This window comes from Cibotium barometz, chromosome 17 (assembly GCF_041138505.1).
Source record: "Cibotium barometz isolate CiBa-2024 chromosome 17, ASM4113850v1, whole genome shotgun sequence".
Taxonomy (NCBI): Eukaryota; Viridiplantae; Streptophyta; class Polypodiopsida; order Cyatheales; family Cibotiaceae; genus Cibotium; species Cibotium barometz.
The window spans coordinates 24,368,343-24,440,431 of NC_141062.1; the positions used below are offsets into that span (position 1 = coordinate 24,368,343).

Below are 72,089 nucleotides of genomic sequence, written 5' to 3' on the forward strand. Positions count from 1 at the left end.
AAGAGGGAGATTAGTAGTTGCTTCTTCAGCAGACAAGGGACTCCCAGATAGCAGCTACGCTTGGATGGTACAGGCCCAGGAAGAGCAGGTGTTTTCTTCTTCCATTGTTTTGGTGTTGAATGTTTGGCACTAGTTTTGGGGGGTTTTTTTGAAAAGGTTTTATTACTACATGCTTTTATAGGTTTGCAAGTCGGGGTCAGCAAATAGTGGGAGCGTGAGACTCTTGGTTATTTTACGAGTGTCTATCGCATTTAATAAGATTTGATGGTTGAAAACACTTGGGCAATTGGCTAATGTCAGGAGGGAATTTGGAATGAAAACACTTGGGCAATTGACTAATTTCAAGAGGGAATTTGGAAACGTGCATATGAGCGATCCCAATTGCTAAAAGACTAAAAGCTCAGCAAACAGTCTCAAAATAATGTGAAAAACCCCTGCCTTTAGTTATTAAAGATGAAAACAGAAGGTAACTGCATTGGGAAAACCAGATCTGTAGAAATTTTCAGAAGTTAGCGCTTGCAAAATGTTTTTACAATTGCTTTGGTGGAGGAAGCGATGGCATTGATATATTGTTGCTTGCTTTGCAGGTTGTTGAGGGGGATTGAGGCTTCAGGTAAACTCTTAATCGAAGGCTAATTAGATTAATCAAGGATAATCTGAGCCTAATCTAGAGACATAGGCTCTTTACCAACTTGGATCTTCATATTCTATCCAGGATCAAAGAGAATGTAATTATAACTATGATTAGAAAATACTAATTGCTATGAAGCTTGATGCACAATTAAGACAACTACCATAAAGACAAAGTTCAATATTTATTCAAAGTTACATACACCTCATATAAGCCTTTGGAAAAGTGCCCTTTAACCATGTGATTCCACATGCACCCAAGCAAATTCACTACACCTTTTTGCATTGCTTGCATTTGTCAGACATTGACATGCTACATATCCTCTTTTGGACTTTTACACCTTCTACATTTATTGCATTGTAATTTCAGATCATGCATTTAAAACTTCATGTAGTATATTTGCATGTTGGATCAATAGAACTAGGCCAAATATTTGTGAGAGAGAGAAGACCTTGGCATCTTCTGTGAGTGTTACCTAGTTGAACCGACTGCACATGAGAACAAGGAAGAGCAAAGTAGAAGAAAGTGTTGAAGAGGATTTGGGAGAACTAACGTATTTCGGGAGAAGGCGTGGCAAGGGGGGACAAATGTGCAAGCGTGTGGGTGGGGGAGTTGAGGTGGTAGTGGAAAGTTTGTAGCCATGGCACATCTCCATGCTTGTGTATGTAGAGTAAATGCATTGTGTAGTCACAATTGATAAATCCTCATGAGATTCACCACTAAAATCCCCTATATTTGGTTCCTAGACCTTCAAAAAAATCATAGCTTTCGATCTGCTAGCGCTATTGATAATCTGTCTCCACAAGTATTTTTTTTCTCATAGTTATGAAAAATTCCTATGGTTGTGGATTTTTCATAACTATCAGAGATTGAGAGCTATGACTCACGTAAATGAAGGTTTTGCAGAGACAAGCGTCCAAGGGATGAGGGAGTTGACGAAAATGCAGTTTGGATCCATGATGAACACGAGTTGGTGGAAACGAGCAGGATGTGCCGCCAGCAAGGACACGTGTCCTATCATCACACCATAAGACTTTAGAGTTTAATTGATTACGTCAACCTTGGGAGGATTGTCACTAATTAATTGTTTTTTCTTTTTTTAACTCATTGTAGGCCCCTATTCACTATATATTTAAATGAAAACAAAGGGTAGTAACCCAAAAGGTTTAACGGAAACATCCAACTCAATATATTTTGATTGTTTGTTGATCGTGTTTTAAGCTTGAGGCAATATCAACTTTATAAGTTATGACTTCAAATGTCTCTTTATAGAAATCTTCAAGTTATGACTTCAAGCGTCGCTTTATAGAAATCTTTTCCTTTGCCACAAGTATATTCCTTTCAATGCCCATTGGGGTTAGCGAGATGTCCAATAGTGGTCTATCCTTCTTTTACTAGCTAGAGTCTTATCTTTTGAACTATCTTTATTGCTTCTGGATCCTTGATTTTTTGAACTTTTAAAAAACAAAATGCTATTAAAAATATAATTATCTTTCAACATTGTAAAATTGTCATATTGTTTTTGTTTGGGATTTCTCATTGCAACAAGGTTCTTCATGTGACATTTGCCTTGAGAGAAAACTTGTATGAGAAGTTATTCGAGATGAAACCAACTAGATTCAAGTGTTTTATCTTGATGTGTGAACCATATAGCTACAATGCCTTCTATTAATGTTTTAATTTTTAAGGCTTTCATAGCTTTTGACTAGTTGTGATAATTGATATCGATCAATCTGTGTTAACCATCTTCAATAGATGAGCTATCCAAGGTTGGGTATAGGTATTGCATTGAACTTATTAGTGTTGCTACTAGTTGGCACATAATGCAAGGATTGATTAGAGAGAGAGAGAGAGAGCTTTACATTGTTGCGAGAGTGGTAAAAATCTCATGAAAAGCTAGCTGAACTAAGAACCAACAGGACATTACAAAATGCAATACTACATCGTTGCCCTAGAGTAGGAATCTGCCACGTCCATGGTCTCTTGTTAGAAACGTAAGTGCTTGCTTATCTCCTCCTACATCTTGCAATCCTTGCAACTTTCAAAGCCTAATTGCTCCTTTAGCTCTGCTTGATAAGAGTCATTTGCCTAACAGAACCCCTCCTTGCCCTCACAGCAATATCTTCACATTATACTATTCAATCCATATACATGTTCTTTCTCATTCAGATGTACCATCTAAATGCCCCCACATCTCTGAACCCCGCAAGATGGCAGCGGCTGTACTGATTGCATTTTATGGAAGAAGCTCTACCAAATAGTTTGGGTATTTGATGCATTTAAAAGAAGTGCTTAGCTCCATTTTCACTTCCACATCTAATCACACTGCCACTGGAGAAAAGCTCATTGAAAATGTAGGCCATCTTTTACTATCACAAAAGTTCTACCAAATAGTTTGGCCTTCCAATGAGTTTGAGAAGTGCTTAGATCCATTTTCACTTCCTTCCACATATAATCACTCTAAAACTGGAAAAATGCTGCAGGCCCTCGTAAGGATGACTACAAGGTTTGATCTCCCATCCAGCAAACAGCACACGTGACGCAAAATGAGAACTTGGCAGATCATGAGAACTTTGGAAATTCAATTGAGTAGGCTAGTGTGAGTAAGTTAGCAGCCACTCAACTTACAGAACACTCAAGATGGGATCCTTGATGGATTCCAGGCATCAACTTGCCACTGGCATAACATGGCAAAGGATTGAGGTTGAATCTGAACAATCAAACTCTCACTGCCTTGCAAAGAACTGAAGACAGCAAAATCAGCATCATGATTCACGGATTTCGTTTGCAAACATTGCTAAGCCTAGCAAACTTAGTGTGAGGGCACAGCAAACTCTGGTATCCAAAATTTTGGGAACACAAATTAACATCATCATGATTTCTTTAGCCCCTACAGTACATGCACCATTGATAATGCAAACCACTTGTACTCTACATCATCGCTTTCTACAGCCTCTACATGTTAGTTATGTTAGAAAAAAAGAATTGAATATTCTCAACACAGTAACTTGATATCCTCACTGTAGGCCCAAAGTGGAACAACTGGTGCTCACACTACGCACCAAAGCTTCTGAAACCACACCCAGCGTTCTGTGTTTCTCCATGGACCCCTTTGCTGGTTCTCAGTATACTAACAAACCCATCAAGTCAGTTGATGAGTGACTATACACTCTTCCCAGGCCCGCACTCATCCTCACATGATACACAGTCAACCCCAGAAGTTCCAAATTCCAAGCTTTCAAGGATTACAAGCTGGATGCCAGAAGCTGGCAGCATGTCATCAGAGCTGCTAATTACAGGTCCCATATCTATTGGTAATTATTTGTCCAACTCAGCTGCCCACGCTGCAGTTGCTGATAGGTTCCAGTTTGTGTACCAACCCCACCTACAGCACCTAATGCTTGTGGTTGTTGAAGCAAGTGATGGACGGTTGGGGCATTTACAGATTGAGACTGAAGATACAAACTAGCATACGCAGCAGTAGGGACTACATGCATTGATTGAGTATGACTAAATCCTGTGTGCTGCTGGCCTTGACCCAGCACATTATAATACGAATTTGTTTGCAGTCCTGTTGTGTCTCTAGACAGCGGCGGCTGAATCCAAAATGTTGATCCCTCTGCCTGCTGCAATACAGAACACAAGGAAAAAGTCAGAGAGTACTGAAGATAAAACCTCAAGCAGAACATTATCCAACTGAACTTCACTGTACCTGTTGGCGCAAAATATAAAGATTATTCTCGTTGTACTGTGGGCCACTAACATCAATGCTAGAGGCAGTTGCTGTCGTTACAGAAGGATTGACTGTTGTGAAACCTGCAGAAGACGTAAACGATCCATACCCTGCAGCTATTGCAGCATGCAGGGTATTACCTGCAGCTACCATAGGTTTGTACTGAGGTAAAGAATATTTAACAGCAGCAGGAGCACCTGCAGGAGTGTAAGCACTAGCAGCAGGAGCATAGCTACTACCTGGTGCTAGAGGGAAGCCTGTATTTCCTGCATAACTAGGCTGGAATGGAGGAGACACATAGCTGTAGCCAGGAGGTACAAATTGCATTCCAAAAACATTACCGCCATATGGAGTCAGTGGGACACCTGCATGCTGAGCGGGGTAGCCATGCATTGGTAAAGGCTGTTGTGGTATTGTCAGCCCTGTCTGGGCAATACCAGCTGCCTGTGCAGTCTGCCCAGAAGCACTAACTGCTGGGATCAGCATGGAATTCCCACCCTGCATATAGAGAATTGTCATGAGAAACTATTCAGGCAAAAGAAAATTGCTGATGCTCTGAATAATTGCTAACCTCTTGTGAAGAAGAAAGACTTTGTCCAGTCATCAAGTTGACACCACCTGTATTGTACTTGGCAGCATTAATTGATACCAAGTGGTTGTAGCGAGCATCTATGTCTGAGCTGGGTCGAAATATTGGACTATAATAATTTGCAGCAGGAGCTGAATACGGTGACTGCATGAACAGACAATGCCAAACCACCTCCCCAGAATTCAGAAGTCATTTCTTGTTTGCATCACATTGAAAGAAATCATTATTGGCATGAAACAATTTCCTTGCACTGCAGGCGAGCGAAGAGAACCCTCACAGAGCTCCCTGTACTGCCCCACCTTGTGCTTCCTGCCCTTCCCTTAACCTCTAGCTGCCATTCACCTCGCTCCCCTCTCAACACCTCCTGCCTGCCTCCCATTATTTCCTGCGCACACATCTCACCTCCTGCCCACCTTCCCTTTCTTGCTGTGCACCCCTCCTCCTTCCTGCCTCCACCTCACCCTGCCCTTCCCCTCATCCAGCCCCCCATCCAGCCTGCCTTCTCCACCTTGCTCCTGCCTTTCTGCCCACCATTGCCCCTGCCCGCCTGTCTACTTCCTGCCATTGCTACTGTCACTGCTCCCTCTTGCACTTCTTGCCCTCCCCTCCGCCCCCCCAAGTACGAACTTTTTTTAACAGGTTTCAATTCGGCCTTTCATTCTGATTAGCATCATGGCTAATCAACCTCCTCCGGCCGGGCGAACCATCCATTTTTCACAAGACAATCTTGAGTTCCTCTTCGCCGAAACTGGAAAGATCTTGGGCTCTCACCCCTCCCATATCCAGGCCCATGATTGGGTACTTGCGGCGTTGCCCTCCGACTCTGCACTCCACTTTAAAGATGTGAGGCTACTTGGGAGAGGATTCTTCCACGTAGACTTTGATGCAGAGGAGGCAGCCCCAGAAGTGCTCAAGGGCAGCCCCTTCCCTTTGGGCCCAAGGAAGATTTTCTTCCTACCATACACTAGCTACTTTGACCCTGTTCAAGAAGACCGGGACCGTTACCCTTACACACTCAGATTCCCAGGTCTTCCTCATGCTTTTTGGCCATTGTTGGAGGCCATTGGGGCAGCCTTTGGGCTGGTCCTTCAGGTGCTTACCATCCAGCGAACAACCCCTTGCCATTCTTTTGCTAGACTTTCAAAAAGCTTATGACAGAGTGGATTGGGACTTCTTGGAAGGCATGATGGCACAGATGGGTTTTTCCAAGGAGTGGATCAGAGGGGTCTCGTGTATGTATAGGAAGGCCCACAGCACAGTTTTAGCCTGGGGGGGTGGCTTTCCGATCTCCTGCTCCGTGAGGCAAGGATGCCCCTTAGGTCCGCTACTCTACCTTTCAGTGGCGGAGGCTATGAGCAGGTTCTCAGAGTGGTCTGGGCCTCAGGCTGCCTCTTCGCACAGAGGAGGAGTTACTGGACTCTGAGTTAGCAGATGATACTGCTATATTTTGGATGCTTCGGAATCTTGCCTCTGTGCTTTCAAGTTTCCACATTGCTTTGGAGATGTTTTGTCTGGCAGCAGGTGCCTCCATTAATTGGCACAAATCAGCAGTTTTTTGGATTAGTGAATCTCTGTAGACAGATTGGGGTTTGGATGTGGGGTTTACCTGGATTGAGAGAGAATACACTACAAGATATCTTGGCTTGATTTGGCCTCTAGAGCTTTGGTAGCTAACCAAGTGTTGTTGGCGACCGCTTGGTTTGTCACGCCGTGCTTGGTTTTTCATAAGGGATGCATTGGTAGCTAACCAAGTGTTGCTAGCGACCACTTGGTTTGTCACGTTGTGCTGGGTTTTTCATAACAGATGCTTTGGTCAGCTTCGTTGGCTTATTCGAAACTTCCTTTGGTCAGGATTTGATGGACTGTACACACAGGGCAAGAGTGGCTTGGGATACCATTATTATGCCTGAGCAAGAGGGAGGATTGAACATCATTGACCCGGAGGTGGAGTGTAAGGCTCTACTTTGCAAGCTGGTAGTCACAGGATTTCTTCCCGGCAATAAGCCTTGGAAGGACTTTCTTATGCAGCAGATTACAAGGTGCATTCCAATTAGGGGAGGTGATTGAATTTACAGCCCACATTTTATCTTCTCGGATGCAGAGCACCGACCTTCTCCTTCGCCCTTTTTTAACTCGATCTCATATGGGGCCTTGCTGGCAGCACAAGGCACCCGATTGGTTGAGATTTCCCCCTTGCTTGGTCTGAAATCTCACTTTTTTGTTTTTTTTTTTTAATCATACTTAATTGAAGCCTCTTTTCCGGGGAAAAAAAATAAAAAAAAACCTCCCCATGAGACCCAGCACACTCTTTAAAAACAAAAAATAAAGTAAGCGCTCAAACAGATGACATCGAGAACAGCACCTACTATACACACCACATTGATAGAAATGTGGCTAACGACTATCCATATAGTGAGTGCTCAAGCCGAAGCATATGTGGAAAAAAATATCCTTTCAATTGTGGGAATATTAGGCTTTCAAAAACCATATAAACATCATCCTTCATCCTAAGTTTAACAGGCTATAGAAACGAGGAACACCAGCACTGAACTTAACCACTCACCACGACATTAGACAGCCGAGAAACCTGTTGAGGCTGAGATTCTATTGGGTCGTAAGTGTACTGGCCACCTATGAGCTGAGGAATTCCCCCAAAGCCTGTGTAGTTGTGTATAGCGGCAGACAGACAGGACTGCTGTGTGCTTTGTTGTACAACAGACCCAGACTTAGGAACTTCCTGCTGAGGAGCAGCAGGAGGAATTACAGATGTAGGTATTCTTGTTGAGACATCAATAATACCTACCAAAGCCTCCACAGAGGAAGTGGCAGACTGATTACTATACTCCTTTACAGAAACTACAGTCCCATTTACCAAGCTGCACATTACCAAGAGAAGCTCACATAATTAGATAAAATCTTCTTCAAGCAAAACCTACTGTACCAGTAGCAACTCTAACCAATGCTACCTGGAAGCAATTTTTTCTTCCAATGGTGGCTGCGTTTTTGGTAGATCATCTTCGAGTGAAGCTGAACTCTGCTTGTCCTCCTCATTTGCAAGTTGAGTAGAGTAAGGAGTATCAATATCGTTCCCAAAGCTTCCAAAACTAAAATGTGTTCGATCTGCCTCAGGAACTTGAAGGTGATCAGGAATGATAACAGGCTGTTCAGCCACAATGTTGAGCTGCTTGAGCTTTGACATTGAGCTTAAAAGCAATCCCGGGCTATCTTCAGATGACAACGTTGGAGGCGGTCTTGCAGCTCCAGTGTCAAGAGAAACAGTTGTATAAGCTTTGTTACTTTTAGTAGGGGATTTAGGCCTCCATTCCAAACCAGAACCTGCAGAAAAATGGTAGAAACACAGTGACATATCCTTAACAAAAGTAATTGTTCCCATTGCACGAAGGTGCACATACCTTTCAAGCTTCCAAAAGTCTGCTTCTCATTGGAGTAAACTACCCTACCATTATACTGGTTTGCTACAAGAGAGGTTATCGATCCTGAGGATGGAATAGAAAGTCCTTCAGAGGATTCAATAGGTTCACGTATTGAAGCATGATTCATACTCGACTCGGGAGCAAGGGAGGATGAGACTGTGGTAGAGGGCATGTCAGCACTAACTGCCTCAATGAGATCAAGCTGGTAAGTATTTGCGAGATGAAGTTGAGATGACTGTTTCAAGAAGTTTGGCAGTGAGCTGGCTTCTGAAGAGGGCAAGTGTATATGTTCACCAATTAATCTCTCTACAGCTTGCCTGGCAATATCTTGCTTCATATCCACAGCACCAGTCAAGGGAGGATCCTTGGCATGTAAATGCAAAGTTTGATCTGGTGATGAAGAGAAAATACCATGTGTAACATTACAGCTTGATGGCAGAGGTACAGCAGCTTTTGACAATGATGGTGCTGTAGTCATGTAGTTTTGGGCATTACTAGATTTCACAATGTCTGCCATCGTAGCTTGGCCAAGACCTGTGCCCCAACTTCCACAAAGTCCTTGGGAAGTTTTGATGCATTGAGGTCTCCCGTTCGGCAGCTCAGCTGGTCCAGAAATAGCCATCGGAGCTACAGGTTTGCTGCCACTACGGCAACATTTGATGATAAACAGAAACTTAGCAAACTTCTTGGCAGAAAAAGCTAGCATTCCAATACATAAAACCAATTTGTCTTTGTACCATAAAATAATATCAACTGCTGCACCTTGCATCAGTGAAACCAGTCTTAATCTGGGCCTGCGGCTCCACTGATGCAGTTGAAGTAGTGATTGCGTTGGGTGCTTTCAAGATATCGTGCGAACCATTATCCTTCCCATTCCAATTTTTCCCTCTGCCACCACTGCTGGCATCTACATCACAGCATTGAGAACCATTAAAGCTGCAAACTTATAGGAAACTATAAAATCTAATTCTATGTCCGATTAATACCAAAGTTATGTTGTGGGATGTAGTTGCCCCGATCAGCACCACGACCAAAGATCCTTCCGCCTGATACAGGCCCAGCACTCCAAGGCCTTGTCCTAGCTTCGCCAAACTCCTTGATCATGTTCTACAAGGACATGGGGAAACAGAACACATTCAGACTGCTTACAGCATTGTTTTTATCATCCCCTTCAAGCAATCAAAGCACCAAATGAATTTGTGTATTTAAACATATAATAATGGATTCGCTCAAAAGAAATACTCTTAACTATATCAAAAACCATTTCTCTTTGCCATGCAGATAAATCATGGTCTCCCCAATACAGAACCACCTTAAGCCATAGAGAAACCCCATCATTACATGATGTGCAACTCTTCCCTCTCCTAAGAAAAGTCTACATCCTTAAAACTATATGAAGAAACCTTAGTTGCATGCAACGGAAATGGCAACGTAAAAGGATAATGCCTTAGCAACAGACACAGATTGAAACTAGAAAATGGAAACGGCATGTCTTTAACATTCTATAGTAGATGGAAATAGAAATGGTGAAAATGTTGAGAAAAATAAAGGAGAAACTAGGCCAGACCACCTATGAACTGCCATGTCCACAGCAGGAGTAAGACTACTCTGGTCCAAGCACAGACCAGTTGCAAGTATGTCAGTCTCATAACACAATAACCCATAAGTCACTTATGTAGTGACTTCTGTCGCTATAAACAACCATCCAGTCATCAATAGCGAGTAACCATGGATTATAAATAATAATGAACCCTAGCCACCTGTAACCTACCTGCAGCCTTCTCCCTAATCTCAAGACTCCCCAATCCTACCCAAATAAGGACCTAATCCTGCGGATTAGCATTAGGTACATAACATACTTCCCCTCTAAGGCCTTTCCTCTCTAGATAACAAAGTGAAGGAATCTCTGCTCTAAACTAGCAACTGTCTCCCAAATCGAGTCCTCCACTTCCCTATCTTTCTACTTGATTTGTGGTATGCATATGTGCCCTCCAGGGTTCACAATCATGCTGTGATGGATAACTTTTTTGGGCCCATTGACCTTATACTCAGGGATCAACTTATTCCGGACCTTCCTCTCCCTGAAATCCAATATAACTTGCTGTGATGGATAACTTTTTGGGCCCATTGACCTTATACTCAGGGATCAACTTATTCCGGACCTTCCTCTCCTTGAAATCCAATATAAGCTCTAGCTCATGTGAAACAAAGGACAAGTCCTCATCTCTACCAGCTCATGAGGTGTAACAACGTTATCATTAGCTTCCAGTTTCTCCTTGAGTCTACTCACATGAAAAACTGGATGAACTTTTAAATTAGGAGGCAATTCAAACTTATAAGCCACCTCACCGACCCTTTTCTGTTAGCACATTCATCCCCAAATTCTGCTCTTTTTTATAGTGCCCATTTGGTCCCTTTTGCATGGCCCTTGCTTGTGGGCTGGCCACCCCTTTTTCTAGTAATTTTCCGGGATTTTTCCCAGCCTTTCTGGCATTTTCCAGTCAGCCTTGTCCAGTAGCTCCAGTCGGCCTGTTTTGCAGCTCCAGTCGGCCAGCTTCCCCTTACTATAAATAGTGGGTGCTGGCCTCTCATTTCTCATTCAGTCTTGTACATATTTTGCTCCCTCACTTATGAGACTTGTAGTGTCTCTTGCTTGGGACTGTTTTGCTTCAGTATATTCAGCATAGTTCTCCCCATATCTCTCTCTCTCTTGCACTCTCTGTTCAGCACATTCTAGTGCCACTCTGCTTCTGCTCTGTGCACTCTTTCATGGTATCATCGCTCCCGGTTTCGCAATCTCTTTGCTGCCCCAGATTCAGCACTGTTTTCAGCACCCTCTCCTCTGCGTTTTCTCTCAGATTTGCAGCCCTTTGCTGCTGCGTTTTCTGGACAGCACCTGCTGGTCTTTTCGCCTACAGATTGGCTTCATCAACACAGCCATAAGGTACTTGTTGACCAGCGTTTTCTTTTCCACGTGGAGATTGGACATAGGCAGCCTGTTTTCTTCAGGACAGCAGCCTTCTGTGCTGCGTTTTCCTCTCCAGTGGGCTTGCTCCTTTGCAGAGGGGGTCTTTGGTGTTGCAGGCTTTGGTGGCACTCTTGGTACCTGTGGAGGACACTTCCTTCTTCAGAGTTTGCGCATTTTTTGAGATTGAGCCCAAGCTTTTGTGATGGCTGCACCGACTTCTCTTCATATGTTTGAAGAGTCTACCAAGTTGGATGGTTCCAACTACACCCTATGGAAGGTGAAGGTGAAATCGGCCTTGCGTGGCATGGCTTGTTACACCGGCCAATGCCACCCCTCCCGCCCTTGCTTCCGGTGGTGCGACTCAAGCACAGCTTGATATTTGGCAGTCGAATGATCGACGCATTTTCTCCTTTCTGATGTTGAACTGTCAAGATTCTGTTCTCTCTCATGTGCAAACAGCAAGTGCGCCACATGAAGTTTGGAAGGCTTTTGCAGATCTCTATGAGATTTAAGTCTCCGGGTCGGATTTTGGCATTGGAAAAGCAACTTATGAACTTATCAGTTTCTACCTTTCCATCTTTATCTGCTTTCATCTATAAGATGAAAGATCTCCAAGACGAGCTTGCTGTTTGTGGCAAGGACATCTCCACAGAGGATATGGCTATTCGGCTGCTCTCCAAACTTCCAGAGAGGTTTGATGCATACTTTCATTCTCTTGTTTCTTCTCCTCGTCCTGTTCCACTTACTTGGAGGAAGTTCTCCCCTCCGTTATGCACATTGAGACTCGCTTTGAGGAGCGGACTGGCACCTCTGGTGGCCCTGATGGAGCTTTGGCAGCACGAGATAAAGGGAAGAATCAACAAAAGAAAGGAAAAGGGAGTTCTGACAAGAACTCCAAGGATTCCGACAAGGATAAAGACAACAAATCTTCAAAGAATAAGGACATTGAATGTCATTATTGTGGCAAGAAGGGTCACAAGTCACCCCAATGTCACAAGAAGAAGCGTGATGAAGCAGCAAGGAACTCTTCCTCAACCGCGGTGTCCCAACCCAAGAAGGATGATAGCATTCTTCTCTTAGCATGTACTCGGCGTATACTTGCTCTTGTGACTTCTCAGTCACAGTCTTGGATTGTTGATAGCGGAGATACTGCTCATATGACACCCCATCGAGATTGGTTCGAGGACTTCACTGCCAGATCAGGCGAGATCACTCTAGGTGATTCTTCTTCTATGCTAGTGCATGGTCATGGCACTATCCCCATCTTCCGTTCTGACGAGGACAAGAGGTACTTCTCTAACATTCTGTATATTCCAGATTTAGCTTTTAACCTTTTGTCAGTGAGTGCTCTTACAGCTCAGGGTGCGGAGGTGATCTTTTCTCGTTATGAGATTACCATTCGTGATAAGGCGACTGGTAACATCTTGGTTTAGGGAGTCTAAGATAGTGGTCTCTACAAGTTGACCGCTCTGCTTTCTTCTGTTGCTTCTTCTGCTCTTTGGCATGCTCGGTTTGGCCATTTGAGCTATCAGCTTCTACGGCGAGCTTCAAAGGATGGGTTGGTTGAGAGATTACTGACCATCAAGGCTCCATCTACTGTTTGTTCCTCTTGTTTACAAGGGAAGCAACACGGAGCCGCCAATCCGAAGGAGGCGACACACAGATCTTCGACATCACTTGCTCTCATTCATGCAGACTTATGTGGTCCAGCCATAGAGGAAGAATGAGGATTGCCCCTCATCCCCCAAGCTATATAGTGTGTGGCTTGCCGTCCACACTAGCCTGGCCGCCCATGACTCCGCATGGGCGTCCTCTCCCACTAAACCCCGGATGGCGACGTCCTTGGCCATCCGGTCTGCCGTCGGTCACAGGCGTTACAGCCTACGTGACATTACTACATCATATACTCCATCACAGAATGGAGTTGCCGAGAGGAAGAATAGGACCATTATGGAGATGGCCCGTGCTATGCTTGAGCATTCTTCATTACCTCGACGTTTCTAGGTTGAGGCGGCCGCCTACATTCAAAACAGGTCTCCTACTGCTGCTCTTCCCGATAAAACTCCATATGAGGCTTTCCATGGTGAGAAGCCCTCCGTTGTTCATTTCCGGATATTTGGGTGTACAGCGTATGTTCATGTGCCTAAGGAGCATCGCTCCAAGTTGGACTCGAAGTCTCAGCGCATGACTTTTCTCGGATACAGCACTATGTCCAAGGCATATCGTCTTTATGATACTCAGGCCGGTAAAGTAGTTGTGAGCCGTGATGTGGTGTTCGACGAGACTCCTACATCTTCAGAGGGGGGTGGTGAGCTTCTTCTTCCTTCACCTCCGTCTCCACCTCCTCCCCCTCCTCCTCCTCCTCCTTCTCCTGCACCCGCTGCGTCTGTTACACCTCCAGCTGAGGATACCCAGTCAGATGATGATGACCCTGCTCCTCCTCCGGCGAGTTTGAGCAAATCTGTACCTGGTTGGTATTATCTGACAATTCGTGATTCTGGGTTACGTGAGCTTCCTTTTGCTCCTCCGCCTAGTTCTCTTCGGTGTTCTTCCAGAGTTACAGGGAAACAAGTTCATGAGGGCAACATGTTTGTTAATTATGCTCTTATGTCTACTATCATTAATGGTCCTTCTGATCCCACTTCTGCAGACGAGGCTCTTTCACACGAGCCTTGGCATCGTGCTATGCAGGTGGAGCTGGATGCTATCGAACAGAATGGCACTTGGATTTTGGTGCCTCGGCCACTGCAGCGTAAGGTGATTGGTGTGCGTTGGATCTTCAAATCAAAGTTCCGAGCTAATGGCACCTTGGACAAGCAAAAGAAGAGAGACACATAAACAAGATAGGAAGCAAGTGACAACTTATTTACAAATTGAAAGGCCATCAAGAGAAGAAGCCATGATGGTATGTGACGCTACAAATGTAACCCACAAATGGGCCATACAGAATTTCCCTGCCTCAATGAGAAGTAACATAGTTCTTACTAAAAAGACTTACCAAGGCTTCAAATAACAAAATATGACTAAAAAAGTGTGCATACAAAAGCTTATCACACAACAAGGAAGCACCAGTCCAAGAGGAAATTTGAAAAATTATTAACCTCTTTCTTCTTGTCTCTCCTCCGCTTGACTTCGTGGAAGGTATCTGCAATCAACAAAAGGCACTCTAATCAACCGCAAGTGGTAAATCAAGTTTTCTATAAACAACAATGCATAGAGGCAATGTTGCCCTTAATCGAGCATTTCCAAGACAATCGAGATTTGCATGCAATGCAGCAAAGAAGACCTTGTAATAAAATGATCAATGGTGCAATGATAATTTGTATACAACCATCCATACTATTACATTGATTATGACATTGTGTTGTGGTATCGTTTTCCATATACTCAAGAGGTTTTGATAAGATGGTCAACGTCCCAGAACAATATCAGCGCACAGGTAATAAGCGTCATCGTCACATTGAATTTCAAGAAGGAGACTTGGTATTATTATATATTGCCCCTCATCGATACAAGACAGTGAAATCAATCTTCCCAAAGCTTCGCCCAAGATATTATGGACCCTTTCGTATTATTAAGAAGAACTCATCTCTCAGATTTAAGTTGGAGTTACCACCTTCTTGGGGTAGAATTCATCCAACTTTTCATATTTCTTGGCTCAAGAAGTTTGTGGAAGGTGATTTTTCAGTTTTAGATATTTTGGATTATGTTCCAGAAATCGAAGATAAACACATACTCTTAATTCCAAAGACAATTCTTGATGTCAGACGACAGAAAGAAACACGACATAAGCTCACTACATAATTTTTGGTTAAATGGAGGGATCTTGATGATTCCGACTCTACTTGGAAAAGTGATGCAGACTTACAGAACTTCTTCAGGAATTCTTTCAAAGACACCATCTCTTCTTAGCCGGAGTCTTATTTTAAGTGGGAGGGAATGTCACGATTGTGACTAACTCTCTTAATCTCTCCTTAATTACTCCTTAATCCCTTATTAACTGAAAGGACACCTGTGAAGAGTCACACCCTTACACATGGGTCACTATCAAAGGACATGTCTATTCATTAAAAGACACACCCTTAAGTCCAAAGAATATAACCATTGATTCAAGAGCCACACCCCTTTCCAAGGATGTGTCTCTTCACTTGTACCCTTTCGGCCTCTATTTAAGAAAGGCCTCTGTCTCAATGCAAACAACTCAATCTTTCTTGCAGTATTTGTATTATGTTCATTAATTAAGTCTTAATCATGTTAATAAAGCTATAAAAGCTTTACATGAAAGACTTATGCCGAATGATGAAACTAATCAACAAACAAACACTCTCGTTGCATTAATCAAGCTCTCAATTGAGCAAAGGAGTACATCATTATATAGCTTCTCATGGAAGCATCTAGATCTACAATCAACTCCACCTTATATAGCTTCTCATGGAAGCATCTAGATCCACAATCAACTCCACCTTTCCCCAAAATTCACTACCTCTTCACAAGCTCAAGAAAAGGGACACGTTGACACCTCATTGCTTCCATCACTTGGGAATCTACCTTGGACTTTGGCATCTACCCTTCTTAGTTCTTTGTCTTACATTATCTCAACAACTAACCTTTGAATCAATTCTTTTTATGGCTTAACACACTAAGGTGAATGCTCCCTCTCATTCCACATGTGCCCTTCATCACTTATATTTTTAACAATCCCCCTAAGTAATGAGTCCCTATGACCATACATGTGCTGGACAGTCATTTGCTAGAGTGGTCCACCTCAGCTTGCCTCTTTTGGGTCACAATGTTAACTTGACTTGAGATTTTACACTGTGGAGGGAATAGGGTTACAAAGGAGAGGTGAGATGCGAGTCCTTTTCACCTTAATCACTCAGGTGAGATTGAGCATACACATGCTCTTCTCATTCATTTGCATGCTCATTTGGCTGCCTTTACAAAAGATTACCCCCCCCCCCCCCCCCCCCCCGGCGCGCACACACATAAATGTCGAGAATCGTACTCCCCCTCAATCATAAATAACTCCAAAAGTCCATGCTGATGGCAATGCCCATGAAGAATGCATTGCAAATGGCCATGAAATACCATATGCTTTTTTCAAGGCCATGACATCAGATTCAATGAAGATCTCGACGAAGATGCCCAATTTGCTGAAGAAATAATTGAAGCACATTTTGCTAAAGGCAAAGCCAAAGTCAATCCCAATATTGCCCTTGGTGAATAGCCCCTTGCATCAAATGTTTCACACCTTAGTATCTTTAGCGATGTCTTTACACCAAACAACCTTGAAAATTTGAACAACCTTATATATATATACCTAGATGAATCCAGGAACATGCCCAAATTCACCTTTTAGGAACGTGCATGTTATATACTCATGGTAGTCAACCCACAAGACTATATAACTATCAACTCCATTATGCATAGTATCAACCTTATCTTTAAAGATACTTTATATCAATGATGTAATTGTCGACAACTGTCGTCCACTACTCTGGATGTGCTCTGCGGGACCTTTCTGGACATCCTTGTGGGTTACGGCCTGATGCTCCTTATTGCCACTCAAACATTATCTAAGCTGAGTTGTCTGTACACAATAACTGCGATGGTCGCCCTTCTGTGCACTGGAGCTACTAATCGATTTCAGTAGACGCGCTTTGTTGTCTCTCTCTCTCTCTCTCTCTCTCTCTCTCTCTCTCTCTCTCTCTCTCTCTCTCTCTCTCTCTCTCTCTCTCTCTCGATTTCAGTAGTCGCTTCACTGTTCGCCCCTGCTCGCCGCCGCTTCACTGTTCGCCTCTCGCCCGCCTCTCTCTCTCTCTCTCTCTCTCTCTCTCTCTCTCTCTCTCTCTCTCTCTCTCTCTCTCTCTCTCCGCTTCGCCTGTTCGCCTCTCTCCTGCCCATTGCTTCACTACTCGCCGCCCTCTCCCCCGCCCCTCTCTCTCTCTCTTCGCTTCGTTGTTCGCCTCTCTCCCGCCTGGGCTGGCTCGCTATGCTGGCCCGTCTGCATTTCCGCTAGGCCGTCCGCCGTGCTTTCCCCCCCACCCTTCCTTCCTCAGGCCCCCAAGGCAGCAACATAACTCTCTCTCTCTCTCTCTCTCTCTCTCTCTCTCTCTCTCTCTCTGGGAAGTGCTGCAGAGTAAGCTCGAGGAATGGCTCCGAGCCTCCAAGAGAAGCTCGAGGCCCTCCAGACGGCAAAAAAGACACTAATCAAAGAGAACAAGAAGACATCCGATTCCAACCTCAATGAGGTGGAGAACAAACTACACCGGCACATCATGGCCCTCGAAGCACAGGTCACGGACCTTGAACAAGAGAACACAGCACTCAAGGAGGAGGTGAGTGCATTGAAAGTGGAACTGGTAGCCGTCAAGAACACCGAGAAGGAAGAAGGGGAGATCAATGACAACACTCTCACAGCCATCAAAGAAGAGATCTCCAAGGACAACACAAAGGACATGGAGGGAAAACTCGAAGCCACGCAGTCAGGATGGGTTGAGGTGGTGAAGAAGAACATCCGTAAAGAAGTGAAGGAGGAGACTCAGAGAGAAGAACACCAAATCATTCACACCACCATTGAGGAGAAGATGAGACATGCCCGAAGCCTCAACATTCAAGTCACAAGTATAGCCGAGGCACCCGACTCCACTCCCGAGAAAGATGGACAGCTTCTATGCATAAAGCTCGGCTATAGGGAAGAGGACCCTCTCCCCTTCACCAAAGCATGGAGAGCCGGGAAAGACTCAACACGCAAGCGAGCCCTCATCCTACAGTTTGCAGGAGAGACGGAGAGGGTCACCTTCATGAGAAAGAGGGTGATTCTATGAGGATTACAGGGAGATCCCATCTATTTGGATGACGACCTTACAAGGATGCAGATAGAGAACACAGGAAAACATGCATGCGGAGAGTCCTGTCAAAATACGCAACGGAAATGATAACCAAACTTGAGACCACAAGAGCAAGTAGAGTGCAAAAAATAGATAGCACAAGAAAGACAGAGAGATAGGCGTGTAACTCTTCTCTAAACACAAGATCCTAAGGAAAACTGAATGAATACAATGTGGAAATTATGGGGCCTATTTATATGGCCCCATGAGTGCAGTCGACCAGCGCATACCAGCCCTTCACGACTGGGCACAGCCAGTCGGCCAGCAGAGAAAAACACCACAACCCCTCCTGATCAAGTCGGCCAGCATCAGAGGCTCCTGCCAGCCTGTGGCATCCACCCACACCATGGAAAAATGGGAAAAAATGGGGAAAAAATACGGGGGGTGAGGAAAAATGATAAAACACCTATATAGGGCGGGCACACCCACAACAGAGGCCCTGGTGTCTGATTAAGACAGGAGATGACTTCTAACACCCCCTCTCAGCTCTTGGCTGTGAAATCAACCCAAGGGAGCTCGAGTGCCGCTTGAGCGTAGCCTGTGAAGAGGTCCGCCACATTGTCCTCCGTTGGACAATAAAGGAGCAAGATGTCACCAGCCAAGATCTTCTCACGTACAAAGTGATATTGTATCTCTATGTGCTTGGTCCGGGCATGGAAGACCAGGTTCCGAGCAATAGCTATACAACTCTGGTTATCACACTGGATGACTGTGGGCTCCTTCTGTGGAAACCCAATCTCGCCTAGCACCCCCCGCAACCCCACAACCTCGCAAGCAGCACCAGAAGCAGCCCGGTACTCTGCCTCTGTCAAAGATAGGGCAATAGTTGGCTGCCTCTTACTGCTCCAAGAAACTGCTCCTGAGCCGAGGGTAAAACTGTATCCTTAAGTAGATCTCCGCGTGTCTGGATCTCCTCCCCAATCTGAGTCACTCCAATTTCACAAATAACCTGGACTTACTGAGACACACATTCACAGAATCCTCGCTCCCTCGCTCAACAACACATTGGCCCCGAAGTCCGGCGCCCCTTGCGGTATTTCTTTATTGTTAAAAGGTTGGAAATTACAAAGCACAAGTGCAACAAAGCACTCTACTTGCATCAGCTGAATTTTACAAATTTTAGAAGAAATTTGCCAGCATAACTGCACTAAAACTGTTCCATAACATCTCAGAATGAATCCCAACTGACAGGTACACTTCCATAGGCATCAAGCTTCCCAATGGAGTCCAAAACATCACAATTCAGCTTGCTGTAATTTTCTGCACAGGCCTGTTTTCAGCTCTGTTTTCAGCCCAAAATAACCCTTGTACTGTCCTAGAGGACTTTAGCAAAGTCCTACTGCATTTTGGCATCAACCGGGCAACATAACAGCCCAAAAACAGCACCTAAACAGTGCTGAAACAGCATTGTTTTGAAGAGGTTATTACCCTCTTCTGTCCCTGCTTTGGTGTAGGAACCAACTACACCTGTTCCTGTTCAAGGAGGCAACTAGCCTTTGCATATAAACATGAAATTCACACAATTGTACCTGATTTTATCTGATGATAGCATTTCCATAGTCTGCAAGAGAGAGAAAGAGAGAGAGAGGCGGTGGGGAGCAAGCTCAACCCTCAATTCCTGAGTTAGGGCAAGGGAATGCACCACAATAGCTGGTTTTTCCTGCAACAAAACACCACGATGGCTGCAAATGAGCCTCCTTCCCCAAATTCCCACGCTTCCCTCAATGTACCAAAATTTGACACTTGGCACATTTTTAAGCCTTTTCCACATGCAATCTTCCAAGCTAAAAATCTCCTGACTGGTTCACATTCTCACAACAGTCCTTTGCCAGCTTTTGGTCCCCTTGACATTCCGCACAAACTGACGCGAACACTTTTCAATTCCGACACTGCCAAAAATAGCAGTTCCCTAAATTTTAGGGATGATGTCATCTGCATTCCTTTTGGTCTCCTGACCATCTTTGACCACTATGGTCACTTCAGAATTTGCTTAGAATTCAAGATACATTCATATTTCGGTGGCGGCCACTTACTAATGTAAGCTGGCCTATACCCTCATTCAGTGGCCATGTCCTGGACACTGTCATTCATCTTTCAGTGCCCATGTCCTGGACACTGTCCATCTTTCAATGCCCATGTCCTGGACACTGTCCTTCATCTTTCAGTGCAGTTCTCAGGCTTAGCCAACCACTGGTCCAAAGTCCCACTGGCTGACCCATTCTGACATTGCAATGGCCCAATCCCTTCCAAGAGATCCCGGGGGAAAACAACAGCAACCAAAGAGAAAGAAAAGAAAAATATATATTTATAAAGAAATGTAAATAAAGAAAACAACTGCAAAAAGTTTCACCTCCTGGTGACATACCCCCCTCTTGAAAGAAGCAAGCGACCTCGATTGCAAGTCCACATGCAAACGGATGACACAGGACGATCACAAGATTCCCCATGTGATTAGTGTCATCGCATGTATCTCCTGCCAACGGATGACACGGGGCGATGATAGGAATTCCCCACTACCATTTGTGCCATCGCAGGTTCAAGCCTTTCAAATACATGTTTCCGGATGCAACACAGGGCGATAGCATATATCTTGTACTATTAGTGTCACAACATGTAAATCATTCATTTGAAGCGTAACAGATACAACTTCAAAACACTGAAAGTTCATTCATTGATTAAGTCATTGACAACAAATGTCAAAACTGTACATTGCCAAACATATAATACAAATGTACAGGTCATTCAGAATTCAGCTTCAAAAAGCATATTAAACCACTGCAGGTTCTAACAGGAAGGCTTCCTTGTAAAGTTGCATCAACTGAGGTGAATCAGCCAGTTCAACCTCATCCATCCATTTAGCATCCATTGGTGAATAATTTCTGAATTTCACCAAGTATCTTCTTGCAACTTGTCCTTTCACTTTTCTGTCTTTATGGGCCAGAATCTGCTCAGGAACCAGAATTTCATCCAATTCCTCCACTTCAGGCTGTTCCTCTGGCACTATATCTTCTGGCACATTGCCAATAAAAGGCCTCAAAAGGCTCACATGAAATGCATTATGTATCTTCCAGGTTTCTGGCAATTTCAGCCTGTATGCTACATCACTTATCTTCTCTGAGACTTGGAAAGGACCATAATATCGCATACTCAGCTTAGGAAAGAGACGTTCCTTGCCCTTTCTTTTTCTCAGTCGTGCCTTTTCAAAGCGCAATAAGACCCAGTCATTCTCTTTAAACAAGAGCTCTCGACGATGCATGTCAGCAGCTCTTTTCTGCTTAGCTTGTGACTTTTCCAAGGCATATTTGACCTTTTTATACGCTTCTTGCCATCCCTCAATATACCGATCTGCTTCAAATATCTTATCCTTTGTCTGCACAATGGGAGGTACTTTCTTGCCACCTTCAACAATTTCAAAAGGCGCCTTGCCAGTAGAGGAATGCACTGTATTGTTATAAGCATACTCTACTAATGGCAAATAATGCTCCCAAGTTGCCTTATGTTCTGACACATAACATTTCAGCAGATCCAAGACAGTAGAGTTAGCCTCTTCAGACTGCCCATCAGTTTGAGGATGAAAAGAAGATGAGAATTTCAAGGTCGTGCCCATATTCTCAAACAATGCTTTCCAAAACAAGCTAGTCATCCTTGGGTCTCTGTCACTGACAATAGACTGTGGCATACCATGGTATTTAAAGATATTCTGCATGAAAATCTTAACCATGTGCTCGGGCTTTATCTTCTTTCTAACAGGAATGAAGTGTGCTTGCTTACTGAATCTACATATTATAGTCCAGATTCCATCATTCCCTGTCGTTGTCCTTGGAAGATCAAAAATGAAGTCCATGGCAATACTTTCCCATGGTCTCTCTGGAATAGGCAGTGGTTGCAATAACCCAGGTGCCTTCTGTCTATCAAACTTGACCTTCTGGCATACTAGGCAAGATCTGACATAAGCATCAAGATCACGTCTCAAAGCTGGCCAATAAAAGAAAGTCTCAACCGCTTTCACTGTTGCATCAATGCCTCGATGTCCAGCATACGGTGGAGCATGACTTTCTAGCATTACTTTCGGCCTTAATTCCTTAGTCACACATAGCTTTCCATGCATCATGAGAAAGCCATCTTTCAAAACATAGTGATCATGATGTTGATTATTCATTAGCTGCTCATAGATTCTGGAAAAATCTTCATCACTGGCATACTGCTCTTTCATATCATCCAATTCCTGGTGATAAGAAATAGAAACAGCTGACACTTGTGGTTTGCGAGACAATGCATCTGCAACCACATTCTTCTTGCCTTCCACATGCACTATCTGAAAATGGAACATTGACAGAAAATTTACCCAGCGCATGTGTTTCTCTGACAACTTTGCCTGTGTGAGAAAGTATCTGAGCGTCTGATGATCCGTTTGCACAACAAAATCAGCACCAAGCAAATAGTGTTTCCAACTAGTAAGTGCATGGATCACAGCTAGCAGCTCTTTCTCATAAATCTGATAGTTCTTCTCAGTGTCAGAGAGTATCCTACTCTCATATGCCACGACTCGTCCATTCTGCATCAAGACAGCACCAATGCTGTTCCCACATGCATCACACTGCACAACAAATGATTTAGACAAATCTGGCAATGTCAACACAGGATCTGTAGTCATTTTCTGTTTCAGGCATCTAAATGCTGATTTCTCTTTATCTGTCCATTGCCATTTAATGGCCTTCTTTTCAAGCGCATGTAACGGTGAAGCAATCTCTGCAAAATGCCTTACAAATCTGCGGTAGTAAGAGCATAGGCCAAGAAAACTGGGAACATCATGCACAGTCTGTAAATCTGGCCATGAAACGATTGCTTCAATCTTAGCAGGATCCATTGTGACGCCATCCTTTGATACAATGTGCCCAAGGAAGTGAATTTCTTTTAGAAAGAATTCACTCTTCTTGCCATTAATGAGCAATCTGTTGTGTTTCAGCTCATTAAAGACTGCTGTCAGATGGTCTCAGTGCTCCTCTTCACTCTTTGAATAGACTATCATGTCATCAAAGAATGTGCCCACAAAGCTTCTGTAAGGACGGAAAATTCTGTCCATCATTCTGTTAAATGTGGCAGGAGCATTTGTCAATCCAAAGGGCATGACTAAGAACTCATAGAGACCAAATGTAGTGCGAAATGCGGTCTTGTGCACATCCTCGGGTCTGATTCTAATCTGATGGTACCCACTCTTCAAATCTATCCTGCTAAACATTTCTGCTCCTTGCAAACGATCAAGAATATCATCTATGCGCGGAATCGGAAATCTATTCTTGATCGTGTTCTTGTTCAAGGCTCTGTAGTCAATACACATTCGCCATGAACCATCTTTCTTCTGTACTAGTAACACAGGTGAACAAAACGGGGAACTACTGGGCTGAATTAGTCCCTTCTCTAACAGCTCATTAACCTGTGTCATAATCTCTTTCTGCTGGGCTGCACTAACCCTGTACGGTGGCCTATTGGGCGGACTAGACCCTGGAATAAGATCTATGGCATGATCCTCTGGCCTCTCAGGGGGTAACTCTCCTGGTAAAGACTCTGAAAAGCAGTCTCTGAACGTATCCAAGAAAGCTTTTCTACCTTCGTCTAGTGTAGACAAATCAGTTTCAACTTCATTCACTTGCTTTGCAAAAACCAAGTACGCAGAAAGATGATTTTTCATTACTGAAGTTATAGCAGAAGCAGAAATAACTAGGACAGACTCTCCTTTCAGCTTCACATCCAAAACATGGGTCTTGTCCCTATGTACAATTGTGATTTTCTTGTTGAAAGCATCCAACACTGCATGTTTCCTATGACACCATGGAATTCCCAACAAGACATCACATCCTTCCAAGGGCATGATAAGAAACTCCTCTGTGTCCACATAACTCTGTATATGCATGCGAAGTTTGCCAAGTATAGGAGTGACAGGAACTGAATGCCCAGGGCATGCCAAATCAGCCTGTCCAACTGGTCCCATCTCTTCAGCACGAATTCCCAACTTGGCTGCCAATGCCGGTGAAATAAAGTTGGCTCGAGCACCAGGGTCAAAGAAAATCAGCACTGTAGCATCTCTGATTTTACCCCATGCTCTGCACAATTCTGTAGCATTATCACATGGCTGGTCACCAACCATGTCAGGTACCAATCCTGCACTCGGCATTGTCTTCTTCTTGGGTGGCCCTTCTTTATCCTCGGCATCTTTTGCTGGCTGTTGTGGGCATTTTGCAGCCATATGCCCTTTCTGTTCACAGATGAAACATTTCCCAGCTTGCATCAATGCCTTTCTCTCTTCAAATGACTTGCCATATAGTGGCCTCTTCTGTCCTTTGCCTTGACCAACACTTTTCTGAGGTTGTGATTGCCAAGTCTTCTTCTCAAATGGCTTCTTTCTATAGAATGGTCTAGGTGGGAAATCCCTCTTCACAAGTGGTTCCTGTTTGCCCTGAGGTTCCTTGTTCACTGTGTTCTTAAAGCCACATGAACCTCCCTGTAGCAATGCATTAGCCATGTTTGCATTCTCAATGAGCTGAGTCATATTAGAAACATTGGTCTTAATGCAATAATCCCTGATTTCTTTGGGCAAACCACAGCAATATTTCTCTATTTGCTCTGACAATGGCACTGTTCTGTAGGAAGTTACTGGCAAGAGTGCATCCCAAAACTTCTTATTATACTCTTCCAAATTTACACAGTTGGCTGCATCAAGTTTGTGCCATGCTGTCATAACATCCACTTCAAAAGTATTTGTAAGCCAGGCAAAAGAGAATTGCTGCTTAAACTGAACCCATGTAGCAGGTGCTTGTCCTTGCATCAACAATGAAGTCCACCACTGCAATGCATTGCCTTTCAAGAAAGTAGCAGCCTTCCGCACCTTAGAAGACTCTGTAAAGTTACCCCCAGTGTATGCTGCATCAAACTGCTGAATAAAAGTCAGCGCTTTCAATTTGTCCTGCATCCCACTGAAAGTCTCAAACTTTACTGCTTGACCTCCTTCTTTGTAATCCTTTTGCACCTTTTCTGCATCAGTCCTTACTGCTCTTTGTCCACTAGGTTGAGAAAATTCAGCCACACTGACAGGTGCTGCGGGCCCCAAAGGTGGACTAAAATAAGTTTGAAATCCGGGCTGCACACCTATATTGGCATAAAGAGGGTTCACAGCTTCCATAGGCATCATTCCTGGTGACCCTCTTGACATCAATCCTGGCAAAACTGTGGGTGGTCTAGCCATGGCCTGGAAAACAGACCCACCACCAAAATAGCCAGGCTGGAAAGCAACGAATGGAGGAATGGTCGGCATGACCCTTTGCACATTACTTTCTTGACCATTAAATGCATGTACCTGTGCCTGTGTAACATGCTGCACTGTATCAGCTGCCACTACTGGTGTCTGCTCTACATGCTGTGGCATCCTTGGCATTTGTTCCTGTGCCGTCTCAACTGCATGCTGAGATGATTCAGCCTGGGAATCCCCTGTCCTTGACTGCAAATACCTCTTCATCCTGGGATTCTTCACCAACTGTTCAAAGGTACCAACCATGCTCAGGAGCTGCGCATGAAATAAATCCTCTTGTTCCTGTTCTTCCTCTAACAAGGTTGGCTGTACTACTGGCTCCATCCGAGCAGAGGCTGACACCTGGGCACCTGTCACCTCTATATGCTGTCTGCGAGTAGAAGAGGAACTCTCTTCGACAGGGAGCTTGCCTTTCCCTTTGTCTGTCATACTGTCAACTGAAAGTTTAAGGGAACCTGTATCTAAAGAAAGAGACCGTACTCTTTCTCACCTGTAATCAGTTGTACCTCACTATGTGTGTCTCTTGTTCACCCAATCCAATTCCGTGTCCGGGCTCTTGCAGAAAAGAGGACCCTATCCCGGCAATGGAACCATAAAACCGGTCTATGGACACATAAAGCGGTAATTCATTCACAAATAACCTGGACTTACTGAGACACACATTCACAGAATCCTCGCTCCCTCGCTCAACAACACATTGGCCCCGAAGTCCGGCGCCCCTTGCGGTATTTCTTTATTGTTAAAAGGTTGGAAATTACAAAGCACAAGTGCAACAAAGCACTCTACTTGCATCAGCTGAATTTTACAAATTTTAGAAGAAATTTGCCAACATAACTGCACTAAAACTGTTCCATAACATCTCAGAATGAATCCCAACTGACAGGTACACTTCCATAGGCATCAAGCTTCCCAATGGAGTCCAAAACATCACAATTCAGCTTGCTGTAATTTTCTGCACAGGCCTGTTTTCAGCTCTGTTTTCAGCCCAAAATAACCCTTGTACTGTCCTAGAGGACTTTAGCAAAGTCCTACTGCATTTTGGCATCAACCGGGCAACATAACAGCCCAAAAACAGCACCTAAACAGTGCTGAAACAGCATTGTTTTGAAGAGGTTATTACCCTCTTCTGTCCCTGCTTTGGTGTAGGAACCAACTACACCTGTTCCTGTTCAAGGAGGCAACTAGCCTTTGCATATAAACATGAAATTCACACAATTGTACCTGATTTTATCTGATGATAGCATTTCCATAGTCTGCAAGAGAGAGAAAGAGAGAGAGAGGCGGTGGGGAGCAAGCTCAACCCTCAATTCCTGAGTTAGGGCAAGGGAATGCACCACAATAGCTGGTTTTTCCTGCAACAAAACACCACGATGGCTGCAAATGAGCCTCCTTCCCCAAATTCCCACGCTTCCCTCTTCTCAATGAGGAAAATGTACCAAAATTTGACACTTGGCACATTTTTAAGCCTTTTCCACATGCAATCTTCCAAGCTAAAAATCTCCTGACTGGTTCACATTCTCACAACAGTCCTTTGCCAGCTTTTGGTCCCCTTGACATTGTGCACAAACTGACGCGAACACTTTTCAATTCCGACACTGCCAAAAATAGCAGTTCCCTAAATTTTAGGGATGATGTCATCTGCATTCCTTTTGGTCTCCTGACCATCTTTGACCACTATGGTCACTTCAGAATTTGCTTAGAATTCAAGATACATTCATATTTCGGTGGCGGCCACTTACTAATGTAAAAGCTGGCCTATACCCTCATTCAGTGGCCATGTCCTGGACACTGTCATTCATCTTTCAGTGCCCATGTCCTGGACACTGTCCATCTTTCAATGCCCATGTCCTGGACACTGTCCTTCATCTTTCAGTGCAGTTCTCAGGCTTAGCCAACCACTGGTCCAAAGTCCCACTGGCTGACCCATTCTGACATTGCAATGGCCCAAGCCCTTCCAAGAGATCCCGGGGGAAAACAACAGCAACCAAAGAGAAAGAAAAGAAAAATATATATTTAAAAAGAAATGTAAATAAAGAAAACAACTGCAAAAAGTTTCACCTCCTGGTGACACCCCCTCTGGGTCTGCCAGATCTCCAATCCCAAAAAGAAGTGGAGTAAGCCTAAGTCGGTCATCTCAAACTCCTTTGACAAGGCAGCCTTCGTCACACCAATGTGGTCCACATGACCGCCGGTGAGAAGGAGATCATCCACATAAAGGATGATAATCGTAACCATGCCGCGTTCCCGAAAGAGATACAGGTTAGGATCTGCAACCGATCTCTGGAATCCAGTCCGAACAAAGAAGGAATCAATCTTCTGATTTCCAAGCCCTTGGAGCCTGCTTAAGACCATACAAGGCCTTACGTAACCTGTAAACATCCCTTCTGATCCTGGAACAACAAAGCCTGGAGGCTGCTCAACATACACCTCCTCTTGCAGGTCACCATTAAGAAACGCAGATTTTACATCCATTTGATACACGGGCCACCTCTGAGAAGAAGCAAGGACAAGAACGGTCCGAATCGTGGACATCCGTGCTGTCGGTGCAAAGGTATCCTCGTAGTCGATGCCTGGCCGCTGAGCATAACCTGTGTTTGTCCACCGACCCATCTGACGCATATTTGGTCTTAAAGACCCATTTGACACCAATGACTAACCGTTTCGACGGCCTCGGTACCAACTCCCATGTGTTGTTCTTCTCGATGGCATCAAGTTCCACCTGTATCCTGTGAGAGGCTTCCTTGACGGAAGTGGGCTCCTTGTCCCGCATAACACAAGACATCAGAGCATAGTTTACCTGAAGAAGCTCCACTGTATTGCTTTTGTCTCAAACTTTGTGTGATCTTCGAGGGCCGTCCTCTATGGTCCACTCGGAGGGTAACTCCATGACACCCGACTCCCGAAGGGTGTCTAACAACCACCTAGGTACTCGAACAGATCATGGAGCCTCTTGCTGTTGCGGGGGCTCTACTCCAGCTGCGGGCTCAACCTCCTGTGCTGACTGAGGTTGATCAACTGGAGCAATGGTCTGGGAATCATCATCAGACTCTTCTGGATCTCCAAGAAGTAGCGGCTCCTCGACAGTGGAAACTGCAACATGCTCATCAAAGACCACATCCCGGCTGACAACAATCTCGTTCCTGTCTGGATCATACAATCTGTATCCCTTGGAAAGAGAATTATACCCCACAAATATAAGCTTGCGGGATTTGGAGTCAAGCTTCCCCCTCTACTTCTTCGGAATATGCACATACGCATCACTCCCAAAAAGACGGAAGTGCCAGACATCAGGTTTCTTGCCAAAGTATGCCTCAAACGGAGTCATATTAGGTATTGAAGTCATCAGAGATCGGTTGAGGGTATGGATAGCCGTTGCCACAACCTCTCCCCAAAGTGGACGAGGAAGATCACGATGCTCCAGCATGGTCCTCGCCATCTCCACCACAGTCCTGTTTTTGCATTCTACAACTCCATTCTCCGAAGGCGATCCTGTATTGGCCAATTCCCTCTTGATGCCATGATCTGCACAAAATCTGAGAAATACAGTCGAGGAGAATTCACCTCCTTTGTCAGCCCTGAGAGTCTTTACCTGCAATCCAGACTCTTTCTCCACCATCACGTGCCAATCCTTGACCCGTGCAAAAGCTTGGTCCTTCTATGAAAGAAAGTAGACCCACGTGAATCTCGTACAGTCATCAACAAGCAACATAAAATAGAGAGATCCTCCCAATGATGGTGTCTGCTGAGGTCCACACAAGTCAGTGTGTATCAACTCCCATGGTTTCGAAGCCCGCCTGGTAGCCTGCTTCGGAAAGGATTCCCTGTGCTGCTCCCCACATAGCAAGAACTGCAACGTCCTTGCCTACTGCCAACATCTGACAAGCCAACCACCATCTGGTCTCGGAAAGCTCGCCGCAGTGCATCCACATTTAAGTGGCCAAAACGAAAGTGCCACAAATCTCCGACCTAAGAACCTGTCAACGAGGAGAGTGCAGAAAGCTTGTAGATACCATTCTCCACACCGCCTTCCCAAACAACCTGGCCAGTCTCACGGTCCCGTAGAGCAACTGAATGCTCCTCAAATTCCACCCGAAAGCCAGTCTTGCATTCTTCATGAACTGACAGAAGATGAAAACCCAGAGCAAGGACATAAAGAACACAGGAAGCATGCTTGCCCCCCTTGCCGTCGGGAATAATCTCCATCCGGCCCTCACTGTGTATCGGAATAGTGGAGTTGTCGCCAATAAAAATGCGACCTGACTGCCGTTTCAGATCCAAAAAGAAGTCACAGGAAGGAGTCATGTGCCTGGAAGCACCACTGTCAAGAATCCATTCCCGGGTATCCTTTGCAATGAAGCCAACTGCCTCCTCGCTCGAAGATGATGAAGCATCGGAGTCCATCATCTCTAAGTGCACAAATGCAGGAGTCTTTGCAGCGAAGGCTGAAGAATCAACACTCTTCCCAGTCCGCTTAGGACACTTTCTCCAATAGTGGCCTTTCTCGCCACAATCATTGCAGGATGGTTCGGCCTTCAGCTTCTCTCGTTCTGTGTCGGGCTTCTTGAAACCGGCCTCTGATAGAAACCAGAGTGCGGTAGATTAGCAGTCACCCGTCCACTTGTAGTCTAGATATGAAAGCAGAAAAGATTGGGGCTAGAGTGCCTGCCCAAATCTGAAAACAAGGCGACACCTGTTGGCCCCAAAGCTTGGCGCCCCTTGCGGTATTTCTTTATTCAATTCCAAAAATATGAATGGCTGAGTACAACAAAAATCAGCCAAGAGATTACACCTGTATGTCCAATCTGACGGCCCACAATACCTCTTAGCACAGAGGATCTATGCACACAGATCTGTGTCTCAAAATAACACACTGTGCCTCCCTCTGATCAGCCAAGACCACTAAGCAGGGCAGCCATGAGCATACATCTGGCATAACTCAAGTACATGATTCAACATCTCAGCTCATACATACATGTACTGTCCAAACTCTGTCTCAACCCTTGTCAATCTACCATACCCCTCCTCTCACAAGGGGCCAGATAACTCAAATCTGCAACAGACATCAAGCAGTAGAAAGAGAGATAGATGAACAGATGCGGAGCTTACCAAAATCAGCCCGTGAATCAGCACTGGAGGAAGCAACGGTACCAATCCGTACTTGCAGGCACTTGTTTCCACAACCCTGCTTCACACGCATGCACGTACTTGTCTATACCCTCCTCCTTGTGTTCACTTCTATGCTGTCTTTGATTGTACAGTCCTGAAAAACAGCCCCATACCCGTCTGTACTACCTCGGGATACGTGCCAGGAGCTATCTTTGCAATCGCCGCCTGCTGTCTTGATACTGGTCGCCTGCGCCGCCTGCACCTGTACTTGCTGTTGTACAGCAGACACCACCTGTACCTGACTGTACGGACACCTGTCAGCAGTCGTACAGGTGTCTGTACCTGCCGTACAGCCCGTCAGAGCCCACAGCCTCTGTACTTTCTCTGATTGTCTGCGCCGCCTGCACCCAGTGAAGAAACTGCTGCAGATTACAGCAGCCCACTGTACTTGCAGTCGTACAGTGCTGTACGGATTGCACACGTGGGCTGTACGGCTGAATCTGCAGAGGAAAACAACAGCAACACACAGTTCCAGCAGTCGACTCCTTCTTCTCAGCTTTTCCACGCTTCCCAACAAGGCATGAATGCTCCACGACTCTTTTTCCCAAAAAGAAGAGAGAGAGGGAGGAGAGAGAAGCACACACTCCAAAAGTGGAGTGGCCCCCTCTCCATAATAATCCTAGGGCCCCAAACTTTAAAAGTCCCTAGGGGCCACTAAGGCCTAGGGGCAACTTTAATAAAACATTAAGAGTTTAATGTTCTAGTTCCCCCCTTCACACCTAGGGATGTCCACACATCGTTAACTCTGTCCGGGCACCCCCCATGTGAATCATTCAATATTCTGACTCAGCAACCACCATGCCCACACTTGTGCTGTTCCTTTTTCACAGGGCCATGACACTTCTTCTCAGAGGACTTCTCCGGTGAAGCCTTCCCTTTGCCCTCGTTGTTATTCCGGCCTTTCGACCGTTGGCCAGTTAAGGCCTCCGAACCTCCGCTGTGAGGAGGGTTCGTGAAACGTTCCTCCTGGTCCAAGACCATGGGCACAAGCTCCTCCCACGTAATGGTGCTGAGCCTGCCACTCGTAACCAAAGAGGAGTAGAAAGCGGAATACTGAGCAGGCAAGTGGGACAGCAAAGTAATGGCCATGTCTTCGGATGATATCTCCTTCCCAGCCTGGAGGACTTCTTGCTGAAGGGCCTGCAGCTTGTTAATGTGCTCCCGCATTGTCGATGACTTTGCAGGGTTCATAACCCGCATCTGCACTTCCAAGGAGATCCTCTTCATGGGTGATACCCAGTTATAAAGAGAAGCCAAGTGTTGCCATATGCCTTTGGCCAGCGTCATGTGCTTTACGTGATTGATCACTTGTGGTGTGCAATGGAGGAAAATAAATGACCGGACCCTGGCGTTGACACGATCCCACATCTGTGCCTGTGCCTCTCGGTCCTTCTTCATCGACAGTAACTCCCCTTCCTCTGCTTCTCGCCGTGGAACCCCAATGACCATGAAATCAACAAGGTCATATGACTCCAGCAGAGACTCCATCATAACCTTCCAGATGTCGTAATTGTTCCCGTCCAGCATATGCCTCTGGCCAGCGTCATGTGCTTTACGTGATTGATCACTTGTGGTGTGCAATTGAGGAAAATAAATGACCGGACCCTGGCGTTGACACGATCCCACATCTGTGCCTATGTCTCTCGGTCCTTCTTCATCGACAGTAACTCCCCTTCCTCTGCTTCCGGCGTGGAGCCCCGATGACGATGAAATCAGCAAGGTCATATGACTCCAACACAGACTCCATCATAACCTTCCAGATGCCGTAATTGTTCCCGTCCAACTGACGGTCTAATGGAACGTGGGGAGAGTCGGGATCTTCACATGCTTCTCAACCATCTCTAACAAATCTGCCATCGCGGGGATGTAACTGAAAAAGGGTGGGTGGGTGGGAAAAAAAACTCTAAACCTGCAAGTGGCTGTCCAGCACCTTAGCCCGCCTTCCTCTTGCAACTTCTCTTCCCGAACAGTCCAAACAGTCCACCAATCAGCAACGTAACTATCCCCCTCTTGTTTAGAAAACTCCCAAGATCTATCAAGAGCCTAGGGCTCTGATACCATGTCAAAATACGCAGCGGAAATGATAACCAAACTTGAGACCACAAGAGCAAGTAGAGTGCAGAAAATAGACAGCACAAGAAAGACAGAGAGATAGGCGTGTAACTCTTCTCTATACACAAGATCCCGAGGAAAACTGAATGAATACAATGTGGGAATGATGGGGCCTATTTATATGGCCCCATGAGTGCAGTCGGCCAGCGCATAATGTCCCACCAGCCCTTCACGACTGGGCACAGCCAGTCGGCCACCAGCAAAGAAAAACACCACGACCCCTCCTGATCAAGTCGGCCAGCTCCAGGTACACAAGAGTGCAGTCGGCCAGCATCAGAGCCTCCTGCCAGCCTGTGGCATCCACCCACACCATGGAAAAATGGGAAAAAATGGGGAAAAAATACGGGGAGTGAGGAAAAATGATAAAACACCTATACAGGGCGGGCACACCCAAACAGAGGCCCTAGTGTCTGATTAAGACAGGAGATGACTTCTAACAAGTCCTACTGGCCCAGAAAGATGGCAAGAGAGCATTCTATCGCGATGGCCGTGTCATCATCGATGGCAAGGCCACCGATTAGCGCCAAGCGGCCTATGGGACATCGGCTATGGAGGATCCAGATTCATAGATACACATAGTCTCACCAATTGGCCGACCATTTGGTCCATTCCTAGTTTTTGCGTCTCGTTCGCTTGAGGCCAGGCCAGTGTCTCATGTGAAGAGGCCAGTATTTTGCTGACATGGACGGGAGCCAGACTGGTGCCACCCGTGTGTTAGCAGGATGGTGTCGTATGGACGGGAGCCAGACCAGTGCCACCCGTGTATGACCTGGACTGTGCTCGATCCATGGGACTGTCACGCCATGGAAGAGCCAGTATTCGTGCCGTGTTTTACCTATGGGACTGTCACACCATAGGGAAACTCTTGCCTGGAACTGTGTCTTACCTATGGGACTGTCACTCCATAGGAAGACCAGGTTTTTATGTTTTTATGTCGTGCCAGTTTTGTGTCGACAGATATTTTGTACATGTTCCATGAACGGGAGATATGTCCATGTTACTTTTTGCACATGCACACATATTTTGCATGTTTGAAACTGTTTTCGCATGACATGTATTTGTGTGTTTGCCTGCCTGACGTGTTACTTACTGAGCGGGGACGCCTGCCAGTGAGTCGTGAAGTTTGCCCTGTATTCTGACAAGTTTCAGTGCATGTGAACAGGTGGTAAGTATATGGTACATGTTGTTTTAATATTTAAATTCTAACCCCTTTGTTTTATAAGGTTAGGGGTTCACACTTATTTAAAAGTGGGCACCCACTTAGGGGCCAAGGTGGGGAGCCTCACTTTTAAGTGAGTGTGGGGGTGGGCATGGTCACCAACCCCCACTAGTCCCCCTTCATGCAAGCGTGGAGATCTCTAGTTGCAACTCCACCTTAATTTTATTAAAAGAAATCTCTCCCTTCAAGCGTAGAAAGGAATCGCTTCCTTCTGGCGTTGATTTTTCACCAACCTGCGCTTCCTTTCTTGCAAGCGATTGTGGCCCCTGCACTACTGGCTGCAACAGCCTCTGTACCCTCTGTACTGCAGGCTGTACCTTCATGCTGCAGGCTGTGTATCTTCTGTACCCTCTGCTACGACTGAATACTCCTGCTGGTGGCTGCGTTGAAACTTGCAGGGGACTGCTCACACTGCTGCTGGCTGCGCCTACCTCTCCTGCAGGCGGTTATCATCAAGCACTGCTGCAGCTACTCTCCCCAGACGGCTGGCTGCAACTACAGGCGGCTGCCATCTTTTCTACTGTACGGCTGCAGCCAGGCGCCTGTGTACAGCAGCCAGGAGCCTGTGTACAGCAGTCAGGTGCTCTTCCTCCCACAGGCGGCTAAACCCTTTATTTGGCGGCTGTTTACCCATTGGCTACGTTGCCTTGTCTCTTTGCAAGCAAACGTGGGCCATCTTCTCTCCACATTACAGCCAGGCCTCTCCTCCAAGTGGGTTCTCCTTCTTTCACAGCAGGTGGCTGTGGTCTTTTGAGGTGATTCTTGTCTTGGTGGTTCACCACGAGGCAACTGCTTCTTCATCAAGGGTGGTTTCAGCTTCTTCATACTTCGAGTATGGGTTTTCTATCAACCTTCAACAAGTAAGTGAATTTTCAGATTTAAATAAAGTACTTTGTATAAAATCTGCTAAGGGATTCATCCCTCTACGGCCACACCCGTTCGGTGCCGGGTTGTCCAAGCTGTATTGGCGAACCTCGGTCCAAAGGTGCTGAGATCGGGAGAGCCAGGCGTTAGTACGAGAGCGCCTGTTTGTGCGTGGTCTCGGAACACCAGTGAGGCGCTCTCCGCGGAGTCCAGTGAAAGCACAGGACCGTAGAGATTGGACCACACTAGTGGTCGTTCTGCTTCGAGTTTTCTACATCGAAATTCGAGCCTATTTGTTTGGTACTGTTTTCATATGTACATGGACATCATCTGGTTCTCAGAACCCATGGAGCATTGTATTCTTTAAATACTCCCAATAAATATATCATATATTGAGGGGGGGGTCGGCCCGTTCCGGCCCCAGTGCTGGTGTCCATTTTTCCATTTCTGTTCATTTAAATTTCAAAGTTGTTTTAAGTTGTCCATTTCATATTTGTGGTTTTAAAGTTGTGCTATTAAGCGTGTGGGTGTCCAACGGAGTCTTTCCCACTTGACGGGATCGGTTTCATTGAAAGACATCAAATTTGACAGATTTATCACCTGCTTTGAACTCCTTGAGCTTCCTGGCATGAGGCTCATGGTCCTCTCTTTTTCTTTTCCCCTTATCCAACGGGGTAGCCCTGTCTGCATGGGCTCCATGGGCCGTCATAGAAGCTTCATGGGGCACGGTGGCATGTGCTCCACGAACTCGAAGCTCAGATGCATGTGACTTACCTGCATGTGGCATGGTCTCTCCATGAGACAACTCAGAAGGCAAAATTTTTCTGGAAGTAGACCTGTCACCATGAGATACATATCTTGCATGCATGTGACTTTCGTGCCCTCCATGAGCACTGGCATACATATATCTGTCAGGCTTAGTGCCTTGGGGAGAGGATGCATGTCGAGAGGTGACAGTCACCTCTTCCTTTTGCATAAAAGATTTCAGCCTCTGGGATGCGGGATCTCCATGCTTCAAACGAGGTGGATTTCTGAATTTCAACTCTCCGTCATCCCCCTCTTTGATATCACCTTTGCGAAGGAGATAGGCAAGTGCCAACTCCCTTGGTTTCTTGCCCACTTCACGAGCCATTGATTCAAAGGTTACATCAACCATAGCATCAGCCTTCCTGGCTTCAATAGCACTTTGTAGATGGGGATCTTCATGCAAAAACTTTAATTCTTGCTCTTGAGCCTGCAAAAGTTTTCTCATATGTTCCATTTCAGCCCTCATAGCATCACGGTCTTGTTCAAGCATAACTGTCTTCCCTGGAGACAGTTGACCCTTGGATTCACTATCCATAACCCTTTCAAGGGGCTTGTGCCTACCACGCAGGGCATCAGACCCACGAGAAGCACTAGATGGACCCCTCGAATTTGGTACTTCCAAAGGGTTGCCTTGGCTGTCCATTGTGTTTTAAGTTTGCTAAAAGCGGGATGTCCAGTACACAGGTTCGTTTCCCCACTAGAAAGAGGGAAACAACCTGGCTCTGATACCAATGAAACCGATCCCGTCAAGTGGGAAAGACTCCGTTGGACACCCACACGCTTAATAGCACAACTTTAAAACCACAAATATGAAATGGACAACTTAAAACAACTTTGAAATTTAAATGAACAGAAATGGAAAAATGGACACCAGCACTGGGGCCGGAACGGGCCGACCCCCCCCTCAATATATGATATATTTATTGGGAGTATTTAATGAATACAATGCTCCATGGGTTCTGAGAACCAGATGATGTCCATGTACATATGAAAACAGTACCAAACAAATAGGCTCGAATTTCGATGTAGAAAACTCGAAGCAGAACGACCACTAGTGTGGTCCAATCTCTACGGTCCTGTGCTTTCACTGGACTCCACGGAGAGCGCCTCACTGGTGTTCCGAGACCACGCACAAACAGGCGCTCTCGTACTAACGCCTGGCTCTCCCGATCTCAGCACCTTTGGACCGAGGTTCGCCAATACAGCTTGGACAACCCGGCACCGAACGGGTGTGGCCGTAGAGGGATGAATCCCTTAGCAGATTTTATACAAAGTACTTTATTTAAATCTGAAAATTCACTTACTTGTTGAAGGTTGATAGAAAACCCATACTCGAAGTATGAAGAAGCTGAAACCACCCTTGATGAAGAAACAGTTGCCTCGTGGTGAACCACCAAGACAAGAATCACCTCAAAAGACCACAGCCACCTGCTGTGAAAGAAGGAGAACCCACTTGGAGGAGAGGCCTGGCTGTAATGTGGAGAGAAGATGGCCCACGTTTGCTTGCAAAGAGACAAGGCAACGTAGCCAATGGGTAAACAGCCGCCAAATAAAGGGTTTAGCCGCCTGTGGGAGGAAGAGCACCTGACTGCTGTACACAGGCTCCTGGCTGCTGTACACAGGCGCCTGGCTGCAGCCGTACAGTAGAAAAGATGGCAGCCGCCTGTAGTTGCAGCCAGCCGTCTGGGGAGAGTAGCTGCAGCAGTGCTTGATGATAACCGCCTGCAGGAGAGGTAGGCGCAGCCAGCAGCAGTGTGAGCAGTCCCCTGCAAGTTTCAACGCAGCCACCAGCAGGAGTATTCAGTCGTAGCAGAGGGTACAGAAGATACACAGCCTGCAGCAAGAAGGTACAGCCTGCAGTACAGAGGGTACAGAGGCTGTTGCAGCCAGTAGTGCAGGGGCCACAATCGCTTGCAAGAAAGGAAGCGCAGGTTGGTGAAAAATCAACGCCAGAAGGAAGCGATTCCTTTCTACGCTTGAAGGGAGAGATTTCTTTTAATAAAATTAAGGTGGAGTTGCAACTAGAGATCTCCACGCTTGCATGAAGGGGGACTAGTGGGGGTTGGTGACCATGCCCACCCCCACACTCACTTAAAAGTGAGGCTCCCCACCTTGGCCCCTAAGTGGGTGCCCACTTTTAAATAAGTGTGAACCCCTAACCTTATAAAACAAAGGGGTTAGAATTTAAATATTAAAACAACATGTACCATATACTTACCACCTGTTCACATGCACTGAAACTTGTCAGAATACAGGGCAAACTTCACGACTCACTGGCAGGCGTCCCCGCTCAGTAAGTAACACGTCAGGCAGGCAAACACACAAATACATGTCATGCGAAAACAGTTTCAAACATGCAAAATATGTGTGCATGTGCAAAAAGTAACATGGACATATCTCCCGTTCATGGAACATGTACAAAATATCTGTCGACACAAAACTGGCACGACATAAAAACATAAAAACCTGGTCTTCCTATGGAGTGACAGTCCCATAGGTAAGACACAGTTCCAGGCACGAGTTTCCCTATGGTGTGACAGTCCCATAGGTAAAACACGGCACGAATACTGGCTCTTCCATGGCGTGACAGTCCCATGGATCGAGCACAGTCCAGGTCATACACGGGTGGCACTGGTCTGGCTCCCGTCCATACGACACCATCCTGCTAACACACGGGTGGCACCAGTCTGGCTCCCGTCCATGTCAGCAAAATACTGGCCTCTTCACATGAGACACCGGCCTGGCCTCAAGTGAACGAGACGCAAAAACTAGGAATGGACCAAATGGTCGGCAAATTGGTGACACATAGCAGTTTGGAACTGCAATGGAGCACTTTGGACATCCTGGGAGGATGGAGGAGGTCATGGAGGGACGGGACATCATACTACTTACAGAGACGCACTAGAGCCCAGAGAGGGGGCTACCCAAAGTAGAGGGCTATCAGTGGGAGTTTACATACAGGGTGACCACACGGTAGAGCACATCGAGAGGATCTGGAGGTATAGCGGTACTCTTCAAGCGAGAGCTACAAGAGCGCCTACAGGTGGTAGCACGTGACCAGGAGGCTAGATACATGTGGATTAGATTGCAGCTCTCAGCAGACACGGTGTTATACATTGCTCTATGCTACTTCTCTCCTCCTAGAGGATCGAGATATGCCATGACAGCACACAGGATGAGAGTAGAGGCAAGGAGGAGGACACGGGGCCATTGGGAGAGTCACCATATGCAGCCCTTTCAGATGAGATCATACACCACTCCAACCTGGGGGAAGTCCTCCTTATGGGGGACTTCAATGCACGGACACAGAGTCGACAGTGCGACATTTATGATTTCGAGCACCCCGAGGTGATGCACACACTAGAGGTGGAGGACACGGGAGCCTGCAGGGTGTCAGAGGACATGGGGCCGCATAACACCAGATATGGTCATCACGTACTTGAGCTCAGAGCGCGACACCATCTCGTTATTTATAACGGGATGAGACAGTGGTGGCAGGATTCAGGAGCACTGACATGCTTTCCACAATCGAGGGGGGGGGGGGGGGGTAGCACAGTGGACTACATCATGGGGTCCATGGAGACCAAGGTAGGATCAAAACGTACGTACGGATCCAATCCGTACCGTACGGGGATCCGTACGTACAGATCGATCCGTACTCCCTTTTTTTTTGGGGGGGGAGGGGGGGGTTTCGCCTGCGATAAACGTTTTTTTTTTTTTGGGTTTCGCCTGCGATAGCATCTGGACTCTGGAGGCCGTACGGCGTACATCCTCCGGTAAGGGCCAGCCGCCATGCTCTCTCTCCTCTACAGTCGCACTCTCTCTCTCTTCGCTACTGTCTTCGCCGCCGCCTTCCCTTCGCTTCGCCTCCTTCCCGGTGCCTCCCCTGTTCGCCATCTTCTCCGTTCACCGCCCTTAGCCCTCTTTTCTCCACCCATCCTTGCTCAGGCTCCCAAGGCAGCAACATAACTCTCTCTCTCTCTCTCTCTCTCTCTCTCTCTCTCTCTCACAGAGCCTTAGCCCACCATCTGTGGACCGTGCACTGAGCTCTCAGCCTCTCTCTCCTTCAAGTCTCTCTCTCTCTCTCTCTCAGCTGAGCTGCCCACTAAATATTATGCATTGCATGATTGCTGAATCTTGATTGAAATTGTATGGCATTGTGCATTGAATTTGTCAGAGCAATCATGCCGAAGCGAGAGAACCCATACTGGTAGGAGCACACAAACGTCATTCGCATTGTGGCTACTCCAAGGCAGGCAGGTAGTGGCACTCGACAATGGCAGTGCAAGTACTGCAATTTCACCCTCACGAGTACAATTACTCGTGTCATCAAGGCGGAGTTTCCTCGCATTGTGTGGACTCCGTGTGCAGCCCATTGCCTTGATTTGCTTATGGAGGACATAGGCAAGCTGAGTTGGGTGCAACCCACAGTTTCTGATGCCACGAAGATCACTACATTCTTCAGAAAGAAACAGCAGGCATTGGCTATCTTTAGGAGCCACAGCAACCTAGATATGGTGCGGCCATCCAAGACAAGATTTGCCTATATGTATTTGGTGCTACACAGGCTTTTCAAATTGTGAGAGATCCACTATTACAGACAGTTGTGGATCCAAAGTGGAGAGATATGTATCATTCACAGACAGAGCCCACCAAATACATACAGAGACGGATCTTGGATGAGACCCTCTGGACGGATGTGCAAACTCTCTTAGTGGCTTTGCAGCCAGTATTTGTACTTCTGCGAGTCACAGCCATGGAGAGCTCCACTTTGGGCTTGGTGTACCACCTCTTCATGCAGATGAAGAGTCGTATTGCAGCCTGTACGTCCCTGACACAGAATTGGTAAGTAAAATCTTGATTCTTGATGGCCGATTACAGAATCTTGATTCTTGAGTCTTGACTTACTAATTGTTGCACTTCTCTGTTTATTTTACTCTTGCAGCCGAGATGATATATTAGCTATTGTGGATTATCGATGGGGGTATATGAGTCGCCCCATTCATGGGATGGCTGCATTCCTCCATCCTTTCTACAAGACGCCACTTCTCTTTCATGATAGGGAGCTGCTCACCTTACGAGATAGGTACATTAATAGTATGTATGATGTGGAGCAGCAATTGGAGCTTTCTTATGGCCCGATTGACCCGAAGAATTTTTCTTTTGGTCCTTGCTATTCTGAGCCCCCTTACCCTGGGTAGATGACTATTGTTGGGGCTTTGGGGTAGATTGTCCTTGCTTGGGCTTACCTCCGTTCAGCATCAGCTCCTGATTTTGAGCGAGGGTCAGTGCCCGTGCATAAGTCTGAGGCTCAAAATTCCGCACTGAGTACCTAATGGTAGTGTCTAGACCTCGAATAAACTGCTTGAGCTTATCTTCTTCCGATATGCCCAACTGTTGGGCCAGTGTAATGACCTTGTTTGAATAGGTCAAAACAGGGGAACCACCCTGAGTGAGTTTGTAAAACTCATCCTCAAGATTGGTCATGTACTCTGGTGGAAGAAAACGGGCTTTAAGATCAGCCACGAAGGTGTTCAAATGAAAACCGACTTGGCCTGTGATGGGGTCTGTGTGAAGTTGTGACCAATGCTGCCACCAAGTAATAGCTTCCCCAGTGAGTTGGGGGACTGCCACATGGACTTTGTCTTGTGGAGCTGTGATTTTAGCTAATGGAAAATGTGCTTCAAATTGATGAATAAATTAGGTAACTGCAACATGATCACACTTACCATCCTACTTACTAAAATTTGGAGAGGTTCGTATGACGATGGTGGCAGGGGCGGTGGAGGACGAGGAAGGTGCTACCTGATGAGGGAGAGCCGCCAGAATTTGTGCCATTGTTTGTTGATTCTGGATTTGCACAACCTCCCAGTCAAGTCTTTGCTGGAACTCTCGGTCGGCCTCCTCTCTGCAGCGTTGGTCTTCCTCAAATTTGCATGTGGCTTCCCTATCCCTCTGTTCCGCTGCACGTCTCAGTTCTTTTTCTTCATTTGCTTTTCTTTTTGCTTCATTGTCTTTTCTTTGTTGTTCTTCAATACGTCGCACGACCTGTGCCAGATCTGAGATGCCTTCTTTGGGCTTCTCCTTTTCGGCGGCAAGCTACATCATCAGAGAATTTATTTGCTCCATCATCGTTTTCGGGAGCTCTTCTGTGCTTGGCGGAAGTGCTTTTTCTGTTTGAAAGCTTTGTGCCTCCATTCCTTCCTGCTGGCTTTCTTCGTGATGTGATGTTTCTCCCGACATGGTGGAGGCCTAGGTTTCTTTTCCCGACCGAAGTATAACCATCCACAGGATGCTCTCACTTCTTTAGGTAGCCGAGTTGGGTTACCAACCTGATGCTCTCATACCAATGTTACATACACCGAGGTTGATCGTGATAATGCGCAACAGGGCCTTCTTTATACCTTCATGTGGTGAGAATATGTAGCATCAACTTTACAGAATAGGGAGAGAGTACAGAATGTAGAATGTAGAAGACAACACCGGATTGGGTCCCAATACCCACTGAAGGCCCCCCCCCCCCCCCCCCCCCCCCCCCCCCCTACAAGCAAGAGTATTTGCTTATATTATTCTTTGGAGAAATGCTATACAATGTTGAGTACAAATGATATGAATGCCCAACACAAGGACGAGAAGGCCCAAACGTCAGCGCGGTATCCAGCTATCCCGAGGCTCTACTGAAGACTCTCCTTGGCCACTGATGCAAGTCCAGATGACTGAAGGACTGCACATATGCTGGCTGAGATGTAAGCATAGTAGTTAGGGGGTTGTTTGAAACGGGTTTCCTAAAAGTTTCAAACGGGTTTCGTAAAATCAGCCCAAAGTTTCCTACAAGTTTCCTACCTACAGGTTTTTGCATGTACAAAATTTCAAATATATACTGTATAAAATATGTAAAAATAACACTAAATGCATAGAACACATATCAATGTGAAGCCTACGGTCTTTGAACCACGTATAACAAAAACCATCGAATCATCCACATCATCAATGTCAAACGATCATGATTCAAAGACCATGGTCCACTATCCATGATCCAATCATGATTCATCCATCATTCCAGGCCACACAAAAAAAAAAAAAACATACATGACGCTAGATAGGTTAAAACTTATAAGTTTGAAGTGTTCATGTCACATGAATCGTGATGAATCAACAGTCATGGCCCAATGCCCATAAACAATACGAGACTGACCTACGTAGCTCATGCCTGACTGACCCTAGACTAAGGGCTCACAATGGGGTCACGGCGTACGACAAATAATCCTAGAAAAGGTTCTACTTCTGTACAAATGCTACACTGAAGATCATGCCAGTGTGTCACTCTGTACCCCAGTGCAAGGTGCACGTGACACCAGATGTAACACGCGGAAGCTCTAGGGGTCTTCTTTTAGCTCTAAACACTCCTGGAAACATGCTGATGCAAAACGCAGACATGAAGAGAGAGTAGAGAGAGAGAGAGAGATGCTGGAAATTCAGTATATATCATATAGTACAAAAAGGTACTCTTCTACAGCCCTAGGTTGTCTTCATAAAAAGGGTGATAAACACCAAAATCTAGTCCCTACTTGGACCCTAAGGACCCATCCCCATAAAGGAATGAATGAATAAGATGATGAGCCTGCCTATTTATAGGCCTTCAACAGGACTTGGCAAACTGGCCGACTCTGCTGGTCGGCTAGTCAACAGTTCATTAAATACCCAAGGTATTGCCCGACTGGGCCTCTTCATGCGCCTGTAGCCAACAATCTCCTGAAGTGCAGCCGCCGCCTCCTAATCAGGTACAGCCGACTGTCCTCTTTTGTATCTGACAGGACCTCCTTCCACCTATCTCCGAGTCCATACTGCCAAAAGTGCTCTGTGCTCCATCATCCTGGTTCTAATACTCTTTTTCTCGGCTGCCCCTTTTGGATTTAGCCCTGACAATGGCCATGGCATTTATCATGCACATGACATCCCCCTCTGCTAAACTTGATGATGGGATTCCAACCTACTCTTGGATGACTATCATCGTCACAAATCTTTTCCCAAAGTCCCTCTGTCATCCATCCATCCCTGGCAACCCTTTTCTCTGAAAGCCCGGCCCGGTCTCCAAACCACTCTGTCACAGACTAAGATCTATGCATCTGATTCCCTCTAGTCCACAATCCATTCCTGCCCTGACTATGAGCACTGTCTTGGTCTTCATTCCTGAGAAATGAGTCTGGCACTCACATCACCCTTGGAGGATAAACCTCCCTTGGGACCGTTGCCCGAGAACCTATCTGGCTCACAGGACTGCCATCCCCTATGGCTTTGTGGAACACCACCAACAAACCTCCTGGGAGCTCTTCCCGATTCTGTGTTCCTTGCCTTGGGCTTCGTATCCGTGTACTTTCCTGTACCTTGGACCTGTACACCATCATATGGGACTGATTCAGTGTTTAGCTTTGCTGAGCCTGATGCTTTGATACCAATGTAACACGCAGAAGCTCTGGGAGTCTTCTTTCAGCCCTAAACACTCCTGGAAACATGCTGATGCAAAACGCAGACATGAAGAGAGAGTAGAGAGAGAGAGATATGCTGGAAATTCAGTGTATATCGTATAGTACAAAAAGGTACTCTTCTACAGCCCTAGGTTGTCTTCATAAAAAGGGTGATAAACACCAAAATCTAGTCCCTACTTGGACCCTAAGGACCCATCCCCATAAAGGAATGAATGAATAAGATGATGAGTCTTTATGCCTATTTATAGGCCTTCAACAGGACTTGGCAAACGGCCGACTGCTGATCGGCTAGTCAATAGTTCATTAAATACCCAAGGTACTGCCTGACTGGGCCTCTTCATGCGCCTGCAACCGACAGTCTCCTGAAGTGCAGCCGCCGTCTCCTAATCAGGTGCAGCCGACAATCACCTATAGGTGACTGTCCTCTTTTGTATTTGACAGGACCTCCTTCCACCTATCTCCAAGTCCATACTGCCAAAAGTGCTCTGTGCTCCATCATCCTGGTTCTAATACTCTTTTTCTCGGCTGCCCCTTCTAAATTTAGCCCTGACAATGTCCATGGCATTTATCATGCACATGACACCAGAGCACTACACCAACGGGTTTACTGTTGCTTTGTGGATTTCAGCAAAGCATTTGCTGCAGTGCCTCAAGCCATACTCCAGAGACTCCAGGATTTGGGGGTACCATCAAACATGATTTGGGGGGTCATGGCATTATATGAGTCGGTCATAGGGCGGGTGAGATGCCCAGAAGGATTATCAGAGGCGATCTCCAATAGCATGAAGCAAGGATGCCCACTGTCTGCCACTCTCTTTGCCTCTACATCGATGAGATTTCGGCCTTCATTGATACAAGAGGGGGAGGAGCCGTATCACCAGTAGGCATCCTTGGTTCCATACTACTTTATATTGATGACATTGTGCTTATTGCAGATTCTCCAGAGGCATCTTGTTACACGACTTTTGTGCGCAGCAGGATCTCATAGTAAACATTGGGGAAACCAAGGTTTTGGTTTTCAACACATCTCGACTTAGTTTCACCTACATGGGCAGCCTAGTGGAGATTGCATACTCATATGTATACTTGGGAGTCGCTTTTACAAGACCGGTCTTCTCGATAAGCCATGCTACAAAGGCTAGACTGATGCGAGGGTAAGCTTCTCTTCCTCTCATGGAGAGACAGTGCTTCCAGGCCCACTTCCAGGAGCCGAAGACCAAGATGTGGCTATTTGACACCTTGGTCACTCCAGCATTGATGTATGGAGCACCCTTTTGGGCACCTGATCTTACAGCGGCCAAATGGCCGAGGATAGAGAGACCTCATGTCATGATGCTCTCCCATATGATACGCAGCAAACCATCGGTTCCACATGATATTATCCTGGCAAAGTTTGCTGCAGCACCCATGGTAGTAGAGGCACTCTTCCAAACAGTCACATACATTCGCAAGATCAATGCCATGCCCCCCTGGAGACTCCCGAGGCTCGCCCTACAGTCCTCCCAGCAGTTAGCAGCAAGATGGGCACGAGCCATGGTATAGCCGAGTATGCACCTAGTTCACGAGGCAGGGACTCGGGATGGATGACCTCCCCCCACTCCATTCATCAAGCTCTCTCAAGATGACAAGAACCAGGTGATCAGATATGATTTATTGGGACTATACATACAGGATACCTGGATCACAACACATGAGCCACTCTCACACAAACGGCAGTTCTGCATGGATACTTTCATTAGGCTTACAGAGGACAAGGCACTACAACAAGCCCAATGCCCCAACTCCCTGGACCTTGCCAACAACACAGGCTTCAGCCCAGCTTGAGGAGATCTTGGAGAGGCACAAAGCCACCTTCCCACACCCGGCGGATCTACAGAGCCTTCTACAAGCTAACCCCATGCTCGATATCCTTGACGGCCGCTCCATAGGTTGTATGATGATGATGATCCCACTTTGTATCATATGGCTCGGATTTGACATTCTCAGCTCATAGCTCTAGTCTTTGTTTTCTTTTGTACCATGATGAGATTACATGGACACTATTGTATCACTTTTGCTCTCATAGACTTTTGAAGACGTTTAATATAACTTTCTTTCTTTCTACCCTTCAAAGAGTTAATTGCTTCTTCTCTCTAACAAAAAAGCCCGAACTAAAATATTATTTTTTTTAATTCAGTTATTGCTCCTCTCCTTTCACTTTCTTTGGATTGATGAGGCCTTGATCAAGCACAAGAAATGTGAAGAGAGGGTCTTAGAAAAACATGAGAGAGAAGAGAAGAAGAAACCCTAACTTAATCACACCCTAATCGCATAATTAGAAACCATAATATCAATCTCTTGCTAAGAACCAACCCTATGGGGACTCTGATACCAACTTAAATTACTGAACTACGGTGGCTCATAGTAAGTAGTTAATGCCATGATTAAGATTACTAATCAAGGATTAAGAGATAAAAAAGACTTATGCCAAATGAAGAAACGTTCTTTGACTGATGTCAAGGATCAGTTGTATAGTGAAGAAAATTACAGGAAGAAATTGATGCTAAGCAGAGTGTGAGTATGCTGGGTTAGATGCGGAGTGATACAAAATAGCAGTAGTACTTGTGTGAGTGCCATAAATTGTCCTGAGAAATATGCTCAAAAGAGCGTAGGAAAAATCCCTAACCTTGGCTCAGAAGCCTCTGCACAGTCTCGTTGGGGTCCATGTTGCACTCCTTGAGCATGGCGTAGATCTCATCGTCGCTATTCTTGACGATCTCCTTGAGGTCCTGCAGGACCCTGCGCGCATTGGCGGGGATAGAGGAGGAGGATAAAGACGAGGAGGAGGAGGAGGAGCCTCCGGACCTGGCGACAGCACTCATGTTACTGTTGCTCAGAAGAAACTGGAGAAGAAAGCCTAATCCACTGAAGCAGAACCCGGAAACCCTAATGTGCCTTGAAAATCCTGATCGGCGATGCAAAAACAGAAACCCTGCAGCAGAAAGAGTTGCAAAACCCTAGCGCGCAGATGGCGCAGGCCGTGAATATATACGGGGCAGAAATTTTGATAACAAAACATGCTCCCACCTGAGAAAAAAAAAAAGTAATGACAGGAAAGAGGGGATTAGCATAGGTATGATGAGAGTGGACAGCGGACACTACCCATGACAGTGTTCTTCTCACCTGAGACAGTGAGACACCTCGTTCTTCAATCAATTGCATGGATTAATGTAATTTTGAACACACACTTTAATTAGATTTTAACTAAAATTAGAAGAAAAAAAATTTAAAGTTGGCATTAGAGAAGAGACGGGCTTAGTACCCATGGGACCCCCCTTATCCCACAAATCAGGGGCAAGGCACATCAATCGGGGCAGCCAGCAGGGTTTGAACCCATAACCTAGGTTTTGACAACAAAACACCTTAGCAACTGAGCTATCGCCCGATAACTAGAAAATTTTGAAAAATGAAATCCCTTCTCCCATCAATTTGAGAAGGTTTTGTTTTGTTTCTTGAGCATGTCCTAGGCTCTTGTTTTTCCCACTAACATCTGACATTGCACTTGTTTTCAAAGATGTCTATTTTCAGGTGTAAATCTAGGTTAGTCTTTTTAATTCCATATACTGGTCTTGCATATGGTGCCAAAATTTTGTTTGCACATTAATTAATTAGTTGTAGTATTAAAACCTTATTTAGGAGTAGGTTGAATAGAAATGAAAGAGGAACCTTAGATATTAGACTTTAGGGTGAATTTTTATTTTTATTTTTAAAAATCGAGTATTCTCTGGAGTGTTCGGAGTACCGACTCCGAAGAGTTTAAAAGGGAGTTGCACCTCGTATGCAAGCTGGGGCAAAGCCCCCTGCGCGAGCGAGAGAGAGGAGAGAGAGAGTCGACGTCGAGAGTGAGAGAGAGGACGTGCTAATCGGCTGGGTGGACGATGATAGCGAGAGAGAGAGAGAGAGAGAGAGAGGACGTTAGAACCAATATTTTTTAAAACCTTAGAACCTTAGAACCTTAGAACCTTAGAACCAATATTTTTTAAAACCTTAGAACCTTAATTAATTAATCGAGCTCTCTCTTTTGGGTAGTTTTTTGGGTCGGCCAAATCATCAAGGTTTTTTATGATTGGATGGCTCTCTCTTTTTGTCCATATGTGATGATTTTTTTTGTTTGTGAAATGTATTGATTATATATAAATGGTTTACCATCTTAGATGCAAGTTGATAGGGGAGGCTACTACATCAAGGAGTAGTCGTTGGGGACAGTGTACTTTTTAAATTATTTATTTATTTTTAGCATATTTTTGAATAAATATTAAATTGTAATATAGTGGATGGATTAATCTACAAGTTGAGGGTATGGGAAGAGTAGCCATTGGGGAACAATGTATTCTTTTTATTATTTATTTTTTAGCATATTTTTGAATAAATTTAATTGAATGGATGGATTTAGCTACAAGTTGAGAGTATGAGAGGCTATTAAATTATAATGTTGTGGATGAATTTAGCTACTAGTTGAGAGTATGGGAGGCTATAATAAATTGTAATATCGTGGATGGATTTAGCTACAAGTTGAGAGTATGTAGTTAGTTTTATTTATTAACATGCTTATTATAGTCATGTGAAGATTGAGCTAAGCCAAAGATTTCTTTCATATTTATCTTCTCATAAATTGAACTATAGTAATAATTACTTATAAATTGAACTATAGTAATAATTGGGCGCTTGTTCTAGTCGTTAAAGGGGGTGGCTTGTAACCTACAGGTACTAGGTTCGATCCCCGGCTAGACACCCAATTGTTCCCTTGCCCTCACTTTGTAGAGGATATGAGGGGTCCTCATGGCCCTTCTAGTAGTTTGCCAAATTTTTAAAAAATAATTACTTATAAATGAGAGCCGCCATTCTTATCATTATGATTCTATTTATCTAATTTCATTGTTTTTTTTTAGTTTTGAAATTTTAATTGTTAATGTTTATATATAAGTGTTCTATGAGAGTGGGTTTTGGATTCCAAATATAGATTACTCTTCTAGTTATCAAGATATTTAGAAGATTTTATCATAATTTCTCTACATCTTCTTCCTTAACTACTCGTTTATATCATTCTAGTATATGTGAAGAATGACTTCCTCTCTCATCTTCCTTTGGGTGATTTTAGCAAGCGTTTCTCTCGTATACCAGTTTATATTCTTAGACTTATTATATACACAAAAAATGCTTCTAACCAATTTATATTCTTAGACTAATTATATACAAAAAACTATTTGAAACCCTTGGCAACCAATCTTGCCTTTCAGAGATCCATCTAAATTATGCTTGACCTTATACACCCACTTACGTCTCATTGCCTTCTTATCCTTACACAAAGGCATTGGTTCTATTGGAGGAAAACAAGCCAATAATAAATTACAAAGAAACAATCAACAAAGCATAGAATAAAATTTGAATATAATACAAGATTGGGTCCAATTTGCCTCCACACACTAGTGAGCTCACACTTCCTCTTGGTGTATTTAGTAACTTGTGGGACTCAAAATAGTTTCCACTTTTACAAATATGTTGACTTTAACAAAAATAGTTTGCTTTATTAGACTTGCAAACCAGACTACTCAAAAATAGGTGTAAACCTTAAACCATATAAATGTGTACATCTCTTATAAAATCAAACATGCATAAGGGAGCTTTCACATGTCCCAATAAATATATACATTGACATAAATATGGATGCCACTACCAAAATGGAATACTAGCGCACGCTGTCACAAAATCAATTGTATGATGACAATGGACACTACTCATGTGACCGACAGTGTGTTCCAAAAATTATTTTTGCCCAGCCTAGCCTTAAATCAATTACATGATCGACAATGTGTTCCAAAAGTTATTTTTGCATAACCTTAAAACAATTGCATTTTCTCCATAGTTTAATTAGAGTGCATTCCGAAAATTATTTTTGCTTAGCCTTAAATCAATTACATGGATTAATATAATTTTGAACAAGCATTTTCTCTATACTTTAATTAGATTATAACTAAAATTGGAAAATTTTGAAAAATGAAATCCCTTCTCCCATCAATTTGAGAAGGCTTTGATTTTTTCTTGAGCGGGTCCTAGGCTCTTATTTTTCCCCAATCCTTGTCTCAAGCCTTAGGCAAAATTGAGAATTTCTGGCTAATATTTGACACTTTAAAGTTGTCTATTTTTAGGTGTAAATCTAGGTTAGTCTTTTCAATTCCATATATTGGTCTTGCCATATGGAGAATTAAGCAAGAAGCGTAGTTTTTTGGGTCAGCCAAATCATCAACGTTTTTTATGCTTGGATGGCTCTCTCTTTTTGCACGAATTATTTTGTTTATAAAATGTATTGATAACATATTAATGGTTTACCATCAATATGTGAAATGTATTGATTACCTATTAATGGTTTACCATCTTAGATGCAAGTTGATAGAGGAGCCTACTAAATGAAGGAGTAGTCGTTGTTGGGAAGAACAATGTATTTTCTTAATTATTTATTTATTTTTTACATATTTTGAATAAATATGAAATTGTAATATAGTGCATGGATTAAGCTACAAGTTGAGATTATGGGACTACTATATCAAGGAGTGGTCATTAGGGAATAGTGTACTCTTTTTATTATTTATTTATTTATACATTTTTAAATAAATTTAAATGTCGGATGGATTTAGCTACAAGTTGAGAGTATGAGAGGCCTATTAAATTGTAATGTCATGGATTTAGCTACAAGTTGAGAGTATGAGAGGCCTATTAAATTGTAATGTCATGGATTGATTTAGCCATAAGATGTTGAGAGTACGAGAGGCTATTAAATTGTAATGTCATGGATGGATTTAGCTACAAGTTGAGAGTATGTAGTTAGTTTTATTTATTAACATGCTTATTATAGTCTTGTGAAGATTGAGCTAAGCCAAAGATTTCTTTCATATTTGTCTTCTCATAAATTGAACTATAGTAATAATCACTTATATTAAGAGCAAATGTAGCCCCTTTCATTATCATTATGATTCAATTTATCTAATTCCATTGTTTTTTTTTTGAAATTTTGATTGTTAATGTTTATATGTTAGTGTTCTATATGAGTGGGTTTTGGGTTCCAAATATAGATTACTCTTCTAGTTATCTAGATATTTAGAAGATTTTGTCATTATTTCTCTACATCTTCTTCCTTAACTACTCATTTATATCATTCTAATGGATAAGAGTCTTGGTTCTTAGCAAGTTATAGTCATTATAGTGAATAAGAGAATTGGTTATTAGCAAGTTATTTATATGTGAAGGATGACTTCCTCTCATCTCCCTTTGAGTGATTTTAGTAAGCATTTCTCTCTTATACCAGTTCATATTCTTAGACTAATTGTATACAAAAAACTGTTTCTAGTTTTCTATCAAGAGGAGACGCAAGTTTTTGTAGTTCTTCTCTTGAGTGTGGAAATAATTTGATACATTAAGTAATAAAAATTTATGAATTTGATTCATGATATGGAGGTGGCTTAGCTTACATAAATACTATTTATTTTCACTAATATATGTTCTTTTGCTAGTTTATTTGATTAACTATAGATAGCAAGCATGCCTTTAAAAAAATCGACGATGTTAACATATTAGATAGTATGTTAACATATTAGATAGTAAAGGTATAATAGTTTGTGCTTTTTTATTTCTAATGTTTCTTAGTTGTTGTGTTAATTTAATTTTTTCCATCTAGTGGAAGAGAAACCATATGTTGCTCCTCTTGTCCAAGGTCTTTTTATTCTTTTGAGTGCATTGAATCCCTCACCTCCTTTAGCTCTAGCAAGAGAGTGCTTTATAGTGGGTGCATGGAAAGCTCACATAAGGAGAAAAGATCCTTTATTTCTAGTGTTCCTCAACAAGTTGCAAACAAGATTCGTGGCCTTATAGTGGGTGTGTGGCCCTCACATTGAGAAGAATGTAGGGGAGAGGGTGAGCTTGCGCTCCTCTCTACAACCATAACTTAAAGATAAGAGTGCACACATTATAAGGGAAAGTACTCTCCTACTATAACATACAAAGGTTGGTCCATAGCGTGAAACCGACTACATGAGATAGTGCTATAACTATGCCATAACTCTAGTAAACTAAAATGGCTATCACACAACATGTAAATCACTGGTGGCATATTACCCATAATTTCAGCAATCGTGCTAGTGGAATAAGTGCGAAGCTATCATCCTAGCGTGTCAGCCATATATTGCACTAGTTAAGCTCAATTTCTCAATATTCTCCCTCAAGCTCAACTCCATACCTTGCACTCCAAGTAAGCTCCTAAACCTGTGGAGCGTCTTTATACCTAATTCCTTTGTGAAGATGTCAACTGCATAATTCTATGTGCTGCCAGATACCAAATCCATGTCACCTACTAAAACCTTCTCCCTCGCAAAGTGATCATGCGCCTCTTTGTGCTTCTTCATAGCATGATAAACTTGGTTACTACCAATTGTATGCTGCTCGTGTTGTCATAATAAATGACAACATCCCTATCCATGGGGTCACCCACATTAGATTCTACAACCAAGCTATCTCACATGCTACCACACATAAGCACCCATGTACTCTCTATACAACAAAGTTATCCAACTAATAGTAGTACTCCCAAAAGAAAACATAAATCCATAGATATCATAAAGCAACCATTGGTTGTTTCTTTTTGTTCAATTAATATTAGCACTCCCAAAAGAAAACATAAATCCGTTAGTAGATATCTCTTATTTGACCAGCCCAATCTACATCTGTATATCCATGTACATGTACCTATACTCCAGCCTTATAGAAAATTTCATAGTGTATTGTGGACTTTATATATCAAGCATCCTCGTAGCCGTATCCAAGTGTGGCTTCCTCGGGGGGGGCAACATGAACTGACGAGAAACTGACTCACCAATCCAACATGAACTGACGAGAAACTGACTCACCAATCCAACATCATACCTCAAATATGGCATAGGGATAGTCATGTAGATTAAAGTCCCTATAATATGCATGTACATAGTAGGGTTCTCTAAAAGATTACTTGTATCTATAGCCAATTTTGTGTTCTACTCCAGTGGCACTAAGATTGGCTTATAACATGTCATCCCCCATACTTGGACAACATATCTAAAGCATACTACCTCTGTAATAGCCAAATCCCATCATGTGATCTAATCATCTCTATACCCAAGAAGTATCGTAGCTCACCCAAATCTTTTATCTCAAACTTCTTCTTGAGGAGCATCTTCACCTCTCATGAATGTTAACATCACTATCCCATGTGACAATCAAGTCATCAAACTACTAGGACAATGCTCATGTTAGTCTTTTTCTCATATAGTAAAAATCAATGTAGATATATGAAATCCAATAAATGATAAGATATACTTTTATCTTGTCTGACCATGATGTTCCAAGCCAAACAAGGCTTTATGCAACCTATAGAAAAAATTGTGAAAGTTTAGATCACCGATGAATTCAGCCACATGAATGCAAGAGACTACCCTTGGTATAAAGCACAGAGGAAAGGGATTCGACTATTTGGAAAAGCTTTGTGTTCTGCTCCAATGGCACTGAAATAAGCTTATAACTTATCATACCATACTTGGACAACATGTCCAAGTCATACTACCTCTGTAACAACAAAATGCCATGTTAACCTATGACGGACAATGAGACGTAATATGTTTTACGTCATGTAATTAGTTTAACTATTCTGAGTCATGGGCCGGGCTTGTCGGCACCATATGCAAAGGATAAAGGGATTGGGTGATCGCCGATGAGAGACGCACCTTAAATATCAATAGGATAAGGGTTAGGATCGGCCGGCCATGTATGGGCGCCCATGTGTGAATGGCCAAGTCACCTATAAGAGTCAAATGTAACCCTAAAACCCTCATTCTCATGTGTTGAATACAAGAGTGCTCTTGCCTTATCTCCTTGGTTTCCTTCTCCTGCTTGTGAGAGAGAGAGAGAGAGAGTGAGTGAGAGAGCGATGATCGAGCACTGTGTAGCGGCACGGCGGCGGCGAGGCGGTAGAGCGACGACGGCGGCTCCTCCTTCACTGCTGCTACGACACGAGAATCCTTCACGGCGGCGGTTAGAGCGGTGAGTGACACACCCTTGCATTCTGTTTGAGCTTGCTTTCCTGGTTGTATGCTTGCAGCCATTCGTGGCTCGCATACGGTGTTCCAGCTACGACTTGTGCGGCAAAAGCGCACATTTTTGGCGCCGCTGCCGGGGAGATGCCTTGCACCAAGCTCCAATTTGCAGCTCAGTCTGCTGCGTGAAGTGAAATTTACACTATAGGAAAGGCGTCTGTGTGTTTGTTGTTGAGGGGTTTCTGTGTTTTGCAATCTATTTCAGCAATTTGTCTTCTGCATTTCTGTTTCTGTTGTTATTTTTCCGCTCCGCGTGTGGGCGCACGTTCTGCTATCTGGTTTTCTGCGTGCGAGGAGGGATTTCTGAATCCCCAGACCTGCGCTGTGTGTGAACTGTGCCGCAGCAAAGTCTGAACCCTAGAAAGAAACCGTAGAAAACTTAGCCCAAACAAAAAAAAGGAAAAATTAATTTTGAAAAAAAAATAATAAAAATAAAAAATTAATTTTTTTTAAAAAAGAAAAAAACCAAACGTGTGAAGAGGAAAGATTTTTTATTTGGAGAAAAAATTTTTGAAAAGAAAAACCCCCAATTGACCCCGACCCCGGTTTCGATCTTTTGATATATATATATAGGAGAGTGAGCTTCCATAGCTTTCTTTCAAGCGAGAGCTTATGGGAAGTTGTGCCCTATATGTAGCCCACTTCCGAAGGAGTAAAGTGAGCATGTGGGATAAAGCCTTCACTCTTTTTTCCACAAGCAAATAGGCTTTCGCCCCTTCCCCCATAGGGAAACGGACTGTTTTGAGGACCACAGGAGCTCCGGATAGGCAAACACGGTGCTGTAAAGCACGCTAGGACACCCTTTAAATGATACGCTCATTTCGAGCTATCACACGCCCTAGTCCAGGTTCGACCATAAGTAAGGGGATAAAAAACGAGTTAAAAACAATATAAAAACGAGTAAAAACGGGGTGCGAAACACCTAAGAAACCACTTGTGTGGGCTTCAAAGGTAGTCACCAACGCCCGTAAGGTACCCACGTCACATGCATCTACGCTCTGGTCGGGTACTAGAGCATGAGCCACTAGAAAGCGTTTCAGATTATGCAGGCTCACACCATCCCTCCACGTTGGCATCTTGGCCTTCGGAGTGCAACCCAAGATCCACGAATAGCGGATAGTGATTCGTTCTCTGACTCAGAAGCCATGGAAGGGCACCCTACCAAGAACCCTGAGGAGACAAGCCAAAACATGCCAGTTTGGGCCCCACAACTCGGATCTAGCATGTTTAGTCGTCTAATAAAGACCTTTGGTAGAGCTACACGCTCTGAACATGCGACAAGCGAAGTAAATGAAGAAGGAGGGGTAGTGGATTCGCCATTCACATCTCATGTAGACCCTACCTTCCCAAGGAGTATCCATGCGGATATTCTACCCACTTCGTTTAATAAGGGCCCTACTGAGCTACCACCTTCCGGCGCGCCTCCTAAAGTAGAGGTCCCTAGAAGCCAATCCATAAGAAGTGACATTGCATCCACTTCAAGAGAACCGTTTGGCACACCAAGTCTGGATGGGATATTTCTCAATAAAAATTGAGAATATGATCTACACACAGAGACTCTAACTGACCTATACACAGGCTACACATACCATGTAGGTTGGTTAGAAGTCCTACGATCTACATCTAGCGCCACTAATCTAGAGGAGCAACAACAAATGATATGTGAGGTTATTCATAGAATTATCCAAATTGAGAGGCAAAATAGGGGAGTGAACTTAGGTTCCACTGGCCCTATGAGATTTTTGGATACAGGCAAGGCCAAACAACCAACCCTATCACAATTGGCTCCCTCGGTGAGTCCCATAGACCCTTCATATGTTGTTTCGCCTGGAGTCTCAATGCAGGTTGAGCCCACGAGCAATAACTTTAGCTTTCCAACCTTGGCTCAACTTTCCATTAAGGAATCCACAATGCCTACCCCAATGATGAGCATGACAGAAAGCGCACCTGTTACCACTGTAATTAGTACGACACCGCTACCTAGTGGAACAGTATATACAACAGTGCGTGCCAGTGCCTATCGACCATATGTACCTATCGCTACTCATGCTTATGTAGCTCCTACGCCTCTTAGTATGCCAATGGCGTATGCTCCACGACCGCCTTATCACAACCCTTATCCAAGAGGAGCTAGGCCTAATCACATATCATATCCTACGTCATTTGCCAACATACCCAGACCAACGCCAACTCCTATCAGCCAGGCTATCCCAGAAGTGCCTCCACCAGCTATGCCTGCTCACCTAGGTGATCTCGCAGCATTTGCTCAGATGATCGGACGATCTATTGCGGAAAACATGCGGGGCATACCTGAGAGAGAACCTAGAAGCAAGGTAATACAACTGGCTAAGCTCACTCAAAACTTCAGTGGGTAACGAGGATGTTAGGAAGCACATTGAAGTCTTTGAACACGTGTGTGATTCCTTGGAAGAGCACAATGAGCTGCATAAGTGTAAAGCCTTAGGCTTAACCTTGAGTGGGAAGGCCGGAGATTGGTATCAAATCTTAAGGGTTGAAGAGCGCACTCACTACCCCACTCTCAAGAGATTGTTCTTGAAAGAATACATACGTGAGGGTGTGCTTTGGGGAGTAGCATCTCAACCCCAAAAAGCTGAACGCGAGGAAGGGGAGTCAGTGAGAGACTTTATAAGTCGATTGAAGCATCTGAATTCTCGCTGCACTCCCGATGAGCGCTTCAATAATAACCAACTGCTCAATAGATTCATTTGAGGACTGCGCCACGAGGACATATACAATGGCCTAGTCATTAGAGGTCTTACAACGTGGGAAGCAATTCACTGCCAATGCAATCCAGTTAGAAGACAACTTGATGATTGCAGGTAAAAAGGTGTCTTCGGAGACAAAATCCGTTAGTTCGCAAGTATCTGGGCACGAGCCAATGACGGTGAAACCTATTGCCAAGGAGCCCAAGATATCCGAAATGTCTGTGAATGACCGACCTTACTAAGGCTCTCCAAGAATACTTTAGGGGTAATCGAGCTCCTCAGAATAGCCATATGTACCCAAGGAGAGAGTAACAATGGTGTTCGGTGTGCTTAGGACCACATAGCACGAGTGAATGTCCCACATTCAGAGTCAAATTCAATGGGAATTGCAATGGATGTGGTGAGTACGGCCATCAATCTAAGGATTGCCTAGTACTTAAGCGAATGTTGGCAAATCAGGCACCACTAGCCTGGTCAAACACACCTCAAGTACCCGCGCTAATGCCTGCACAACCTGTCGAGCAACCGTCACAGCACATAGTTCCAAGGAATCCGAATGTAGTCCAGTCTATGCCATTACCACCGCCAGTGCTAGTACCCACGCTAATGCCTGCACAACCTGTCGAGCAACCGTCACTCACAGCACATAGTTCCAAGGAATCCGAATGTAGTCCAGTCTATGCCATTACCACCGCCAGTGCTAGGACCACAACCTCCACATCCAAGGATTACCCCTGTAAACCAGATGGGTTGTGAGTCACATAGTGCGTGTGGGGATTATGAAGAGGAGATAGACCCCACTGTTTCATATGGGATTGATACGTTTGAAATGACTCCCCAGTACTACATGGAGGATCATTTCGGGCAAGTCAAGCCTATATATCAAGCGGCTGCTCTCACCACAAGAGGGCAAAACCTTAATACCATGGCAAGGAGACCACCTCTTCAATACTACGAGTGTGGTGGACCGCATCGTGTAGCGGAGTGCCCTAGATGCAACCAAATCAAGGGAGCACATCGGGAATGTCGATACTTACATGTAATCGTTGTGGCATAGATCATTTGATTGCTTAATGTCCACATAATCCTAATGCACCCAAGATTACGCCATTGAATTTGGTTGAGGTCACCAACCAGGCACGAGGAACCATACCTGTCATATCCGCGAATGTAGTTACACGGTCAATGCTTCAAAATCAAAACTACATTCTCGAAGAGAGGGATACTGCATCAATTGCTCGAGCAAAGAAAAAGAAAACGCGGCGGAAGAGATCGCTTAATGCCACGAGCTCCAAGCCTAGTTCAAAGACTAACATAGGAACAAGAGACGACCCTATGTATATGAATGATCCTGAAGATGATTCCGATTCAATAGAAACCATGGGGACCAAAGCCACTACCTTAAGGGAGGATCCCACTCGGGAGCTCAACGAAGGAAATCAAGCGAGTACATAAATAAGGGAAAACAGAAGGAAACTTCCTCGGCCCCACAACCAAGTCAGTTAATGCCCTCTCGACCACCCAAACTGACTGAGACTCCCCAAGACAAGCCACGTGGGCCAAAAACCCTCAAGAAAAAGATTGGAACTTACCCAAACCCAGTTGAGGAGATTGAACAAGTGCAACACTTATTAAGGGGTTTGGTGGAAGAAACACAAAGAGAACTGGAGCCAAACCCTAGAAAAATCCAAATTCCAGACACAGTGTTTCCTACGCAAGTTCAGCCTCACAGGAACCATAAACCGTTAGCTATACCTAGTATCATTCGGGAAGAAAGTGAGGATAGGACATCAGGAAGTGGGCAAACACCCTTTTTTCTTGAAAGAATGTTTAGTGAGGGAATGCCTGACCCCATCGAAGAGGAAGTAATTCCATCTTCACCAATCCCTAGTCAAGGGGCGATATCTCGAAAAGTACCATTGAATGTGTCCAAGCTAATGGATTTCATGCCCTCTGAGATCAGAACCACGATCATATCCAAATTATACGGAGATCCTGAGCTATTCTTAGCTCTTCGGGCATTTCTCAATGGAGAACTAAAGGCGGGGCTACCACAATTTGCAAATATGGATAGACCCGACACGCTTCAAGATGAAGGGGGACATTGGGATCTACAACCCAACCTAGATGAAGATTCGGTTGTTGAAATACCTGTTAACAAGTTGGGATAGTACTTTGAAGGTGACAAATCTAATGCAACCCTCCCCATTACTACCAAGGGATTAACTCTAAAGGGAATCCTTGATGGTGGTGCTGGCGTGAGCATTGTGACTAAAAACTGTTGAGAATCTATGGGAAGACCTCACCTCGAAGTCACAAACATAGTGGTTAAGATGGCAAACGGAACCATAGCTAAACCTATTGGAATGTTAAGGGACCTTAAGATCAAGGTCCTGGGATACAAGGTAAAACATACCTTCATTGTAATGGATTTCTCCAAGCATCCTATGTCATATCAAATGATCTTAGGACGTCCTTTCATGAGGGAAGCACAAATGGTGCATGATTGGTCGAAAAACCATGTCTACCTACAATTCCAGGACTCTGTCATTCGAGTTGATCTTGAGAATGGTTGTGCACATCCTTTAGGAAGCAAGGTTATCATTGATAATCGATTGGATACCACTATTCACTCCGCCCCATTAAGGTATTGCTATACATGCAAAAAAGAGACTGATGATGGGAAAGATTCTCCTTATATGTCCTACCGGGTATGACTGAGTCAGATAACGTGGATTGGGTACACTTAGCGGCAACCATAGACACATGGGAAAATAGAGGCACAAGTTGGGTAACACCTGAGGGGCAAGATATGCCACCGTTAACACCTGAGGGGCAAGATATGCCACCGTTAGTGCCACCGTTAGTGCCAATAAACATGATAGGTGTTATGCACTTGACTCCTGATGGTGTGGCAAGAAAGTGGCAAACTCAACTGAAAGTAGCGAAGACTCTGACCAATGGAACTCTGAGTCGTCTGAATCTCAAGAAGAAACTGACTCTGAGCCTGATGGGAGGGATGAATCAAATATTCACCCAAACGTGGAAGCAAGGTGCTCAAGGCCTAGGACAGTGACCTCCTGCAGTTCATCCGAAAGTTAGGGGGACACAAGTGAAGATCGACCAAGTGAGTCCGAATCTGATAGAAACAAAAATAAAAAACTTGGTAAGAAGAAAACGAGACATAAGCGCCAACGCTATCGAGCTAATGTACGAACTGCAATAAACAAAGAGAGATCCACTGCAGAATGGCTTAGTTATGTAGGAGCCATTGACGCTCATCGGAAGATAGCGGATAATTGGGGACAATACCTCCAAAGTGTCATGTGGAGTATTCCGCAACCTCATGACGTCGCCCAATTAGAAATTGAAGAGAAACCGAAACTAAGTCGTACTGCGAGAAAGCGACAAAACCAAGAGTTAGCTCAGCATCAAAAGGAGGCAGAATTGAAAGAAAAAAGCCGAGCACAACAAGAACCAGTAGACTTACACCTTGTACCCGAGCATTTCAAATCATTCACCATAGGGGAACGTAAAGTGGTCTACACAAAAGCCCAACGAACGCCTACCAATGGGAGTAGCGGTGTCTACGATGGCCCTGCGGTAGTTAAGGAGATAGACTTAGCAGATCCGGGTGAGGAGTCTAAACCAGTTTTTATTGCTCAGGACCTCACCCAGTCAAAGGAAGCTGCACTTAAGAAGCTTCTTAAAGAATTCAAGGACATATTTGCTTGGACATATCATGATATGAAGGGTGTTCCACCCTCGGTGGTGCAACACACGATTCCAATGATTAGCACTGCTAAACCAGTCCAGCAACGTCCCTACCCAATGAATCCTAAGTACGCAAAGATTGTACAAGAGGAAATTGAAAAGCTTGTAAAATGTGGATTCATATACCCTATTGAGCACTCCGAATGGGTTTCTCCGATAGTCATCGTACCAAAGAAGAATGGAAAACTCAGAGTGTGCATTGATCTCAAAAAGGTTAATGCAGCCACCAGAAGGGATCATTACCCCTTGCCGTATTCTGAACATGTGCTTGAAAGAGTGGCAGGCAAGGAGGCATATAGCTTTTTAGATGGGTACTCGGGTTACAATCAGATCACAATTGCAGTAGAGGACCAAGCTAAAACAACATTTATCACGGAGTTTGGAGTGTTTGCCTTTCGCGTCATGGCTTTTGGCTTGACCAATGCACCTGCAACATTCCAACGATTGATAAACACGGCCTTTAAGGAATATCTAAGGGACTTCTGTGAAGCCTTCTTAGATGATCTTTGTGTTCATTCCTCTTGGGACAAACACTTGATGTGTTTACAAAAAATATTTGAAAGGTGTAGATTATATCGCATCTCATTGAATCCTTTCAAATGCCAATTCTGGGTTGAACACGGAGTTATCTTAGGGCATATAGTGTCCAAAAATGGGATTTCCACTGATGAGAGTAAAATCAAGGTCATTCTGGAGTTTCCCCCACCTACCAACTATATGGGAGTCCAACGCTTTATGGACCACGTTGGTTATTATCGAAGGTTTATTCTATTCTTCGCCGAGATAGCTCGACCATTGTATAAGCTTCGCATTGAGTTTATTTGGACCGAAGAATGTGACCGTGCCTATGAGCTATTAAAGAAGGCCTTGGCGAGTGCTCCAATCTTGCGAATGCCTAACTGGGATTTAATCTTCCATGTGCATATTGATGCATCAAATTTTGCTATTGGGTGTGTGTTAACTCAACCTGGAGAACACAAACTAGACTACCCCATTAGCTTTGCCAGTCGTCGCCAGTTGAACGATGCTGAGATGAACTACACCACTACAGAGCGAGAAGGGTTGGCAATGATATATGCAGTAAGAAAATTTCGTTATTACCTCCTTGCCACCAAGTTTGTTTTCTATGTGGATCATCAAGCATTGTTGTATCTAGTAAACAAACCATGCTCCATAGGAAAAATCACACGATGGCTATTGATTCTTCTTGAGTTTGATTTCACTGTTGTTGTGAGACCTGGCAAAAAACATGTTATGGCTGATCATTTGTCTTGCATACCTAATGGTGAGTCTTCTACGGGAGTTGATGATGACTTACCTGACACTTCCCTGTTCATGGTGGAGACAATGCCTGAATGGAGTGAGAAGATTGTTAACTTTTTGGTTAATGGCTTTCCACCCAAGGAGCTTCGTAAAGATCTAGCTCGAAAGCTGATCAAAGAATGCGAACCCTATTGCTGATAGCCGGGACTCTTTATAAAAGAGGAAAGGATGACGTTCTTAGGCGTTGTGCCCGAGAGGATGAGTATCTATACATTTTGCAAGAGGCACATATGGGCGTAGTTGGTGGTCACTTCTCAGGAGACTTAACTGCGCAAAAGATCTTACAATCAGGGTATTGGTGGCCCACTATGTTCCAAGATGCATCACTCTTTGTGAAGGGTTGCGATGAATGCCAAAGATACAAGAAACCCCAGCGGAAAGATCAAATGCCCCTACATCCGATCAAAGTAAACCAACCATTTGAAAAGTGGGGTTTAGACTTTGTAGGTCCAATTAGCCCAACGGCCCGCAACACACAATCTCGCTATATTATTGTGGCCACTGACTATATGACCAAATGGGCTGAAGCGAAAGCGACACGTAAGGCAGATGCAAGAACAACAGCTAAGTTCCTCTTTGAAAATATAATCACACGCTTCGGTTGTCCTTTTGAACTTGTGAGCGACAATGGTACGCATTTTATAAATGAAGTGATTAAGGAGCTCACAACAAATTTCATGATATCCCATCATAAATCTACTCCTTACTATCCGCAAAGCGATGGCCAAGCCGAGAGTACCAACAAGACCTTAATCTCTGTTTTGACAAAGACAGTTGAAGCTCATCGCACGGATTGGGATCTAAAGCTTACGACAGCTTTATGGGCCTATCGTACTGCATACAAAGTGGCTATTAATTGCATACCATTCAAAATGGTATATGGCCAAGAAGCAGTCATGCCATGGGAATTTGTCATTCCTAGTCTTCGTGTTGCTACTCAAGAGGGTTGGGATGGTAATCCCTTAGTAGAGCGACTGTATATCCCTGAGCGACTAAACGAAGAAAGACACTTGGCCATGTACAATGCCCTTGTGGTGGAGAAGGATCGAAGGAAAAAATGGTTTGATCGCCACCTAAAGGACAAGGACATCAAGGTTGGGGATAAAGTCCTGATGTATGGAGTGCGTAATGAAAAGAAGAAGCTCAAATATGCTGGTAAGGGACCGTATAGAGTATGTGAAATTACCCCGCAAGGTACCATCAGAGTGGAGACTCTCGACGGAGTTGAAACCATTGGATTCCTTAATGGGAGTAAATTCAAAAGATACTATGACCCCCTGAGCCAAGAGGAGTTACATGCAATCCATCAAAAAAAGGCAGCTAAAGAACAAGCTGAGCTTAAGAAGATACAAGCAAGAGTTGAAGCCAAAGAACGTCAACAGCATGCTAGGCGACAACGAGAAGCCAACTTGGGAATTACGCAAGTATTTTTCGAGGAGGCAGAGGAGGATTCACTGGAATCTGACCCACCTCTAAGATACCCAATTGAGTTACAGAGCCCTTACGGGGAGGTGCTGTATAATGCATTATTGGATACAGGAGCTCAACACAATTTGTTATCATATGGCGTGTGGTGTCAACTTGGAAAACCACCTTTATCCAAGAGTGCTATCCAAGTTCAAGGAATCAACAAGAAGAAAACCCCTGTCTCAGGAATTCTGCACACTCCGGTTGCCTATGATGACAAGGGGACCGTAATTCAAAGTTTTTTGGTTATGCCTGCGGCGGCGGCGGGTACCATGGAAGGGACTGTAAACTTAGGGCGCAAATGGATGATGGCCACCAAGTGCAATATCGATTGGGCAACCAGACGAGTCACAACGTAAGAACCAACACTAGGTCTGACCGCTCAAAATCCCGCACCTAAGTCATCCACTCAAATGTTAGATAATGAAAAATCACAAAGTCCAGTGGCAAAACCATCTTTGATTGTTTGCCACCCCTCTAACGCTTCAACTCCAACAGTGGAAACATGCAGGGTGGTCCCTAAAGCTCCGCATACTATGCCAAAAAATATATACAAATGGGTCCCAAAAGCTTCGTTAACAGCTACTTCCCCTGCTCAATCTCGTTCAGACACGAAGCCTCGTAGGAAGAAAGCAGCTACCAACCCGAGTAAAAGCAGCTACCAACCCGAGTAAAAGCAATGTAACATCACGATGGATCCCAAAAAAATTATTAGTAGCCCAAGGGTATACGAGGGGAATGACCAGATTTGGGTCCCTAAACATAAGCTGAATCCCTCTACATCACCTGTAAAACATTCCAAACCAAATGTTGCCACCCCAATGAAAATTCAAGACCGTGGTAAGGGAAAGGTAACAGAGTGCTCGGCACCACCTCTTCCAGAGCTAGTTTGGATTCCCAAACGATATCGATCAATACCACCTAGCTTAGGAAGGGGGGAGTCACATGAAGCTTCTAGCTCTTCATGCCAAACACACATTGATATAGAAGTTTCTTCATACTCTACACCTACTCTTGTCAACACCCAACAAGAGACCAATGAGTCTATGTCTCCCTTTGTAAAAGTATCGTCGAAAACCATTTCCTCCATTCGTCAATGGGAACGTACACTTCCATCTCTGCAATTGGATGTGGCCACAAGGGTCATAAAAAGCTATCTGCCCACATCACAACCTATTTCACATGTGCTATCTTGTAATTGAAACTGAATGGGATCATATAGATGTACTAGCCAAAGAGGAAAATGTTGAGGAATTAGAATGGCTTATTCGCCTATTGACCATGACTGACCCCTACTCCGTAGAGGACATATCCCCGATAGCCCAATGCTTTTTTTTTCCACAAGATGACTATCCTCGCATGGTTACATTCTTGATGAGTTTATGTGGATGGGAAAATGAAAAGGAAATATCTGACAATGATGAATGGATGGATGAAACTCATGGCACTACTGAGGTTGACTTTATTTATTTGGATGATGCGGATAGAGGCTTAGCCTTAGGGCTAGAGCCAGGACTCTACAACATCCTCTTACCGTATCCTCAGTAGTAGTGTGGTGACTGGTAGGTAGGTTAGTGTTTTCAAGTTTTTTCTAGTTTGGATTCTTTAAACGAGTCTTTAATTTTTCACACTGATGCGCCTCTCGAGGTATAGTGCTTGTTAGTTGGTTGTACAGGTGGAAAAGTTTGAGGTGGGTTCGCTTTCAAGTCCTGAGATAGCCGCAATGCTCATACATAAATATCTCATCAAATTGCAGGCATTTTTCTCATCGAATCAAGGAGATCTCCAAAATACAGGTGTAATTTTTCCATACCCACTCTCTTTCATTTTTACTGTTCAATTAATTGCATGAACTATAATGCATGACCACATGGAAATTGTCAATGTACTACTTAGTTTTTGAAGTTGCCTGACGTGCTAGTGTAAATCATTAATGAGTTTGACCTTATTGGATATATTCCTGAGAATGCATGAAGTCTTTAGTTAGCCTGGGATATGGTTGTCTTAAGTCTAGGGTTATAACCATCTTAATGTTTGAACACCTGGCTGTGTGTGTGTTGACCTCTAGGACATAGCTTTTACCCCTTGTCGAAAGGATGTAAGAACACATTTTAGTTCAGGAGCGAAGATAAAAAAAAATTAAATAAAAAAAAGCCTACAATAAATGGCAATGCAAGTCTATTATGTGCTCTAATGTTGGCCTATCGCCTTATTGACACTTGGTAGGCGAGGAGTATTCTACTCCAGACTGATGCCTTGGTTGGTAGGTAGTAGCCTTGCCTAAGGTGAACTAATAGATTCCTGGATAATGCCTTGTGTTAAACATGGTACCAGGATTGATGTTAGTTTTGCCTTAGGAAGGTCGCCCCATTGTATTTAAAAATTGTCACGTGCATAAAGAAATAAGGCAAAAGGCTTCTGTAACTCTGATGTTTCTTGTGTCCCTAGGCTCGCAGTATTAACTTGTTCTTAGAGTAGATACAGTGTGGTCATCTGTTTATTTATTAAGCAATTCAAAAAACTTTGCATGCCTCATTGACATGTTATTAACAAAAAAAAATTTGTAATCACGTGAATATAAAATCATTGATTATAATTGAAACATGTTGTATATCCTATTTAGGATAGGCTTCAAGCACAATACTACAAGCATAAATGCATATGTCACATCATGCACTCTTATTCTCCATTTATTAGTTATATAAGATATTTGTATATCTACAATCTCTTCACAACCATCACCATACTAACTAACCATTATATCAATTTTCAGGACATAACTATATTTTGTATTTAACATCACTAAAAGAAAAATTGTTTCTCATTTAAAAAATGTAGCAAAAATATTTAGGCAGGATTTTAACAAGCGTGCTTTGCATCATTCTTATGAATTGGGAAACTTAAGCATCAATACATAAGTAATAGAACTAGATAAGAAGCTAGATACATTTTTTGCCACTCAAAAAGCTAAGGTATAAACTTACCATTGTTGAGTCACTTTATGCTTTGCATCATTCTTATGAATTGAGAAATTAAAGCATCAACGTGCACAAGTAATAGAACTAGATAAGAAACTAGATACATGTTTTGCCATTCAAAAAGCTAAGGTAGAAGCTTACCATTGTTGAGTCACCTTATATTTTAACACTTAAAGCTAGCTAGAATGGAGCTCCTTTGTCTATTTTGTAGATGTGTACTTTAAGGGTCAAGGTCTTATTGTCAATCATCTCAAAGACGCAAATATCGCCTTCTTGAAGTCGATGATCAATGCAATAGCATTTCCATCCCTCCTCAAGTGTTACTCCCTCCTCAAGTGTTACTCTTGTGCGTGAATAAGACGAATGAACTATCCACTTTCCTTTAGAGGCATCAACAAGAGAGACAACGCATGGTCCCTTGGGCATGTGTTTGGCGAACTCGCGGGGGATGTTCTACAAAAGGAGGACACAAACATTAGAATAATGAAAACATAAACACTAGAGACAATGAACTACAGGAAGGGGAAAGGATTGATCGTGTAGCCCAAATGAAGAGAGAAGAAAGGCTACTTACAATGATGAAGGGCTTTCTGACGTTAGAAACCTTTAGTTTTATGTAGCATAGGGGATGTCTTTTTGAGATGATGGGTGCCGTTGCCAACTCCGAGCTTTGAGCAACTTCTACACCTTCCTCCTTATGGGCGCTTAGATGGGAGGGTGGTCGTTTTTCTCTTGAGTTGTATTTTGCATCATGGGTTGTTGTTGGATTGGAGAGTCGTGCTGGTCCTCTTAAGTTGTATATTGACGGCCGCATGCAGGTGGTGGCGTTATGAGGGGGTCGCCTGATCTGCACTAAGATTCGATGCTGGCTCACAATCTTCATCTTCACGATATCCCCCACTTAGAGCTTGTAGTAGCGGGCGAACTTTTTCCATCCTTTGCAAATGAAGCTCCCACTGCTCGGATGTTTTAGCCCTACATTCCACACCTGCCCGGTCTCTTCCTCCAACTCAATGTCTCCGCCCACACCCAGATCCAGGAAAGCTTTAGTGTGACAGAGAGTTGCAACCGCTGCAAGACATCACAGCACGACCTTAATGCAAGCAAAATGGAAGTGGAAAACTAGTCTGCAAAAATGGCAGCCGGAGGGTTTACCAAATAGGGCGCATTGTGAGACCCTCTTCTTGTGTCTGTTTGGGTCAGCACTTTTTCGAAACAGTAAGGAAATTCTCTCTTCTTTCCCGTAGAAGTTTGACACAACTTACCGACCAGAGACGGTGGCTTGTCAACCCACATCCTGCCGCGCATTGCGACAGTGGGCGGCTGCCCGCACGAACACACACCCACATACACACACACACACACACACAAGTTTCATTACCTGTGTATGCTGTCAGCAATGAACTCCCAAAGGGCCCCCCGGGCCCATATATATAGGAAATTGTACCCCGCCGGGCTGGATGACGACCCCCCGGGACCCGCCGGGGTTTAGGTTTCCCCGGCGGGACCGCCGGGTATATCAAAAGCCCGGCGGAATTGTATCCGGTTACCAGGTCGCTTGCCACCGGCTTTTTTGAGAACATGTTAACATGTTAACATGTTAACACATGTTATTAACAAAAAATAATTTGTGATCACGTGAATATAAAATCATTGATTATTGCATATGTGGGTCTATGCATGGCACATGTCAAATTCACATGAGGTTTCAAAGTGTTGTTCCCAAATGCATGGAGATGCCACATATCAGTTATTGGTCACATTGGATATGCTTAGATGCTATTTTTAGCCAATCACAACAACAGATAAAAAAGATTTTCCCACCTGGTAGTTTGTTGCCCTTAATGTTGATGAAATTGGGTAAAATATTACAAATGGCATCTACCAAGTACATAGAAGCCAGTAGTACGGGCTTGAGTCATTTGGATAGGCGTAAGATACTAAAAATAAAAATAGTCAGTTTTTGTGACCCAATAAAAGAGCAGTTTTCCAAATATTGGGATGTAGGAAGCCTCTTGATTACATGTATGTGCTAACAAGAGCTAGTCGTATCATACGGCATGTATACTATGTAGATATCAAATCTTGTCCCAATTGGACAACCCTAAGTATGTCAAATTTTGAATGGTGCATAAGTGAGTACAGTGGGCTGGATTAAGACAAAATATATCATTAAGCCCAAACTGAGGTCCACGCCTGGTTAAATGATTCCCTTTTGCACCTTAAATGCTAGCAAGGCTTCATACATGGATTCATAGTTGTCTAGTCTTATTACATGGATTCATAGCTGTCTAGTCTTATTGCATATCAAATCTCATATCAAACGAACAAAGGTAAGTATAAACTTTTAGCACCTCATAGTACGCCCTTTGCAAAGATTACAACATTGAGTCATGACAAACCAAAAGCTGTTTACGACGACTGCTATTTTTACCAGGTGATTGAAGCCATGCACCCACTCTTGAAGGAATCATATCCTCTCTTCTAAGAGGAGGAGAAGAGGATCACCACTAGAGGAAGTGTGGAAGCTCCATCGACATCAACCCAACAAGCACTTGCAACCAATATTAAAAATCTCAAATGCACCTACTGCAAAAAGAAGGGGCACACAGAAAATAAGTGCTATATAAAGGACCCAAAGCAAAAGAGGTGCGGCAAATTCCATGAGCTAGGTCATCTAGCCAAAGAATTTACAAACAAGAAGGATGAAAGCAACATGGTAATGACGTTACCATCAAGTGATGGTAATCTCAAAATCCATCATATGTAAAAACACCACTTGTAAAACCCACATTGTAAAATGAGTGATAGGCATGAATGTGAGCCAATGTAACTTCTCTCGGTGTTACATTGAGAGGGGATGTTAAAATCATGTGTGCATGATAACCTTCCTTAGTCTCATAAAAGGAGAGGCCGGTCACACGGATATTGTGTAAGGGTCACATGGACAATCACCGATAAAACTTGTGGTGTAGAGTGGAACAAGGTGTGGTTGAAACGTCAATAAGGTGGAACACTAGGTCTATAACAAGGCACTAATGAAGCTTGTATCAATATGGACAATCACCAATAAAACTTGTGGTGTAGAGTGGAACAAGGTGTGGTTGAAACGTCAATGAGGTGGAACACTAGGTCTATAACAAGGCACTAATGAAGCTTGTATCAATATGGAGAGTTAAAAATATTAAGGATGCAACCTTCGTATTATTTTGTGTGTCTCTACTTTTCTCATCTTATCCCTTTGTCCAATATGCAGCCTATACAACAAGCTTCTCTCTCTCTCTCTCTCTCTCTCTCTCTCTCTCTCTCTCTCTCTCTCTCTCTCTCTCTCTCTCTCTCTCACACACACACACACACACACACACACACACACACACACACACACACAAGCTTTCGTTGTGCCCTCTTGTCAATTCTAATAGCTACAGCCATACAGGGATCATTACAAATTCAATCTTGGTGGTGAAAGGGCATTCATGCTTTGAGAATATTTCAAAGATGAAACATCCATTAGATGGGGGGGGTGTTAACCCTATTTTGGGCTTAACAAAGGCACTGCTTGCTAACAAATGGGAGTAGCATAATAAGTGTTATATAACGGCACTATAAAACATTGTTTATATTATGAGAAAAGACCAAACTTACTAGATTAGGGTTAAGTTTGGGCGTCCACGGACAGTTGTATATATAAGTGAGTTTGTCATAATGCAATCACACATTCCCCTTTATGCCAATTGATTCTTTCTTATCTATGTGCTCTCCTTTGCTCTAGTCTAGTTTGTGTGCAGCAAGAGAGAGAGAGAGAGAGAGAGAGAGAGAGAGAGAGAGAGAGAGAGAGAGAGAGAGAGAGAGAGAGAGAGAGTTGAGAGTAGAATGCATGAATCTTGGTGCATGTCCATTTTGTTGGTTGTGAGACAGGGAACAAGAGTGAGAGAGGTGAGTCCTTGCGCAGGGAAGTGAAAACTTCTTGGAAGTGACCAACAAGGAGGAGATTCAAGAGATTGGTGCTAGCAACCACCGGTGGTGGTGCTTGGAGTCCAAGAAGATCCTAAACTGAAAGCGAGGTAAGAATCCCACAACGATTGTCTATTTCACAATCTACTAAATTGAAATAGTTCTTGAGAGAGTAGAAATAGTCTATAATAAGAGAACACTCTCTAGAGAGAACACCCTCTAGAGAGAACACCCTATAGAGTGAACTCCCTGTAGATTGAACACCCTATAGAGTGAACACCCTGTAGATTGAACACCTTATAGAGTGAACTCCCTGTAGATTGAACACCCTCTAGAGAGAACACCCTATAGAGTGAACTCCCTGTAGATTGAACACCCTATAGAGTGAACATTGTGTAGAGAAAACCCTATGGATTAAACACCTATAGAACACCCTGTAGAAAATACCCTATAAAGTGAACACCATGTAGAGAACACCCTATAGATTAAACACCCTATAGAGTGAACTCCTTGTAGAGTGAACACCCTATAGAGTGAACACCCTGTAGAGAACACTCTATAGATTAAACACCCTATAGAGTGAACACCTTGTAGAGAACACCCTGTAGAGTGAACACCCTCTAGAGAACACCCTATAAAGTGAACAGCCTATAGAGAACACCCTATAGAGTGAACACCGTGTAGAGAGAACACCCTGTATAGTGAACCCCATACAGTGAACACCCTATCGCGAATATCATGTACAGAGCACTCTATAGAGTGAACACCCTGTCAAGAACATCATGTATAGTGAACCCTATACAGTGAACACCTATTGAGAACATCATGTAAAGAGAACCCTATAGAGTGGACGCCCTGTTGAGAACATCATGTCGAGAACACCCTATCCAGTGAACACCTTGTCTCGAGAACACCCTATACAGTGAACACCCTATCGAGAACATGTAGAGAGCACCCTATAGAATGAACACCCTATAAAGTGAATACCTTGTAGAGTGAATACTCTAAACACCTTGTACACTAAACCCTGAAGTGTGACCACCCTATATAGAGTGAACACTTTATAGAGAGAATACCCTAAACACCCTATAAAGTGAATACCTTGTAGAGTGAATACTCTAAACACCCTATAAAGTGAATACCTTGTAGAGTGAATACTCTAAACACCTTGTACACTAAACCCTGTAGTGTGACCACCCTATATAGAGTGAACACTTTATAGAGAGAATACCCTATGTAGAGTGAACACTTTATAGAGAGAACACCCTATAGTGAACACCCTACAGAGAACACCCTATAGAACACTGTGAACACCCTACAGTGAACACCCTATAGTGAACACCCTGCAATACTGTGAACACCCTATAGTGAACACCCTACAATACTGTGAACACTCTATAGAACACCCTACAAACACCCTATAGAACACCCTACAAACACCCTATAGAACACCCTGCAATGAACACCCTATAGAACACCTTGCAATACCCTATAGTGAACACCCTGCAATGAAC

General features: G+C 44.2%; 1 protein-coding gene and 1 pseudogene across 6 annotated transcripts; both read right to left on the minus strand.

Annotated features, from left to right (window-relative positions):
- Positions 1-3,479: 3,479 nt before the first annotated feature.
- LOC147629808 (uncharacterized) lies at positions 3,480-47,413 on the minus strand. 6 transcript variants are annotated; one of them, XM_086811329.1, is made up of 11 exons: positions 47,365-47,413; positions 46,868-47,268; positions 14,457-14,500; positions 9,374-9,494; positions 9,150-9,294; positions 8,367-9,031; positions 7,920-8,289; positions 7,517-7,829; positions 4,936-5,097; positions 4,344-4,862; positions 3,480-4,257 (listed from the first exon to the last, which is right to left on the minus strand). In XM_086811329.1, exons 2-11 carry the CDS (start codon positions 47,061-47,063, stop codon positions 3,940-3,942), a joined length of 2,853 nt encoding a protein of 950 aa, XP_086667455.1. In that variant the 5' UTR covers positions 47,064-47,268; positions 47,365-47,413; the 3' UTR covers positions 3,480-3,939. The 6 variants fall into 6 exon arrangements, with proteins under 6 accessions (XP_086667455.1, XP_086667458.1, XP_086667457.1 ...); XM_086811332.1 differs by having other exon boundaries at positions 4,344-4,504; positions 4,604-4,862; positions 8,367-9,025; positions 46,868-47,368; XM_086811331.1 differs by having other exon boundaries at positions 4,344-4,504; positions 4,604-4,862; positions 46,868-47,368.
- LOC147629809 (uncharacterized) lies at positions 23,328-26,487 on the minus strand (annotated as a pseudogene).
- Positions 47,414-72,089: the final 24,676 nt, after the last annotated feature.

Excerpts from the sequence above, each read along its gene's own strand:
- LOC147629808 (XM_086811329.1), bottom strand. The coding sequence starts at position 47,063 with ATGAGTGCTGTCGCCAGGTCCGGAGGCTCCTCCTCCTCCTCCTCGTCT. Across the intron at positions 7,830-7,919 it reads GAAGAAAAAATTGCTTCCAG|CTTGGTAAATGGGACTGTAG; the intron begins GTAGCATTGGTT and ends GGTAATGTGCAG. Across the intron at positions 4,863-4,935 it reads GTCTTTCTTCTTCACAAGAG|GGTGGGAATTCCATGCTGAT; the intron begins GTTAGCAATTAT and ends CTCTATATGCAG.